General features: G+C 41.5%; 3 protein-coding genes and 2 long non-coding RNA genes across 11 annotated transcripts; 4 read left to right on the forward strand and 1 right to left on the reverse strand.

Annotated features, from left to right (window-relative positions):
- Positions 1-4650: 4650 nt before the first annotated feature.
- Positions 4651-16005, forward strand: LOC124290534 (zinc finger and BTB domain-containing protein 24-like). The gene is given in 4 exon segments (XM_046727285.1): positions 4651-4761; positions 11042-12040; positions 12042-12740; positions 14818-16005. Coding segments are annotated over 3 exon segments (2607 nt in total). The 5' UTR covers positions 4651-4761; positions 11042-11060; the 3' UTR covers positions 15746-16005.
- LOC124290535 lies at positions 4965-22048 on the reverse strand. The gene is made up of 4 exons (XR_006901964.1): positions 21879-22048; positions 21249-21255; positions 21164-21165; positions 4965-4975 (listed from the first exon to the last, which is right to left on the reverse strand). It is a non-coding gene; the product is annotated as an uncharacterized LOC124290535 (long non-coding RNA).
- A 1096-nt stretch (positions 22049-23144) lies between these two features.
- Positions 23145-24487, forward strand: LOC124290536. 2 transcript variants are annotated; one of them, XR_006901965.1, is made up of 3 exons: positions 23145-23368; positions 23980-24072; positions 24392-24487. It is a non-coding gene; the product is annotated as an uncharacterized LOC124290536 (long non-coding RNA). The 2 variants fall into 2 exon arrangements; XR_006901966.1 differs by lacking the exon at positions 23145-23368 and having other exon boundaries at positions 23927-24072.
- A 989-nt stretch (positions 24488-25476) lies between these two features.
- On the forward strand, positions 25477-31831 carry LOC124290530. 5 transcript variants are annotated; one of them, XM_046727277.1, is made up of 4 exons: positions 25981-26214; positions 26799-26803; positions 28048-28131; positions 29323-31831. In XM_046727277.1, exons 3-4 carry the CDS (start codon positions 28098-28100, stop codon positions 31149-31151), a joined length of 1863 nt encoding a protein of 620 aa, XP_046583233.1. In that variant the 5' UTR covers positions 25981-26214; positions 26799-26803; positions 28048-28097; the 3' UTR covers positions 31152-31831. The 5 variants fall into 5 exon arrangements, with proteins under 5 accessions (XP_046583234.1, XP_046583233.1, XP_046583237.1 ...); XM_046727281.1 differs by lacking the exon at positions 26799-26803 and having other exon boundaries at positions 29323-30918; positions 30958-31831; XM_046727280.1 differs by lacking the exon at positions 26799-26803 and having other exon boundaries at positions 29323-30882; positions 30922-31831.
- A 15607-nt stretch (positions 31832-47438) lies between these two features.
- On the forward strand, positions 47439-52064 carry LOC124290539. Of its 2 annotated transcripts, XM_046727286.1 has the most exons (3): positions 47439-47657; positions 50076-50187; positions 50609-52064. In XM_046727286.1, the coding sequence occupies exons 1-3, from the start codon at positions 47600-47602 to the stop codon at positions 51531-51533; spliced, it is 1095 nt and encodes a 364-aa protein (XP_046583242.1). In that variant the 5' UTR covers positions 47439-47599; the 3' UTR covers positions 51534-52064. The 2 variants fall into 2 exon arrangements, with proteins under 2 accessions (XP_046583242.1, XP_046583243.1); XM_046727287.1 differs by lacking the exon at positions 50076-50187 and having other exon boundaries at positions 47441-47657.
- The last annotated feature ends 20025 nt before the right edge of the window (positions 52065-72089 follow it).

Below are 72089 nucleotides of genomic sequence, written 5' to 3' on the forward strand. Positions count from 1 at the left end.
TTAACACCTGTTCAAAATCTCACCGCTGACATTTCGTTTGAGATTCATACTGATACGCCACGCTTCCAAAACCAAGACAGTCTCCTGATTGTGAACGATGATGGCGAAATGACAAGAGTCGCTTTCAGAAACACCAGTGTTCGAGGTACCATAAAAACAGAAGGAATCGTCGAAGGCATAACCTTTGACCCAGAGTCGCGGAAAATATTCTGGGGTTCAAACCGGCACCAGCATAATGCGGTATTCTCTGTTGGACTTGATGGATCAGATCTTACCAAACTTCAACAGGGTAAGATAGTGTTCTCCCTTGCAGTGGACGGTAAGAGACGTAAAGTGTTCATGTCCGACTGGACATCCAAAGTGGTCAGCATGATGAACACTACTGGACACCATTACAAGGTGATCAGCAAGTATAAGGATGACGGCAATCCAAGGAATATCGCCCTGGACACGAAAAGACGTCTTCTGTATGTGTCCTATTCTTTCTCAATCGTCAAAATGAAGTATGACGGATCCAGAATCAAACGACTGGCTGAAGGGATTTGGATGAAACCTCTCACTCTAGATATACGCAATAACATGTTATACTATACTGTGAGAAGAAACATATTCAGGCTTGACTTGACAGGATCCGGGAAGAAAGCGACATTTCTGAATCAACTAAATGGTGATATAGGCGAGATGCTGTTCTATATGGATAAGCTGTTTGTTGTATATCAGGACAGGACAGCTACTGTTGATGTGCTGGATCTCAGACACCACACTCTCACACAGTTTACACGTGTGGATGGGGACAGCTTCCTCAGACTCTGTTTCATACCTGCTTAAAGATATGCAGGTAGCACAAGTGGCTTTGATTTCATTAGGAAAGGCTCTTACCACAATAGTTCCTGTATGGGTACAAATATGAAGACTTTGGACAACAGAGCGATTTTGGTGCTACGACTCTGTAATCAGTGTTACAGTAAGCGAATTACGATCTTTGTAGATACGACTTGCACTTAGGCTTGGTACTTGCAAAAGAGCCTTCTTTGTAATAACTTCCATATGACTTTGAGCAACCAGTGACATGTGTGAAATGGAAACGTTTCTGTGTAACTAGCATTATCCGCGTAATCCTCAAGCACAGGGCAGCAGATGTTCGTTGTTATTCCTTGAAGCATGGAAGAGACCGAATACACCCGTGGATTCACCCAGTAGATGTACATCATGACAGGGAATGTTGAGTTATTCAAGGTCGACATTCCAGGTACATCACTGTGGTTTGTAAATAATTTCATTTGGACCAGGCAAACCAGTTGTTCAAACTAGAGCAACGGACCACGTCATCAATCAAGTATACGCGTCTGGCCACCCGATCCACTTCACCCTCCTCCACCAGTAAAAGAAGGATGGGGACCTTCTCACCAAGGTCGCTAATGGAATTTTAATGTGAATGTGTTTAACCATTGTGTGAAATTAGGGTCCGCAAAGAGTTGCGGGATGCATCGTAATAACGACTAAAATTGCAAACAGCAGACTACATATATATGGAATAAGAACATAAATTGATATCATTATACAGATCATTGTAATGACTCACAAGGAATGTATGTACACCTGGCCATTATGATTATGTATATATTCCATAGTCCATGTGTTTTTTAGGATACTTACAAGTATATTTGTATGTTTTAAACATTTCAACCTGCTTTTGATATTTTCTTACTTTGTTTTGTCGAATGTAAACATCTCTGAGTCCGAAAATAACGTTTCATAGATACTTCAAATCCTGGCAGACATAAAGGACGCAACTCCGCAAGGCAGCCTGTGTAACCTTACCTGAAAATGACAGTTTGCATAATCTGCAGTAAGTGCAGGTGAGTTGAGACGTTTCACCAGAGAAAGAAACAGTGGTATGATATAACGGCAATTACTTCTTTTGGCACATGGTATGTCCAGCGAACAATATTTGTTGTAAAATCCTCAGGCCGAATATCAAAAGGATTGAGTTTCGAAAACATCACCAAAAAGGCTAAAAATCTAGTGTACGAAACGATTTGATTAAACAGGTATCCGTCGATTTTGAGAATTCTGTGTTATATTAATTATAGTTTGGTATCATGTTTATTGGTTAACGCTGCACTCAGAAATGTTCCAGCTGAATGACAACGGTCTGTAAATAATAGTGTCTGGGCCAGACAATCCAATGACTGACACCATGAGCATCGATCTATGCCTTTGGGATACGATGACAATTGTCATGTGCCAAGCAAGTCAACGAGCCTGTTCACCCGATCCCGTTAGTCGCCTCTTACGACACACATGGGTTTGCTTAAGACCAATTCTAACCGGGATCTTGACAGGTTAGTGAGGTGAGGTGAAATTGGGTTTTACGTCGTGCTTGAGAATATTTTGCTCATATGACGACGTGCATGCGTGTGTATGTGTATGTGCGGCTGATTGTACTAGCCCAGACTTAAGCTGGTTTCATAGTGCTAGCCCACTGAGATACCATGCCGCAGTGAAGCATGAGTACCCCACTCAGACACATTATACTGTCTCCGAGCCGACCAGTCCTTGTTGTACCCATTAATGCCGAGCGTCAGGCAGGGACCAACAAGTACCATATTTTAAAGTCTTTTGATGTGACTCGGTTGGGGATCGAACCCGCGACCTTCCGCTCTCCGGGTGGACGCTCTAACCACTACACCACGGAGGCCGTCGACAGGTTAGTCGCCATGTAAGTGTTAGGATGGTTGGTTTATCGTTTAACGCCGCACTCACAATATTTCAGCTTTATGGCGGCTGTCTGTAAATAATCGAGTCTGGACCAGACAATCCAGTGATCAAAAGCATGAGCATCGATATAAGCTATTGGAATACGATGACATGTGCCAGCCAAGTCAGCGAGCCTGACCACCCAATCCCGTTAGTCGCCTCTTACGACAAGCATGGGTTGCTGAAGATCTATTCTAACCCGGTTCTTCGCGGGTACATGTAAGTGTTATAGGTAATTGAATGTGGTTATACGGACCTTTCAGCAACTGACCACAATATCGAATGAGAGAATGGCACTGGATAACAGGAACATTTATCGATAATTGAAAATTAAAGATCATGATGAGATTGGTCTTTAAAGCGGACTTTAGAGCTTTTCTCGATCAGTTTGTGGTGGCGTGTGGTCTTGTGCATAGCGCTCAGGTCACAGTCAGTTGAAGTTAAGCAACGTTGGGCTCGGAGATTTCTTGGATGGGTGACCGTGTTGGGCAGCTTAACTCCAGAGGGTTTCTTGGCCTTCAGTCGGGCCCCACAACGAAGCACATGTGATACATGTGGTCTCACCTTTGGTAATAGACTGACGTTTAGTCCCTGAATACATATAATTTTGATAGAAGCAAATAAACCCATTTAAATTGAAAAGGAGCCCCAGTGAGACCAGAGATTCAGGAACCTGAGCAAATCTAGACTTACTTCATTTAGGGCTTCAACATTGCAGGGAGGGCTAAGCATTGGGGAAGATAATATGGTTCAGGGACTGTGAAACAGACTACTTAGGCAAGTGAGTTTGTTCAAACTTGCCGCTGTTCACACAGTAGAAACTCGAGAGACTATTAACCTTCTAGTGCCTAACAGGCAGCTTGGGTTATCCGGGGTAATAATGATCAGATTGTGCGCTTTGAGCGGGATATCTAGCCTGGAAATGGCGCGTTATAGATATTCTCCTTATTGTTATTACTGGCAGCTACGCAATACACATTCTTCTGCAACGGAATGTATGTAAAGAGAAGTTAGATATCAGCGGGCACTTAACCATCTCAAACTGGGTAAAGAACGCATATCTCTGGTAAGCATATATTGGATCCTTCAGATTCATTCGGGGACCGGTGATTAATTGGTGGTACGATAAAAAACAACAACTATATTTCCATTGAAATATACTCATGCCAATAATGGTTGTCACCCCCTCCCCACCCCAACCCCACACACACCTCACACCCACACTCCCTCTCCAATTAAAAAATTGAAGGGGGACAACCATTATTGGCATGAGTATACATATTTAAAAAATAATAATAAAAGGTGCCTCCATTTTGTGTTTGGAGGGATTTTCGTGAACATTATATTTACATTGCATAGGAAGGGTCATCCTGAAATGATACGACAAGCATGAGGGAAGGGTAATTATTTCAATCCATTTGTGACCCATCCAAAGTTAGTCAGTGACAATGCGTTGTGATCTCTTTTGAAAAGAAGTTTTGATTGACGCATTAGTGTATAAACAACAACACAATACGACAAATAATTATGAACATGACAGTAAATATGTGATCTAGTGATTTTCTTACTGTGAAAAAATGTTAGTTAAATTTTTTAATTTATTTTTGTAGCGTAGACACGAGAGCGTAGAGATTATCACGTACGTGTTATATTTGGGATTACGTATATGTCATTTAAGATTACAAATAGTTATTTTTAAAAATCGGGTGTACTTTAACTTCTTTTGACCAATATCAAATGCATAATTTTATGGAAATACGTGTAAGAAACATTTCCCGTTAGTTGTGAACTGTGGCTGGTCCGGCGAAAGCTGGCTCAACAGCTGCACCAACGCCTACAGGAGTTGCTCCCCTTTAATGAACCATTTGCCAACAGATGGCAGGTCAAACATAACCAATCAAATCCAACATGCGAAAAGCCTCGTGCGATATTGATTTATAGCAGATAATGTTCATGTAGAAGATTAATACAAAGACATTTGCACCAACATCGATGAATTAGGTAAGGTTTAAACCTAAACTGCCACAAACAAGTAATCGTGTGTCTCCAAATTCACTATATTCGGCTTACACCAGCTGTTTTTCTTAGTTGTCGTGTAAAGCAAAATGGCGTCGAGGATAGATGTTCATCGTTTGCAGTTGTGGGCACGAGAGTTCAGAAGAAACACGTGCTAATGTTTACAATTTTGTTGCTGCAGTTGTTTCAATGCAAATGACTGAAATGCAACCAACAGTCGCCATTAACCTTTGTATTTGTGTAGTTTATAAAAGATATGCATCTACTTGAGTAATGTAAGAGTGTTGTGCGGAGCTGTATTTAGAAAAAAATATAATTTAATAATATTATGCATGCATCTCACGTTTTATTGAGTCGACAAAGTAAGCGGTTAAACATTTCTATGACGAAATTCGTTGAAAGTTGCTCATATAGCCTCCAATATATTTTACTAATCATTGAAATACAACCAATATTATTTCCAAGATGTTAGAACCAGATTAGTAATGTCAACAAGTGTACATTGCATGTGGAACCATCTATTATATGGTCTCTGGTGGAACTTGACAAAATAAAAAAAAATATATAACATGGCCTAAATTTAAAGGAGAAGTTTGGTAATTATATTGTCTATTCAGGGTGCCAATATAAACTGCTGCCTTTTGTTTTTGACTGGTTATCAAGATGTAGCTAGTTACTTACTTATGAGCATGTATGTGCTATAGTTGCGTGGATATGTGCGCTATATAATTATCCTATAATAATACTTGCTTACAGTAAAGGTCTTATATAGCCTGGTGGTGATTTTACAAGAACTATGTTTTGTCTCATTACACGAAATCTTCGTACTTTGTACAGGAAATTTTAAATGATTATGAAAATCATCAGGGAAAGAAATGTTGATGGCAACACTAGACAGACCTGTTGTTATGTAAAATGCTGTTTATCATATTATGTGTTAGCATTACAATAACCCCAACCATGAGAAACCATACTGCACAGATGCAGTAGTTTCTATCTCTATTCTGCAGTCCTCAAAAGCAAGTAAAAACTATGCATGGTTTAACATCAGAAAACATAACAAGAGCACTTTGATCATGTTTGATACTGAAGTTTGAAATCTCAACATCTCAAGGTATATTCTTACCCTTCATCACCCGAAGTTAAAATACACTTTGAATCCTCAAATTACAGAAGATGACATCCATACATTTCACCTTTTAAGTGTATCACTCCTAAATACCAACAAACACTTTAACTGGACTGACAATCAGACAGTGAGACGTGGTGATATAGTGTCCCATATTACATTAACTGTGAGCTCAATCCACTCCTCAGGGTGCATGTTGTAAGAGGCGACTAATTGGATCTAGGTGCATAGATTGATGCTCATGCTATTGATCACTGGATTGTCTGGTCCAGATTTGATTATTTACAGATCGCGGCCATACAGCGAGTCAGTCGGGACAGTGACTGTTGAGATTAACTGGCCCGTCTGGGTTTTTACTAGCCACGGGCTAGCAGGCCAGTGGCTATTTCACACACTGTCCCCCCACCATGATATTGGAGGAATATGTCTGAAAGCGGTGTTAAACCATACTCACTCACTCGCTTTCCCTGTGCTTTGATTTGTCAGTTGGATATGCATAAGAGGGAAAACAAGATTAAGACCAAGGTTACCATATTCATATAATGACAAAATTTATCAAAGGTCAAGGCCAGTGTGTATGAAACAAGCACAGAAGCTTTAAGGAGAGATTGCTCAATGTGAAATCTGGGGCAAGACTAATGGTTAAAGCTTCCACAATCTGTTCGCTCATTCACTCATTATAACATGTAAACATAGGATCCCTCGGTCCAGCTCAGCTGTTTGATAAACTGTGTTTGGCTCAGTGAAAGTAAAAGCTGACCGGAAAAAAAAAACCTCAGAAAATTATGCAAATGATGAGTAATTGTAAAGCCATGTTATAATGCTATAATGCAAAAATAAAACATTTCATTGCTTTCCTGCATGAATTAAATCATCATTTGTCATATCTGAAGAAAACTCAAATTATATTTTTGTAAAAAAATTGATGGTTGTAAAGAATTTTCATATATATAATCATGAAAATAATTAGCCACTGTTACCTGTGAAGATCTGTGTTAGAAGTGGTTTTCAGCAAGCCATGTTTATCGTAAGACGTGACTAATGGGATCAGTGGTCAGGCTCGCTGATTTGGTTGACACATATCATCGGATATCAGTTGTGTAAATTGATGCTCATGCTCTTGATCACTGGATTGTCTGTTCCAGACTCCATTATTTACCGACCACTGTCATATAGCTGAGTGCAGTGTTAAACAACAAAAAAACAACCATCATATCTACTGTATTAATATCTAGTCCTGAAGTGCTTTGCTTTATGTCGGTAATATCTAAAAAAAATATGGCTCCTGTATTTCCACAAATGAAAACACTGGTATATTTTCTTTATTACATGCCATGTGTCACGGGCCATTTGCTCTGAACAAATAATAGAAGCCAAACATCTAATGGAGGGCGGGTCCATTTTATGAAATTAATGATCCCTGTCAAATTATCTAATGGTATGTATTGTAATGATTACTCACCCCACTTAATAATGACTGTTTCCTGGAAATGTACCCTTTGTATGACTAGAATTTGAGATTTGGTAAGTAGCAAGTTGCCTCTGCAAGCTTGATCGTGTTAGATGGCAAGACTTCTAATAGGTGATGGGTCAACTCAAAATTAATGCATGTCCTGGCGCCTTACAGTGGTAACAATGACAGAATATTACCCTTTTTATTTCAGGACATATCATAAATAACAGTTTCAGTTGAGCACACGTTTACCAGTAATAATAACATTATTAAATATAAGCTCACTCACTCACTCTGCCACTGTACAAACAATATAGCCCTGTCTAAGCTTGATACGACGAAGACCGCCTCCGTGGTGTAGTGGTTAGAGTGTCCGCCCGGAGAGCGGAAGGTCGCGGGTTCAATCCCCGACTGCATCATACCAAAAGACGTTAAAATATGGTACTTGTTGGTCCCTGCCTGGCGCTCGGCCTTAATGGGTACAACAAGGACTGGTCGGTTGGAGTCGGTATAATGTGTCTGAGTGGGGTATTCATGCTTCACCATGTTCACTGCGGCATGGTATCTCAGTGGGCTAGCACTATAAAACCAGCTTAAGTCTGGGCTAGTACAAGCAGCCGCACATACACATACACACGCATGCACGTCGTCATATGAGCAAAATATTCTCAAGCACGACATAAAACCCAATTTCACCTCACCTCACCCTGTCTAAGCTTGATACGACCCGTGAAGATCCGGATTAGAATTGGTCTTCAGTAACCCATGTTTGTCGTTAGAGGCCACTAATGGGGTTGGGTGGTCAGTCTCGCTGACTTGGTTGACACATGTCATCTGATCCTAATTGTGTAGATTGATGTACGTGATGTTGACCACTGGATTGTCTGGTCCAAACTTGATTATTTACAGACTGCCGTCATATAGCTGTAATATTGGTCAGTGCAACATGTAACGACAATCCCAACAACCACCCAATCAATACTTGATTCAATATCAAGAATTTGTTGCTTGGTCCCTCTGCAAGCTGCTAGCATGTTAGTCTCTCTTTGAGATCTCAGAGAAAATGCAGGTATTTAATAAAACATTCACCCCAAATTCCCCTTCTTCCCCATGTAAGCTCGAGCAGCCGATATTCATGCAAGAGATTTGTCTTTGATTCCAAACGAAGAACCCTTGGAGTGAAAACCTGGATGCTTTGTTGTTATATTGTTTATACTGGATTCAGAGAACATTTAACATGGAAACATTCAATTTTATCTTACCTTCATGTAAAATACTTTAATTTCATTGGTCAATAACGCTTTAACAAGTTTCCGTGTCACCCCTCCCAGGATGACAACTGGAAAAAATATTACCCTCTGCCACTGTAACCACCAAGTGCTAACAATGGTATGACGTCAAAATATAACGCATGCCGTGCCCGGAGTTCGAAAAGCGTTCGATCAGCTGTTTTTGTGTTCACTTTGTACAGATTTATTTTACCGACTTTCACTGCTTTATTTAAGCTAGTTTATACATTGAGTGGTTTGCACACTCAACTTAAACATAATTAACTATTTTCATAGCAGTTTTAAGCTTGTCAGACTATGCTTCGCTGATTTTAAAAATCCAGTTGAGAGGCAGACGCCATTTTGTTTACATGTCATATGGTCGGTTGCAATCTTTAACATAAAATAAAATGATGTTGTGTACATTTAACATGGTGGTAAGATAAATATGTTGTATGCTTCTCCCTCGGGTAGTACAGTCTGATGAACGCTCTTTGGTAGCAGTGACACTGCTACAAAGAGTCATACATCAGACCGTATTACACTCGAGAGAAGCATACAACGTATAATGTAAACTAAGCATTAAATACGTTAAAGCCTCTTTCTTTTTACTGGCCCTTATAACAGTTAAATATAATTCAACGTCAAATATGTAACCTTATAAACTGATTAACCATAACATTTTTATTCCGGTCTCTCGGTTGGTCCTGGCATTCTCTTTTCAGCTTTGAAAGTAACGTGAGGTGAGGTGAAATTGGGTTTAACATCGTACTTGAGAATATTTCGCTCATATGACGACGTGCATGCGTGTGTATGTGTATGTGCGGCTGCTTGTACTAGCCCAGACTAAAGCTGGTTTTATAGTGCTAGCCCACTGAGATACCATGCCGCAGTGAAGCATGAATACCCCACTCAGACACATTATCATGATTATACTGACTCCGAGCCGACCAGTCCTTGTTGTACCCATTAATGCCGAGCACCAGGCAGGAACCAACAAGTACCATAATTTAAGGTCTTTTGGTATGACGCGGTCGGGGATTGAAACCGCGACCTTCCGCTCTCCAGGTGGACGCTCTAACCACTACACCACGGAGGCAGGTGAAAGTAACTTGAGACTTGAGGATCCCTTTAGTACTCATGGGTTCTCTTGCAGACTGACTTTCATTTACATAACTTTATTGTCCCCCGCCGCAATGCGGAACAGGGGACTATGTATTCAGTTGCGTCCGTACGTACGTCCCGATTCTTGTTAACGCAACATCTGATGAACTGTTGTACCCAATGTCTTCAAATTTGGTGACAGCCTACATTGGGGGATTACGCAGACACCAGTCGATTTGGGTGACCTTGACCTTATTTTCAAGGTCACCACGACACTTTGACCACTTTTCAAACTCTTGTTAGCGTGATATCTCATGAACTGTTGTACCCAATGTCTTCAAATTTGGTGACCACATACATTGGGGGATTACGCAGACACCAGTGGATTTTGGGTGACCTTGACCTTATCTTCAAGGTCACCACGACACTTTTAACTCTTGTTAACGCGATATCTCATGGACTGTTGTACCCAATGTCTTCAAATTTGGTGACAGTTTACATTGGGGTATTACACAGACACCAGTTAATTTGGGTGACCATGACCTTATCTTCAAGGTCATCACGATACTTTGACCGCTTTTTAAAGGCGATATCTCATAAAACATTGCACCCAATGTTTTCAAGTATGTTGACAGCCTACATTGGGTGATTATGCAGACACCAGTCATTTCAGGCATCTTGTATGTGACCCAAAAATGAAAAGTATTAAATATAGATATTCCATTCTTTAGTGGCGGGGGACATTGCCATATCAGTGGCAAACACTTGTTTTGCATTTGTTTCAGGGTGATATGTTTGTCTACAAGAAAATCTTTGAATATATTGCAGATCTACAACATATAACGTTGTCAAAGCAGCAAAATTCCTCTGTTAAAATAGCTTTATATCTCTTTGACTTGATCAATGATTAGTTTACTTTGGTGAAACTACATCTAAAGGCCATATACTCTGATGATTTGTGAAGAAATTCGTGTGTATCCGTCAACAGGAAGATAATATTTGCAGCAATGTACTTTGGGCAAACAACACTTTCCTTTGCTAATGGCTCACTGTCTGCTGATCAAGCTCCAGTAATGCTGCAGGAGACAGATGGGATCTTAAAACCTCACTCACTCACTCTCCTGGTCAAGGTCAGCTGTAGGATAAACTGTGATATTGTGGAGGTCAAACTGACAGAATAAAATGCAAGATATTTATGAAATACTCTCACTATGTCATTCACTCACCAAGGCCTGTTACTAATGAAATGTATGCTGTAACCTCTGAGATAGATAAATACATTGCAATGAATCTCTTCTCATTGTTTTACAGCTTGTCTTCCTTGTGAACCATGGATGAAGACACAGAAGGTGACAAGATGTCCGAGGAGGACATGAACTGGGAGGACTTCATGAACGTGGTCACCACCTACAGCTGCAAGTTCTGTACCTTTACCTGCACAGCACCATCGGACATGGGCAAACATGTCAAGAGGATTCACATGCCAAGGAAGATTACATCGTCTCCAACACAACCAGATAGCCCTCCAGGCATGTCTGTTGTCAATCCATCACTTGTGATGGACCCTGTGGCTGCTTCAGAAGTTGATGATGCCACAGTGGATGCACCAGTTTGTCCATCAGAATCTGCTAGTGCAGAATCTGAACTTGAAGGTGTTCCTGAAGTCACTGGGACTGTTGTCGGGGAGGTTTCCTCTGAAGGAGTGTTGGCACCTTTACAGGGTCCTGAGGATGAAGAAGTTGATGATGGTGGTGTTACTCCTGTAGCATTGGCTATTAGTAGTGAGGCTAATGGTCAAGGGCGACAGTTTATTATAGTGGAAGAAACACCTTCAGAAGGAGCTGTTGTTTTGCCCAATGGCTTGAATCCTGAGGCTGCTGATAGCAGTGGCACGGTTTTAACTATTTCATCCAATTCTGCCTCTCAAGCCTCAGTGAGCTTGCCTGCAAGTGCGATACAAACTCTAGACCTCAGTGGAGCAGTGTATAATCCTAACATCGGTCAGTACTCTGTGATAGCAGAATACCCTGTAGCTAACGGTAACCAAGCATCGGCTCCTGTAACTAAGGAGCTGTTTCTTTGTGGCCAGTGCAGCACAGGATTTGGCAGTATCGACGAGTGTCGAGAACATATGATCACAGCTCACAGTGCTCTTCTTGCTGGTGGAGAAAATGGTGAGCAGGATGCAACAGGTCTGGTCAGTGTTGGCACTCAGGTTGCACAGAAAAAGAAGCCGGGGAGGAAGAGGAAGTCGACCATTCCAGCTGCACCTCCTAAAGCCAAAGATCCTGATGAGGATGACGACGACTGGGAGCCAGGGTATGACATCAATGGAGGCAGAGAGAGTCGCAAGAAAAAGAAAGATCAGACCTCCAAGAGCTCTGAAGGAGGATTATTTCCTCGGGAGGAGGAAGAAGAAGAAGAGGGAGAGAAGAACATACACTGAGGCTTATACTCTGAAGTGCAAACTGTTTGGCTGTCATGCAAAGTTCAAGGCACAAAGTGCACTAGACATGCATGTGAAGTGTCACAATGATAAGGATTTTAACTTTTCTTGTATTGAATGCCAAGAACAGTTCAATCTTTGGAAGAACTTGAGAATTCATTTGTGGAAGAAACATGAGGTTGACTGTGACTTATTTGAATGTGAGCTTTGTGGATCAAAGACTGACACCTATCACAAGCTGATGATCCACAAGGAGATACACAGTGAAAACCGACCCTACACGTGTGATATATGTGGCAAAGGGTTCAAACAGTTCAGCCAGATGCGGAACCATCAGGTCATCCATACGGAACACAGGGTGAAGGAGCCAGAACGCTGGTACAGCACCAAACAGTGTGAAGTCTGTAAGAGGGTGTTTGCTAACCGGAAGTGTCTGAAGAAACACATGCAAGCAGTTCACAGTAAGGAGAAGCCATATGTATGTCCCTACTGCGGACATGCAGCTTCCAGGAAGGCCATGCTGGAGCTCCATGTCCGAACACACACAGGCGAGAAACCTTTCAAGTAAGTGGTCATAAAACCTTATAAGTAAGTAATAAGTAATGTTATTGTGAATGTGCTTGCTCATTATGATAGGAGGAGCTCCATGGGTAGGACATAATTGTTGGCTCATAAACAATGATAAATGCTTAAGTTCTAGGTTCAAGTCCTCACTGGACTATAGTCTGTCTGTCTGTCTGTCTGTACGAGGTCAACAAGAAAATGGTTGATTCTCAGTCACAAACCTATGTGAATGAAGTCCCTTAAAATCACCCCATGTTTAAATTGTAGCTGATCACTGAAAGTTACTATTCCTAATTTGTCACTACTTGCTACAGTGTGGCCAAGCTGTCTAAGCAACTACAGTGATTGGTGGGCACTGAGCTATAAAATATTTATGGTAATGATATGTGAATGTAAATCATTATATGTTATTGTATATCACATATATCATCATATATAATATATATATGTATGTAATAAGGGTGTGAAGGGTGGGTGTAGAATAGGAACCATGGTTTGACATCATGGTCAAATACGGTATTGTTTAATTACAAGAGCAATGAAAGTCCATAGCTAAACTAAAGTTTTCTGGTATTCATATTCCTTCTCATCCTTGATAATCTCCAGGGTATGCGTTACAATAAATCTCCACTATACCCTGGATGCATCTGTGGCTTGGCCCGATGATTTTATTACCTCCCTTGGTTGGCTTTTTATCCAATCAGGTGTCTACGCTGGGAAGTTGAGCGTACCAATCACAACTCATTTTCGCTTTTTAAATTATCTAACCGATTAAACTTGGCAACAAAATAAGATATTGTTGCAGGGGTACTCTGAAAGATGTAGAAGAAGTTCTTACATATATATTTTTAAGGTTTCAGACCTGTCAATTTGTCTGTATGTTTTCCCCAAAATCTGAGTCTCACTGCGAACAAACTTTCGCGGCTGCAACCACTATTTTTGTTGACACTGGCAAGCTCGGTTGTAACAGTGGCATATCTGATTGGCTACTGTGAGAATGCAGAGCCGGCAAAGGGAGGTAAGAAAATCATTGGGCCAAGCCGTAGATGCATCCAGGGTATACTATAGTGGAGATTTATCGTAATGTATACCTTGGAGATTATCGAGGATGATTCCTTCTAAATGTTACATGTTTGAGTGAAGAGAAAGCATCAGTCAACTTCAGTATGTGCATGGTCAGATTGTTTTATAAATGTATGTATGATCAGATTGGTTAATTAATGTATCCAATAGTTTTTACCAGGGTCCAGTAGAAAAATCTCCAATTTGACTCTTCCCAACTCTTGAGACCCGCAGCAGGGAACTGGGTAGGGTTGGGTAGTGGAACGGTTCAGTAGTAGAAGAGTTTGGTAGTAGAGCGAGTGAGTTTAGTTTTGCGCATCACTCAGCAATATTCCAGCTATATGGTGGCAGTCTGTAAATAATCGAGTCTGGACCAGACAATCCAGTGGTCAACAGCATGAGCATCGATCTATGCAACAAGTCAGCGAGCCTGAATGCCCGATCCCGTTAGCTGGAAGAGTTGGGTAATAGAAGGGTTATATATCCTATGAGTATATTTGTGACTTGTTCCGGTGCTGGCTTGTGTGTCTTAGTTTGTCAAAGAATGAAGACTACATGAACTATCCACTGAATATTTGGACGAAGATATCTATTAGATCCTGAAATATCTTGAGCATAAGGCACAAGGATTAAGCTGGCTAGTAACTGTTAGCTACTGCAAGCAGTGTATGAAATAAGGCCCTTCCAACCGCCTGAGACTGGTCTAGATTTCTGACGGACGGTCTAAATTTACAGCTAGCGAGCCCGATGGTCTAGTAAAACATTTTTATCTTCCATACATCAGTAAATTCACCATATTTGGTCTGGTTAAATCCATTTTGAGCTGGTAACGTAACATTTTGAAGTTAGCAGCCCTGATATATGGCTGGATTTTTGGCTTATTTCATACACTGCTGCAAGTGGACATAATGTCACCAATGTGAAAATTCAGTGTTATTTCTTTGTGGACCTTTAAAGGTGATTTATATGTCATTAAACATGAAAAATTGTGAGTTTCTGTTTGTTTCAATTTCAGATGTGATGTTTGTCCATACGCGACTGGCGATCACAACTCACTCCGTCGCCACAAGATGCGGCACACAGGACAGAAGCAGTATAAATGCCAGTATTGTCCCTACTCCTGTATACAGGCCATCTCCCTGAAGACACACATGAAAAACAAACATCCAGGTCAGGAAGGCATCTATGCTTGTGACACTTGTATCTTCCGAACAGTCAACAAGCAGAGTTACCAACAACATCTGCTTGACCACAAGAATGGCCTTGTCCCAGAAGTAAAGCCAACTGCCAAGCAGGTGCTTGTCCAGAGCACCACTGATGTGGCTGGTCAAGCCCATGCTGTTGTCATTGGGGAAAGTCCAAGTCCTGAAGCTATGGCTGTGGAGATGCAGGTCCAGACAATGGCAAGTGGGGAGGCCCAGATCAGTGCTGAGGATCTAGCCAAGCTATCAAACTGTGAAGGACTGGTGTCAGGTGATGTCTCAGCAGCTTCACTGATCTACCAGGCCCTCAGTGCTATATCCCAGAACCCACAGCACACACAAGGCAATGCCACCCAATCGGCGCACATCCTTGGTGGTGTGCAGACTCTCATCAAATCCTCCTCCACGGAGCAGGGGGTGACAACCCACACCATCACATTCCATGTTCCTGCTGGAGGAGGGGAAGGAGGAGGTCAGGCAGCAGCAGAAGAGGGCATGGAGGCAACGGAGCAGGTTTACTTCGAACAGCCGATGGAGGTGATCGAGGCACTGCAGCGTGCAAGTAGTCAGCAGGCCGAGCTCATTGATGGGGCTCAGGGCAACCTCCCGACTGTCATCACGATGGAAGCCAGTGAGGCAGAACTGGAGGGCATGAATCTCAGTCTTGTTCCAGTCACCACGTCAGAGGGGACAGAGGGGACGATCCTAGTTCAGCAACATCCGGCTTCTATAGAGAGCTGACGTTTTATGTCCAACTTCTGATTGCGTGTTAATTGCTATTTATTACTTTCAACAATGAACTTTGTTACATTGCAAACTATCAAAGGATTGTTTGATTTCTGGAGGTGAAATATGTATCGGATTGTGATACAGACTTGTGACGTGGAAGATGATAATGTGTTTACATAAAGACAGCATAGTTTTTTCAAAGGAAGTTCATGTTGATGCACTTGAAATGTGGTTCAGGCAATTTAAGATAATAAATGTGTACAGTAAGATTACTACAGCTTTTGCAGATGATTTTGTCAATGAATTCCCATAACTAGGAGAACCTTGTCTGAGGACTTGTAAAATGGTCGCAATGTGTGCTGAGTGGGATTAAGGCATCTGAGGCAAAATAGGAACTGGTACTTGTCCACTGGTGTATAACATGGTATATTTGGGGTTACACTCTCTCAGTAAAGCACAGATTCTAGTACTTTTGTTAGGTTGAGTCCCATCTGGGATTTGAACCCTCACTTTGTCAAGCACCTATTTGTGAGCACTCAAAGTCAGCAATTTAACCTACTCAGCCACTGCTACTTCCACAAAAATCGAATCTGGACAGAAAGGATTTTGAATTAGTGTAAAATATACTTCTAAAAACAAGCACAACTGACATTTTAATCATGTTATAACTGCTTGTGCTCTAAGTTCTTTTGAGTAGTATATATTTTACTTTGATGGCAAAAAGATGCTGAAGAACACATTTTACGAAGTCATTTCATGGATTGCATTTTTTGCTCAATTTTGGAGGATTTTCCATCACTGCAATGAGATCACCGACTCTACGCTTAGAAAACAAGACTTTAGGTGTCTTTCATATTTTGTGTATTCAGGCAGTACAACATCCAGAACTACTACATCCAGAACTACACAAATGGGCAGCATCCTATTTCAACCTGGATCATTTAGAAATAAAGTGCAGGGGAGACAACTCCGTCAGGCTTGTCACAAAATGAGGTAGAAAGGAATTAAAGAGTTTACGGTTAAGAAGATCCTTGAACTTCTCTAGTAACTTTTATCCACCTGTGCTTGTGTAGCAGCTTGTTATTATGGTCGAATGTGTAAGGTACAGTGAGCTTTCTAGTGAAACCCACTTCTAAACATGCTAAATGTCCTGCTAAAGTACTGTCAGAAATAGACAGAAACCCTGTTTTTTTCACATTTATATCTACAATTTAGGTAGTTAATATGTGAAAGTGTGAACTGTTGAACTAAGTTCGGCCTAACTACAGTCTCAGTGGTAGGGAGATAGGAAACGTTAAAAAGGATTTTACTGAGGAGATATTAGTGCAGAAATGAGCAATGCGGTTTTTTTTTCAGTCAGAAGAGATTTATTTGGAGCAGACCATGGCTTTATGCAAAATAGTGTGCGATGATACTGTATAACAAATGACACTTTTTGAATGTCCATTTTGACATTAGACTTAGCTTCATAATGAACGATTGCAGACGTCAAAAATAACAACTTTAATACTGAAACTATTAAGGATATAGCTACCATTGAGTCTCACTATCACTATAAAAAGAAACAGGTTGGAGGTATCGTCTCAAAAGCAAACCCGGTGTCCTCCCATTACGCAGACAGGCAGTTCGCAGACGCCTTAAAACAACATTTACGGTTCAATGCACAGGTTAGCTACTTCCTGTTACCTACTCATGGAATAGTCCAAATAAAAACACAAAAAATAACTGGAGCTATACAATTTACTTTGAAAGATGACCGAAAAGACTTTAATTTTAGTTTTGATTGCTGCATTATAAAAACGGTTGCTTTTTATAAACTGTGGGTTTAACCTTCTCGTCTAACGAGAGTCAGCGGCATCATATTGAAAACATCTAAAATGATTGGAGCATTTCAGAAATTAAAGTTCCTACTAAATAGAACACCAGTTTTTCTTCAGGATTTGCTCCTACCTGTAGTAGGCAGCCGGACAAGTTATGAGTTAAAAAACTGGAATAATTTTAGCCAACCATGTACAAGACTGAGGTACTCAACATCATCTTTTATTCCATCAGCAGTTAAAATGTGGAATAATATTCCCTTAGCTATTAGAAATTGCGACTCTGTTGCATCATATAAATCTTATATCCATGTGAAAGAAAAATGTGCACCTAAATTCTATTCATATGATATAAGATATATGGTGAGTACACTTAATTATGTAGAATAAATATAAATAAAATGACGTATCATGTCAATGTGGCCATGGATGTGAGAATGGCTTCATGACTTCCTTGAATGTCCATTGTATACTATTCAAAAACACAAACTGTTACAATCTTTAGAAAGTATTGTTAAAAATTAGATCACTGATTGATATTAATCTTATCTTACATGGCAATGCAGGTCTCACAATTACTGAAAATCGGAATGTTTTCAAATATGTACATATCTATTTCTCTCAAACAAAACGATTTCTCACTTAAATTCTGTTGTACATATCCTATTATTGGGAGAGGGCTTTTCAAAGTTGGATAACTTAACCCTTTTCTTGAATCTATATAATATGTTTCAATCATTTCAGTTCTATTTACACACAATCAAACTTCTCAGTAACGAACCTGTTTCAGGCTCACCCTACTCTTCTCACTAGACAGTGGACTGTTCCATTATACCCATAGGTGTTACCCTAATTAACCTTCTGGTTCAGTGTCTGTCAAACGGGTGTTTGTCAATTGGGAGATAACCAATGCACGTGCTGCCCACAGACACAAGGGGTCATCTCAAATACCTTAGATACTTTTTCATGTGTATTGATAATGTCTCTACTGATTATCTTATCTCAGCTAATATCCTTATCCCCAAGCCCGACTCCAACTACCGTCAGCAACACCCGTCTTGATGGTTATCTCCGAATTGACAGACACCCAGTTGACAGACAGTCAGTTGACAGACACTGAACCAGAAGGTTAATTAGGGTAACACCTATGGGTATTATGGAACAGTCCACTGTCCCCAGAGTAGAGTAGGGTGAGCCTGAAACAGGTTCGTTACTGAGAAGTTTACTCATGCCAAGTCCGTCGTCATACCTGGCTGAGCGACCTAATTGCCATCTATAGTCTGCTCTATTGTTTTCAGCAGCTATTCGTATTTTTTCTAAGTTTTGACCGATTTTACGAGTAAAATGCTTTTCTGGATATCCTATTACGCATCCCACTGAACGCCCAGTTTGGCCGATGTGGGTTATTTCAACATATGCTATTTGTAATTGTGTAAATTTTAGGGATACAGAGTAACAGCCTAAAAACGTTTTTTTCTATTTCCGACAGAACTTTAGTCTGGTTGGGAATTAGCTCAGCAAAGAGTCCGAAGTCACAAGAAGCTAATTAAAATTTTATTGAGAATGATGATAATTTCATGGATATACAACTTCTTTATTCTGTGAAAGGCGATGGCGTTGTCAAGCAAGTCAAGCAAGTGATTGTTGTCAAGCAAGTGATTATTGTCAAGCAAGTGATTATTATCAAGAACAGAATAACATGGGGTGGCCACAAAGAGTTGGTACAACCCTCTGGGCTATCCTGTGTTGGAAAGTCTAAACCCTACTGACAAACATTTTGATTTCCTAACTATTTATTTAGAATTTAAACAACAAAATTACTATGGTTGGTTGATAGTACAACATGGGGTGTGCTCTAGAATACCCAACAATAATTGAAATGAAAAGACAGGGGAGTACTTAATCCTGCTAATCCTAATTGAACTGCTGGGACTCATTTTGTTGACACTTAATCCTGCTAATCATAATTAAACTGGTTCTTATCTTGTTGCTCGGGTGATTATGGTATTACAATAGGCACGCTTACACTGGCAAAATCTTAATGAGCCTAAATTGAAGTGTATGTACAATGTTATTCGAATATTGGCGATGACATGTACACTTTATAAAACATATTAAGGCAATTTATTAGACAGTGTAGACATAGCTTTTATCTTACTGAAAAGTGAGTCTAAGAGACAAGTCCTTATTACCTTAGGCTAGGATTTATCTAGAAACATCTTTTAGACTGTAGTCGTAACTTGTACCTTTTATAATAATGACAATGTGTCTGTGAAATGAGTTTTTATTAAAAACTTTAGACTGTTGTCTTTTTCTAAGCTATTTCTGATAGTGTTGATACTGATATTCTGTATCTATATTTTCCTAATATCTGAATGCTTATATATCACTTGTAGAGGTAATAATTAATAATGAAGTTTTGTATAAATTATTACTCCATGATATTGTTCTAGGCTTGTGCTTCTGTCTATTTTATTATGCTAGCGTTGTTTTGGGTCGTATTTGCATTTAAAATTTGTAGATATAGTATGACCAGAAATTATTGAGAATTTTAGGAATATGTTTAATTGGATTTCTAGTATAAACAACCTTGACCAGCTATCAAGTGCTTGGTTTCATTCAACAGAGACAAGTCCGTTAATCCTTTTCCATTATTTTGTGAAGAGTTATCCCCCTTTGTTTACTTGCTAGCAGACGACATTTTCAGTGATCCTCAGTATGGATAAGTTAGAGAAGAGGAAGTTGATTTTAGAGTATTATAACAAGGACATCAGATCAGCTAAAGTGATTTCAAGTAGAACAGGCATCCCTACACTGTTTATCGTGTTTTGAAGAATATTGCAAATGGATATGGCATTGAATACCAGGGAGGCGCAGGTAGGCCCAGACAATTGACTGTCGGTGACAGGAGGCGGCTTGGTATTCTTGTTTCTAAAAACAAACGAAGGTGTTTAGAAAACCTACGGCTGGATATGATTGATAGAGGAACTGTGGCTGTCTGTAAGGAGACAATTAGAACTGAGTTGCATGCAATGGGTTGGCAGAAAAGTCGAGGAATTCCATCACCGATCATGAAACCTGAACAAAAGGAGCGAAGGTTGAACTGGTGCTTACAGCATAGAAATTTTAACTGGTACAATGTGATTTTCTCAGATGAAAGTTCTGTGTGGCTATTTCCTAATACACTGAAATTCTGGACCAAACAAACTGAAAAACCTTTGTATCAGCGCCCAAAGTACAGTCCGAAATTTAACGTGTGGGGTGGCATATCTGTGTTAGGGGCAACGCCCCTCTGTGTATTTGAAGGGAATATGAACAGTGAGCGGTACACAGATATTCTCGAGGGACATTTACTTCCATCTGCTCACGTGTTCTATGGAAATTTTTGGATTTTCCAGCCGGACAACGACCCAAAACATCGTTCAAAGCATTCACAGGCCTGGTTTCGGACCCAAAATATGACATTATTACAGATTGGCCAAGCTATAGCCCTGACCTAAATCCAATAGAAAATGTTTGGGGACTTATGAAGGAAAGTGTCAATAAATAAAATGTGACAAATATTGCTGAAATGAAAGAAGAGGTGGTCCGATATTGGGACAGCATGGAACACGACTTTCTAACTTCTTTGACGTGTAGTATGCCCCGCCGCATTGAAGCCTGCATTGTTGCCCATGGTGACTTGACAAAATACTAACTGTTCACCTGTCTTTGAATCTGGAGTTATGTTCTGCTAATATTCACATTTAATACGTGAGTAATGAGTGAAAAAAATTAAAACATTTACAACCTTTAAATTCTCAATAATTTCTGGTTGTACTGTATGTACGTACTGAAAGAAGGTAACTATTTCTGTGACCGAATGTCTGTCTGGAGTGTTGAGTGGAACGAATGACCGACTCGTGTCATTCCGTGAACATATCTGTTTTGAAATGTTTTCAAAATGTTGTTCAAAAACGTCATGCTATAACGTGTTTGAAACTAATTCACAACATATTAGTGAGATGTTTTTAAAACGCTGCAGGAATGTTATGCACGAACATGTTTAATGAAATATTGTCATCACGTTTTAAAAACATTTTGCACACATATATGCCATATCATACAAATAATGTCTAAATCTCTCAAAAATACTGAAAATGTTTTTGAAATGTTTTCAAAATGTTGTCGAAAAACGTCATGCTATAACGTGTTTGAAACCATTTCACAACATATTGGTGAGATGTTTTTAAAACGCTGCAGGAATGTTATGCAAGAACATGTTTAATGAAATATTGTCATTACGTTTTAAAAACATTGTGCCCACATTTATGCCATATCATACAAACAGTGTGCGAAATAGCCACTGGCCCGGTAGCCCATGGCTAGTTAAAATCCAGTAGGGCCAGTACATCTCCACAGTCCCTGGCCCGACTGGCAAGTGAATTTTGGGATCATTTTGTAAATATATCACTCTCTCCGACTTGTTAATTTATAATACACTTTTAAATCATGCAAGATTATGGCCTGATGAAAATGTTCATCATATTAGCAGCTTAATGATGAAAGTCGTGCCATATCATACAAATAATTTGTAAATCTCTCAAGAATACTGAAAATGTTTTTGAAATGTTTTCAAAATGTTATTCATAAACGTTATTCATAAACGTCATGCTATAACATGGGTGAATCTATTTCACAACATATTAGTGAAATTTTTTAAAACGCTGCAGAGATTATGCAAGAACATAATCATACAAATAATGTGCGAATATATCAAAAATACTGAAAATGTTTTTGAAATGTTTTCAAAATGTTGTTCAGAAACGTCATGCTGTAACATGGGTGAAACTATTTCATAACATATGATTGAAATGTTTTTAAAACATTGCAGAAATGTTGTGCAAGAACATGTTTAAAGAAATATTGTCATCACGTTTTAGAACACTATTTCTGTTGTAACGTTGGTGTGACATAAACAGTACATAAACTGCAATCACAAACAATTATCTCACTCAGCCACGTTCTAATGTATGACTTGTCATTAAAGTGCCTTAAAACGTTCCTGAAATGTTTTAGCCGGATCTGTCATCACCTTTAAAATGTGTTTTTTTATTATGACTTGTTCTTAAAAGGTTTTTGAAATGATATCACACCTACACGTTTTGATAACATTTTTAAAATGTTGCGACACAATGCCTTATTGTTACCGCGGGAAATGACGTCGGAATGACGTCACCCTTCACGTCATAATTTTGCACCCGCCATCTTAGTTGAAGTTTATTCAGGACCCTACCACCTTGTCATTCGACTCATGGTGCAACAACTGGAACTGGATCATCGATGTGACCTGGGTTGCGGTGAGTTAATTTTACAGTCACTATTTTCATGTTTATGTACATTTTGATATTCACTCTATTAAAATACTGTGTTACTCAAAAGTAGCGGGGTTTTGAGAAACATGATTCAGTGTTATTAGGCTTCCAACAGAGAATCCTGGTGACAAGGTTTTTTCGACGATGTAAGACAAAAACGTAATTATATTTTACTAACCTTGAGTGAAAAGGGATATATTTATCTATTTCACACAAAAAATATCAAGTGTTTCCTACAAAAATAGCGTTGATGATATCATATCGGCGAAACTGTTGCTGATCTCCACATCTGGGATTTGTATACTTTTCGCTCCGCCATGCGAGTGAGTGTTGTGATCACGTGGCTTCCTGTTTATATCTGGTATATTGCTTGTCACCAGCAGACGACAGATCTTACAGATTTTTTGCTATATTTGGTTATATAGGCAATTGATTTGCATCTGAAGTGGTATTAACGATCTCGGGTGATGATTTACATAAAAATATTGATCTAATTGCTTTTGCAGGAAGGAGATATAAACAAAGTCGAGGTTTGACACCAATATATAAGTGACATCGTTTGAAACCGTATTGATTAGGGTTTTTCATGATTTTTCATGGTACAGTATTCCATAGTGAAAATGGCGTGGTCTCAGTTTAGTAAATGTTGGACCAAATAAAGTTGTTACAATTCTTGGTGAAATGATGTTTCGGTAAAACCGAAAACATCGTGATCGAAAACTGAAGAATCTGGTTACAATGCTCGCAACGAAATCGTACTGCAGCTGCAACTGTTCCGCGAGTAAGGCTTGAATCATGTAGGTAGTTACAATAGATGTGTAATAAATCAATTCCAGTTTGGATTCTGGGCTAGAAACGCTCGCCAGTAATCCATGTTTGTTGTAAATGGGCAGAGGTATTTCCAATCCGACGTCATACATGATGGTGTTAAATATACACACATTGACCCACCAAAAACTTGGTATGTCATAGTATGTTTCAGCTTTAGACTAACTAGATCTAGTTTATATGCTTTCTGGAAAACGGTTCAATTTATAACTTGTGATAATGCGGAACATTGTTATTTTCATTGCAGCAAGGGCGAATATGAGACAAGCATTCCAGGATATACAAACACATGATGGATTTATGGAGGAATACATCAAATAATCCAGGAGCTGTGAATTATGTAAGTGCAGCTGTTAAATACCATTGTCTATAAACAGTTGATATATTTTGGGCTTTTTATTGCAAGATTTGATTTGTACTTGTACCCAGCCTCTGACCAGTAAGTGATATTCTGTGCTTTGCTACATCTTTGGTATTCAGCATGATTCTGGATATTACCATATCAATCATTACATGCCAATTGTGTGTTCATGTCCACCAAACACATGTCTGTACAAACGTGGTAGAAGAGTTAGTCTCCTGGTTAGTGTCACTTGGTTTGAGTAAATATCACATTTCAAGTACCTGCTTAAGATTATTGAAAGTTTTCTATATTTCAGAAATATGGATGACTGCAAAAGCAAAGAAGAAGATAATGAAACAAACTGAAAATGTGTACACGTTTCCAGAATTATTAATAAAATTGTTGATTACAAGTCTGCCATTCTTTTATCTGTTTTGGTGTCCTTGTAAAGATTAACTATATATGTCCATAGGGAGCGTTAGAAAGACATATAGGTGTATAGACCCAACCCTATTATATAGTAAAAGGGTTGAGTCTACTCAGTCTAGACATCTATATGCCTTTCTAACGCTGTTTCTAAGTGAGACACGCCCCTATGTATATGTCTAACTATTTGCCACACACATATTCTGTACATTGTTAACTGTTAGTGTTCTACGTTTTGTGTCAGTGGTTTACGTTTTAAACAAAACACCACCTAATTGTTATCAGGCCTATTCTATATGTTTGAAAAGTTAAAACTATATGTTCAAAGGAAATGTTATTAAAACGTTTCCAGAACCATACAAAATCACATCTATAAAATGTTTTCAGAAAACCTTTATGGAATATATTCACTAAATGTTGTAGAAAACATTGCTGAAACGTTTCTGGAACCATACAAAATCACGTGAATAAAACATTTTTTAAAACATTTCCAAAACATCTCGAAAAAACATTTCAGGAAAACATTTTAAAAACCTTATAGTTAAACGTTTTTGAAAATGTTTCTAAAACATTTCTGGAACCATACAAAATCACGTGAATATAACATTTTAAAAAATGTTTCTGGAACATTTCACGAAATGTTTTGGGGATATTTTTAGAACATTTTCGTGTTAGCTGGGTCCATTCCCATTGTGTCGTATTCTTGATCGGAACTGTCATGCTGTTGTATTAGATACATTTGATTGCGTTATGTAAGTAATGAGAATACACAGTAACGGATATTTCGCGATGCACATGAATACCACCGCAATCAGTTGAACGGGAACAACTACATGCGGTTTCGGTTTCGGATTGCGGAATATGGACTCGTCCGCCTTTTAGGGTACGGGTACGTTTCTGTATTTTGACTTTGTTTAGGGTACATATCTGTATACAGAAGCGTACCTGGGGTACATATCTGTAGTACCTGTGCCGACAACGACCCCTTCAGCGTGAGTCAGGCTGCGTGAGTCAGAGTCCGCGCATTTAAATCCCAGTGGGCGGCTTGTCTGATACCTTGAGATGGTAATTACTTAAGTTACTCAGTGTTGTGTTTGAATTGCCTTTGTGGAGTAGGCGTAACGCAGTGTCAGTCGTAGCCCTCGCTCCACTTGGACCGTCCCTCACCCGCCATATTAAACCGCTCTCTTTACAACCTCTCTCTCGCTCTCCCCTATACAACATTTCTCTCCTATGCAACATCTCCCCTTCTCCCCCCTATATACAACCTCATATCTTTGTCAATGTATATATTGGACAATGTTTTCAACATCGAGGTCAGCCATATTAACCACTCCCACATTCAAAGTCTTTTATTCCCATTCATAATACATTCATCATGTGACATATGGTATTTCCTGCCGTAACACATGCGGCCACATGCTTCATATAAACAAAGTTTGTCATCAGCTGATATCATGATCTATATTTAGAATTCTGAGAAAGTCGGACTTCCCGATAGTCCCCGCATCAACACAGAGCTAGTCTGACACATCCAGGATAAGGAAACCCATGAGCCGTTATGTATGTACATAGCCAATAAGCCGTTCTGTGTGTAGTTTAATCCGCACAGTCAGATGCGAATACTTCAACATTTCATCGGAAAGCTACACATATTTCTTTAGGTATTATTTCGTTGGACACAGAGTGTGATTTCAAGAAGCAACAGAACAGGTCAGTATCGCCGTATAATCGACACAAGATTGCTATCCTTCCTTAGGTCAACATAAGTCAGTGGCTGGTGACATGTTGGGGTTGTGTGCGTGGGGATTTCATAGCTTGTGGTTGACTGTTCAGGTTGAAAACTCAATGCACTGCTTTTCCCGGAGGCTCAGGGTTCTGTCAAATGGGCCTATAACAGTTATGTTACAATGTCCGGCCCTTCCGACAAAACCAAGTACTGACTCACAATCAGTACATTGTGTCTCAGTAGTGTGTACATGTTAAACATGAGAGATTTCCTGATCCGCACGACAGCTGAAATTTCATCTGGCACTGAATTTGGCTCTTGTAGAGTTTGTGGATTGTTGAGGGACATTTCAGCGAAATTCATGCATATGTGCATGCATATTCATGCAGTCCTGCGTATTTGTCTTATGTTAACGTGCATGTTGACTGTTGAGATGTGCCTGACCTTTGTTTGATACTGTGTGATGTAACCCGAGTATCGCCGCGTGCAGTACAGGAGTGGGCAAGGGCGCCAGGGCGCTGTGACCTATATACACAAGTGACACATATCACGTGGGTGGTATATTTAGAACATGTATTGTTGTCGAAGAATCTGGAAGCCTGGAAAATGCGTTTCTTATTCATCGTTAAATCTTTATAAATTGGGTTTATTTACACCGTTTGGGATGATATAAGACAATTTATGTATATGGATGGCAACTTCTCATTTATTGAATAACGTTTCTGGGTCACTTCAGAAATTGAGTTTGCCCCTCTTCAGATGATTAAAGACGGGTGTAGAAAACATGGTATATATACCAGAAGCCAGAGATGTACATGTATAAACAATCAATACATAATGAAAACAGCTAAAATAGCAGTTATAAAAATAATAATTGGGATAAGGTAAAACCAGTTGATGCAAACAATGAGGATAAGGAGATGTGAACACAGCAGAGTGAGTATATCTCTGGCATCCTGCAAATCTGGTATATATAGCATGTTTTCTACACCTGTCTTCAATCACCTGAAGAAAGGGCAAGAAGGGACCCAGAAACGTTGTGTTATTCAATAGATAAGACGTTGCCGTCCATATACTTGTCTTATATATTCATCAACTTCTAAATGCCTCTCAAGAACCTCTTTTGCCAATTTCGAATAAGTGTTTTACTTTTCTACATAGACAAAACTCGATGCTAACGAAAATCATTTTTGTGAGACCCGCGAGCACGGGTATGGTGCCGGGAAACTTGGAAGGGAAACTGGGATTCGAACCACAGGCCCTCGTGTCTTTGCGAGAATTAAAGATTAAAAGAAATATTGGTTTTGAGATGACCCCCGACTCGAAAGGCTTCACAGTATAATACATTATGACATATTATACAGTGAAGCATTTCGAGTCGGGGTTCATCTCAAAAGCAATATTGTTTTAATCTTTAATCCTCGCAAAGACACGAGGGCCTGGGATTCGAACCCACAGCCTGTAACAGTCATCGGGGCATCAGTATTTTATTACTGGTATACATGTTATAAATAGCAACTATTGATAGGAGTAAAATCAATTTAAGTTACATGGACCAAACACAAATATGTATTATTAGAAAGAGCTGTATTAAACAAGACATAGTTGTATGTCACTTTTTCAAGACTGAGGGTCATGTAATATCATTGATTGCAGTTCAACCGGTGTTAATTAGATTATACTTGGTGAATAAAACCTATATAGGGCATGTATGGTTTAAATATTCCGAACAGCTATATGTACTGCAGATGTATTTTGTAATTGTTCTCACATGACATTTGTTGGTTGATATGAATTAACTACTTCCTGTGTTTCAGATTGAACCAGTTGACCTTGACCTCGATACACGGTCACACAAGCTCTCATAATGGGTTCAAGTGATCATCGCCACATCCCTTTAGGTGAGTAGCTGGCTGTATCAAAGTCTCGCAGCACCCTCCAACCTTTGTACTTGAATGAACACAAAGTCATAAAAATAGCAATCAAGATGACTGAATAATTAAGCATGGCATATGTTTCCTGCCTTTGGTACTGTTTAAAGATAACTCTCCGCTAATTTCAAGCAAATTGAACACGATTTACGAATATCAACTTGAAATATACTATTCTAGCACAATTTTGAGAATTATGTATTTAAAATTGAAAATTGTCTTAATCAAAGTACACTATGTGTACTTTGTCATCCGTTAACTTGTAAAACATTATCTGTCATGCATTGTATCTATTTGAGAAGAGTTCATATCTAGACAGATGTTTGCACCTCAATCAACCTTGAAAATATCAAGCATGGATGAGACAAACCGGTGATCGATATCATGAGTGATTTTACACGACATTGGGTTACGATAACAAGTCGCCAAATCTGACCAAGTTCATACATTAACACAACGTCAAGCCTAACACATAATGATGCTATTTACATCTTTGAGCCATCATTTGTCACTTAGGAGCTTTTCTGATTTTGAACTGCCAAAGAGATAGTTAAGTGATGCCCCTCAGATGGTGCCCCATGCATGTTTCTTGTGGGGCGACTGTATGGGGATCGGGGGGTCAGGATGGTGAGAGTAGTGTTTGGGGTCGTATGTCATTACCTTTGTAATAGATCAGTTTGAATCGGGAACAAAGAGAACAATGGTACGTCGGTATTTATTTTGTATTGTTTCATCGCAACTAGAAAAGCTCCACTGACTGACTGACTGAATTTGGTTTTACGCCGCTTTTAGCAATATTCCCGCAACATCACGTCGGGGGGACACCAGAAATGGGCTTCACACATAGAAAAGCTCCACAGACCCCAAAGCGTTAAAAAACGACGCTAGTTTAACATCGTCTAAGCATTACATGGATAAATACAGGTCGGCTCGGAGTCAGTGCAGTGTGTCTGAGGTATCCATGTTATACTGCGGCATGACGTCATACAGGGCAATCATAATAAAACCGGCATATGTCCAGTACCAGCAGCCAGACAAGCAAGCAAGCAGGCAAGCACGCACGCACGCACGCACGCACGCACGCACGCACGCACGCACGCACGCACACACATGCTTGCACTAACCCCAACGTTAAACCCAGTTTCACCTCGCATCTTTCAGACCCACAGGAAGAGGTGGTTGATCTTGACGCTGATACGAAGGAGGCGACAGACGAAGTGTTTTGCAACGACGAGACGGAGGAGACCCCTCACAAGATATACCTACTGTATGATCCCAAAACACCTCAGCCTGTTGTCAAACGCCTCCCAGTAGGGACCATTGCAAAACACGTGGGATGTGACGTCACTCTTGGTAGGCACGAATCCTCTGATGTGTTGCTGTACGATAAATACATGGCTCGGTTTTTCGCTAGCGTCACATGCCGGACCAGTACTGGCAACCAGACAAGCTTTGTGTTGAGGAATACGTGTCAGGGAACGAAACAGAAGAGAATCGCCTACAAGGACGCCAGAGGGAGAGTCAGTGATGTTCTACCCACCCAGGAAGTCGAGTTGGTGGACCAGGGGAGGTTCACCCTGGAACATGTCGAGTTCACTGTTGGGATCGATCTTGGGGACATGAACTCGAAAACATTTTTGCTTGAAGTGAAGCCATTAAATGGCGGACTATCCGAGGCTGTGGACATGGGTGGACATGTGAACGGTAATGGGAGTGTATCAGGTGCTTTCGGTGAAGTTGCAAATCTCGAGACGCCTCACTTTGGCTTGTCTGTGACGGGGCAGAGAAGTGTTCAGTTTCCTCCAGATCAGGTCACACCCAAGATGGTGTATTCCCAACAATTAGGGTCATGGCAAGGCCATGTGATTGGTGCTGGTGACGGAAAAGGAGTGGTTCAAGCTGTTGGTGCTGGAGTGGGCCATGCTGGTGGTGCTGGTGTAGGCCATGCTGGTGGTGGTGGTGTAGGCTATGCTGTTGGTGCTGGAGTAGGCCATGCTGGTGGTGGTGGTGTAGGCTATGCTGTTGGTGCTGGTGTAGGGCATGCTGTTGGTGCTGGTGTAGGTCATGGTGTTGTTCCTGGTGCAGGTCATGCTGCTGTTGGTGCTGGTGTAGGCCATGTTGTTGGTGCTGGCATGGGTTATGTAAATGGTGCAGGCGTCGTTAACCGAACACTTGCTAGTGTAACATCCGCTATGTACCCCACTGTTCCCAAATACTATAATGCACAGACAGTGCATGATCAGTGCATGAACTGTTCCGGTCATTCTGCCATTCCTCAGACAGGACATGTATATTCACCATCTGTTACGACACAACCCATGATGAACTATTACACGAATACACTACATCATGACCAGCTATTGGAACGAGGGGGTGGAGGTCAGCTATCTCCATCCCTTGCATCACACCCTTGTCCACATCATGGACAAACAGACCAGCGAATTTCGGGGATGTCAATAAATGACTTGGCCAAAGGTCTAGCCAATACACACGTTGCCAATCCTGCTGTCCAGTCTCCCATCACTACAATAGTGACCACGCCCTCTACCAATGATCAAAGTCCTGTTTTGTACCCAAGTCCAGCATACGGTGGATTCCGATTTCCACAAGCACAAACCATGCACATGAACCAAATGGACCATATGAACCCAAACGGAGATCTGCGGAATTTACCACGTGGACCACCTCTAGGGCTCCTTCACCATACAGGATCATCAAGTGGTCAGTCAGTCAACCTCCACAGTACTTCGCCAGCAAGTGGCCAGTCAGTCAACCTCCACAGTACTTCGCCAGCAAGTGGCCAGTCAGTCAACCTCCACAGCACTTCGCCAGCGAGTGGTCACTCAGTCAACCTCCACCCAGTACGTATTCCGGCAAATGTAGTAACCACCCACGCCGTAGCAGAGGTAGGGGGATCTCAAGCGGGATGTAACGGCATGAACAACACGTCGAAGAGACAACCAAAAGAACACGAAGATAAGTCAAAGTAGAAAGGCCAACTGAAAAACTCTGTTGTCACACAAAAGGACTGATCCAACCTCCTATATTATTTCTCATATTCAGATAATTAGCGTTATTATTCTCTCACCGTCGCATGCTATCGTCCTGGGTGCGTTGTACAACGCAACCTTAACGTAAGTCTATGTTAAAACATGGGAGTTACGATCACCTTATCGCTAAGATCGCTTCGTACTATATCTTGCTTTATATTATCACATGAATCTACATGGTTGTTTTCGTGAAAGCTGCAATTTGATATTGGGCATTCGCTCATCGTGATGAATACTCATACGGAGTCTGAGATTGAGGAGTCTATTTATTGCCAGGATGGACAGTTCTAAGAAATACTTGTATTGGATTAGGAGATCTATATTGTTTAGACATTGTTGTCATTTGTATTGGTTACGAACCAACGACAGGGTCTCGGCAGAAATCGTATGTACAAACTGAGGCAAAGCAAGTATACCCCCATGTTTGATGGTGGCTAAGATGAAAGAAACAAGAAATTGTCATTGGTGGTGATGTATTTGAAAGCTAACCTATTTATATTTTGGATTTCCACATTACAGTGTTTCGGTGACAGTGTTTAGCCCGTTTTGATCACGTTTGTAATGTTTTGGTCAAATCAACTAATCAAGTTGGTACTTTCTTTTGCCTTGGGTTGTATTGCCAGCTTCATGCCCATCGATGTATAATTAACACTTTCAGTATGCTCCATTTGTGTTGAAGAGTGTTCGGTTTGACACACATTTGAAGTAGTATCTGTTCAGTGTAACACAGTAATTTCCATTATATCGCTGTAATTGTATGGCTTTTGTATCCTCCCTATTTGCACCGTTGTGTGATACGTTCACTCAGCTTGTACTTAATTAATACTCGTTCTTTGGGACCCGGTTTGAGAAGGTCCCAAGGTCTCCTTTGCTGTCACTCCGGGATTCCGGGTGGAGTAGGTTAATGGAGTAGGTGTTCGCTCGTCACGTCGAAACCCCGGGTTCGATTTCCCACATGGGTACCGTGTGTGAAGTCCTTTTCTGGTGTCCCCTGCCGTGATATTGCTGGAATAGTAAGACTTAAGACCGATGTACAATTAAGTTTGATTTGTTAAACCGGGCCCGGGTGTTTTACAGTTTTGCTACAATATCTTGTGGGGTGTAATATCTCACAACAAACGCCATTTCCTTCTTGCCATGTCGCTCTATCATCTGGATGAAGTTGTTTGAAAAATCTTATAAAAAATACCGTTGAGCATTCAACATATGTGGTTATTGTAGAATAACACCTCAAAATGAAAATATTTCAATGCTTTTCGTTGTTCGTTTTCTAATACGGAATCTCTCGACTGAGTCTGGACTTGCTATTTGCATATTGTCATTGTCTTGCGTGGAACGGAAAGGTGTTTGTGTCCCAGTTTTGGGAGACGGGGTGTATTGGATCATTTCATTGACAACTTTATTGGTTGGTCGTACTATATATTTCTTCTATGAAACGTGGCAATATTCATCATTGGTATGTAGTTATTTTTATCTGTATAATTATATATCGATATTACTCTGTGACATGTATCGATATTTATCCTTGACATGTATCGATATTTATCTTTGAGATGAATCAGTATTTATCTGTGACATGTATCGATGTTTATCTTTTGACATGTATCGATATTTATCTTTGACATGTATCATTATTTATCTTTGAGATGAATCAATAGTTATCTTTGATATGTATCGATGTTTATCTTTGACATGTATCGATATTTATCTTTGACATGTATCGATATTTATCTTTGACATGTCAGCGTGTATGAAATGATAGACTCAAACATCACCATACTTTGGAACACACTTTGTTATCATATATATATTATGATTACAAAACCATTTTGTTATTGTACTGTGTTATGATGTTATGTTTGATGAAATCATTATTGTGTTTTTCTTGCTTGTAATTCCTTAAACAGCATTTTAGGGCAAGGGGGTTGTGTTAGCGGTGCTTTTGGGATATGTCTTGGAGACAGGACACACTGAGTCGGATGTCACTCAATTACTTATGCGATCAAAGAATTATTCATTAAAATTCTTACTCTTTCCTCACCACTCACCACTCTACATGAACGAATGTATCAATATGTATTATTGGTTTGTTGTTTAACGGCGCACTCAGCAATATTCCAGCTGTATGGCGGCAATATGTATTCAACATGTAAATATATTAATAAATATTGGTCCTGTATTATGCGCATTTACACGCATATATACGGTATTTATTGTTTGGATGGATACCTTTAATTGAGCCAGCAATGTCACTTGGGTGATGCACTAATATTTAAATTGTGAAACACTTACAGCTGGAAAGGATGTATATATTGTGTGTGTTCCTTTGTTGCAGTACTTGCTGATCTTCATGACGTGTATCCCATAGTTCCGTCTTTCTGATTCCGCATGGAATCTTTGCTTATATGTCTAGTTTAAATTATTTCAGGATACGTATATATTTGAATTACGCTAACCGCATTGCCGTTTTTGAGCTGTACTCTAGAAGAACAAATTCGTACCATTTATTTGTTTATGTTTAACATGTTTGCCATGTCTTAGGCAGACATGGATTATCTTTGTCAGACATGGGCAATCATAGGCTGATGCGGGTTATCTTTGGTAGACATTGGTTATCTTATGCAGACATTATTTACCTTTGTCAGGCATGGGTTACCTTAGGCACAAATGAATGGGTTATCTTGGACTGATATTGAATACCTTAGGTAGACATGGGTAATCTTAGGCAGACATTGGTTACCTGGCATTGGTTACCTTAGGCAGTCATGAATTACCTCAGGTAGACATGGGTAATCTTAGGCAGACATTGGTTACCTGGCATTGGTTACCTTAGGCAGTCATGAATTACCTTAGGTAGACATGGGTAATCTTAGGCAGACATTGGTTACCTGGCATTGGTTACCTTAGGCAGTCATGAATTACCTTAGGTAGACATGGGTAATCTTAGGCAGACATTGGTTACCTGGCATTGGTTACCTTAGGCAGTCATGAATTACCTTAGGTAGACATGGGTAATCTTAGGCAGACATTGGTTACCTGGCATTGGTTACCTTAGGCAGTCATGAATTACCTTAGGTAGACATGGGTAATCTTAGGCAGACATTGGTTACCTGGCATTGGTTAGCCTTAGACCTTTACCGGCAGATATGAACTCTTGTGTATATTTATATATTGGTGCTCGGTATTGACTATGACGGTATTATGTACAGTTGTTTATTTTAACATTTTACTTCCTGGTGTGAATCGTATTTATTAACTTAGCTGACAATCGCCAAAAAGTCATGTTTCCATCAAATCAAACGTGCTTTAAGCATTTCAGTGGACCCGTGTATAACTGAGGATGTATGGCGAAATGTAAAAGTGAAATAAATTCTGAACAATTTCCTGCTGTTTTGTTCTGGTCCTGTCTTTCCACTCGAGTTGAACGCCAGAGACGACGTGTCGAGTGTTCTGTCGACCTTTGCTCTGCCTCGTATGGAGCGTGATGTAGTTCACAATGATGCAGGAAACTCTAAGCGAACATGATATTGCGGCGCAACCGCAAGATAGTGGAGGATTTTAGCGCATTCGGAAATATTTCAGTTATTCACTGTCGTAAAACCAACGGTTGATATAATGAACACGTGTTCACGTCAGCGTGCGATGGTACATTGTGTTAATAGTTTCCATAACATCAATTTCCTGCTCCAATGGTGTTTTGTTTCTTCCATACACAATTCCATTTTAAAAAACACAAGAACCCCAAAACTGTTGTAGGAATCGCATAGATAGATCTTCAGATAACACATTGGGGATTCAAGGTTAATTGGTCTTGGCCTTCTTTATTGGAGGGGTTACGCCCATAGAATTTCGTTGCACGGTGGATATATATTGAAAACACACGCACGCACGCACGCACGCACGCACGCACGCACACACACACACACCATTCTAACCCAGCATTCTTAAAGCTCAAAAGCTGACAACGTCCTTATTGGTAAACTTCGTGGGTTAAATTTATGACAAGTCGTATTTGTGTAAAGCCGTAGAGTGAATGATTTGTTCTTGTTGGAGTGAGTGAGTTGGGTTTTATGCCGCTTTTTTAGCAATATTCCAGCAAAATCACGACCCCAGGAATGGGCTCCGCAAATTGTACCATTGTGGGGAGTCGACCCCGGGCCTTCGGCGATACGAGTGAACACTTTAACCACTCGGCTACCCTACTACCCTGTTCTTGTTGGAGTCAATGCAGATTGACACGATGATTTGAATAGTTAGGCTGGATTTACACTACGTCCGATTTTCTCTGCGTTGCGTCATGCGTTGCGTCGGAAAAAACGCAAGCAGTACTTTTTTCATTTACACAATACACTAGGTGCGAATATTGCATGCGTTGCGATCCGATGCGATTTAGATAGGTAGGCCTCCTATTTTTGACGCAACGCAAATGAACTGGCTTGATGACGTCATTCCAATAAGGTATTTCCCCAACACGTGGGCAATCAGGTAAGGTTATTTCCTCATCTTTCGATAAAAATACGCGATTCCAACGGCAGAGAAGCTGTGTTTCTGATGAGATATTATGTACAATGTGTTTCTGCGCCTGTCTGTATATAACATACAATAATATGACAAATATTTGATAATTATTTCATTCTCAGAACAAGCAGAATGACAGGAAAAAGAGGTCAACGCACTTCCGTCGATACGGAACAATTTATATCCCTTGTTGAACAAAACAGCATGCTGTACGATAAGAGATCCAGAAACTACAGAGATGCTAGGATTTCTTCCTCCATCTCTTCATCTTCCTCCTCCTCATCTATTAGTAGCTTAAAAGCAATCTTTGACGCCATCACAGAGTCAAAACGCATTGGCTTATATCTCAGATGATCGTACCTAGTGTATTGGAAAAAACGCACTCGGTAACGCATGCGTCACAAAATGCGGACGTAGTGTAAATCCAGCCTTACCAGGAATGTATACAGCAGATGAGAAAGGCACACGGATATCTTGCAAGTGAGGAAGACAGTTACACCATTGGTAAGATGATATAGGGATGCAAACACACGTACCATTGACTGTGCTTTTAGTGGAGATTTCTGCGGATATTGAAACATAAGGGTTTTGTAGCTTTCATGTATCACAACTGCTACAGATATGGTATTGAGATCACAACATTCATGAAGTGGAACAAATAGGATGAGTATGTCGGATCTAATGTCAATGATGAAATGAGATTCACAAATTGACAATTTTCATAGTTCATAGGTAAAGGAGATACAATCAAAACCCGCGCGCTCTCTCTTTCTCTGTCAAACACACATACACACTCGCTCTCTCACGGACAGACTCTGTCCCTCTCTCTAACACGCATTCTCACTGACAAACCCTCTCTCTCTTTTACACGCACTTTCACAGACAGACTCTCCCTCTCTCTAAAATGCCCTCTCACAGACAGACTCTCCCCCTCTCTCTCTAACACGCATTCTCACAGACTCTCTCTCTCTCTCTAACACGCACTCTCAATGACAAACTCTCCCCCTCTCTAACACGCACTCTCACAGAAACTCTCCCCCTCTCTCTAACACGCACTCTCACAGGAACTCTCCAGCTCTCTCTCTCTTACGTGCACTCTCACAGACTCTCTCCCTCCCTCTAGCACGCACTCTCATAGACAGACTCCCCCCCCTCTAACACGCACTCTCACAGACTCTCTCTCTCTAACACGCGCTTTCAGACTCTCTCCCTTTCTCTAACACGCACTCTAACAGACAAACTCTCCCCTCTCTTCCTAACACGCACTCTCACAGACAAACACTGCCTCTCTCTCTAACACGCACTCTCACTGACAAACTCTCCCCCTCTCTCTAACACGCACTCTCACAGACAGACTCTCTCCCTCTCTCTAACACTCACTCTCACGCACTGACAAACTCTCTCTCTCTCACTAACACGCACTCTCACTGACAAACTCTCTCTCTCTCTCTCTCTCTCTCTAACACGCACGGTGTCTCACTGACAAACTCTCTCTCTCTCTCTAACACTCACTCTCACTGACAAACTCTCTCCTCTCTCTCTCTAACACGCACTCTCACTCTCCCCTTCTCTCTCTAACAGACTCTCACAGACAGACCTTCTCTCTCTAACATGCACTCTCACAGACAGACTCTCCTCCCTCCTCTCTAGCACGCACTCCCTCACAGACAAACTCCCCCCCCCTCTCTCTCACAGACAAACTCTCCCCCTCTCACTCACTAACACACACTCACTGACAAACTCTCCCCTCTCTCTAACACGCGCTCTCAAAGACAGACTCTCCCCTCTCTCTCTAACACGCACTCTCACAGACAGACTTTCTCCCCCACCCTCTCTCTCTAACGCTCACTCTCACTGACAAACTCTCCCCCTCTCTCTCTCTCTCTCTCTAACACGCACTCTCACAGACCTCTCCCCTCCTCCCTCTAACACTCACTCTCACAGACAGAGTCTCCCCCCTCTCTCTCTCTAACACGCACTCTCACAGACAGACTCTCCCCCACCCTCTCTAACACTCACTCTCACCGACAAACTCTCCCTCTCTAACACTCACTCCTCACTGACAAACTCCCTCTCTCTAACACGCACTCTCACAGACAGACTCTCCCCTTCTCTCTCTAACATGCATTCTCACAGACAGACTCTCTCCCTCTCTCTGCCTCACTCACGACAAACCCCCCACCCCTCTCTCTCTCTCTTTCTGCACTCTCACTGACAAACTCTCTCCCTCTCTCTAACACTCACTCTCACTGACAAACTCTCTCCCTCTCTAACATGCACTCTCACTGACAAACTCTCCTCCCTCTTTCTCTCTCTCACTGACAAACTCTCCCCCCTCTCTCTCTCTAACACGCCTCTCACTGACAAACTCTTTCCCCTCTCTCTAACACTCACTCTCACTGACAAACTCTCCCCCTCTCTCTAACACGCACTCTCACTGACAAACTCTCCCCTCTCTCTAACACGCACTCTCAGAGACAGACTCTCCCCTTCTCTCTCTAACATGCACTCTCACAGACAGACTCTCCCCTCTCTCTGCATGCTCACTCTCCTCACAGACAAACTCTCTAACACGCACTCTCACTGACACTCTCCCCCTCTCCTCTCCTAACACTCCACTCACAGACAGAGTCTCCCCCCCCTCTCTAACACTGCACTCTCACAGACAGACTCTCCCCACCCTCTCTCTAACACTCACTCTCACTGACAAACTCTCTCCTCTCTCTAACACTCACTCACCGACAAACTCTCCCCCTCTCTCTAACACGCACTCTCACAGACAGACTCTCCCCTTCTCTCTAACATGCATTCTCACAGACAGACTCTCTCCCTCTCTCTAGCACGCACTCTCACAGACAAACTCCCCCACCCCTCTCTCTCTCTTTCTAAAACGCACTCTCACTGACAAACTCTCTCCCTCTCTCTAACACTCACTCTCACTGACAAACTCTCCCCCTCTCTCTAACACGCACTCTCACTGACAAACTCTCCCCTCCCTCTTTCTCTAACACGCACTCTCACTGACAAACTCTCCCTCCCCCTCTCTCTCTCTAACACGCACTCTCACTGACAAACTCTTTCCCTCTCTCTAACACTCACTCTCACTGACAAACTCTCCCCCTCTCTCTAACACGCACTCTCACTGACAAACTCTCCCCCTCTCTCTAACACGCACTCTCAGAGACAGACTCTCCCCTTCTCTCTCTAACATGCACTCTCACAGACAGACTCTCTCCCTCTCTCTAGCATGCACTCTCACAGACAAACTCCCCCCCTCTCTAACACGCACTCTCACTGACAGACTCTCCCCTTCTCTCTCTCTAACACGCACTCTCACAGACAAACTCTCCCTCTCTAACACGCACTCTCACTGACAAACTCTCCTCTCTAACACGCACTCTCACACAAACTCTCTCCCCTCTCTCTAACACGCACTCTCACAGAAACTCTCCACCTCTCTCTCTCTAACGCGCACTCTCACTGACAAACTCTCTCTCTCACTAACACGCACTCTCACAGACAAACTCTCTCTCTCTCTCTCTCTCTCTAACACGCACTCTCACTGACAAACTCTCTCCCTCTCTCTAACACGCTCTCTCACAGACAGACTCTGTCCCTCTCTCTAACACGCACTCTCACAGACAAACTCTCTCCCTCTCTCTAACACGCACTCTCACAGAGAAACTCCCCCCCTCTCTCTCTAACACGCACTCTCACTGATAAACTCTCTCCCTCTCTCTAACACGCACTCTCACTGACAAACTCTCCCCCTCTCTCTAACACGCACTCTCACTGACAAGCTCTCCCCCTCTCTCTAACACGCACTCTCACAGACAGACTCTCCCCAACATGCACTCTCACAGACAGACTCTCTCCCTCTCTCCAACATGCACTCTCACAGACAGACTCTCCCCTTCTCTCTCCAACATGCACTCTCACAGACAGACTCTCTCCATCTCTCTAGCACGCACTCTCACAGACAGACTCTCCCCTTCTCTCTCCAACATGCACTCTCACAGACAGACCCTCTCCCTCTCTCTAGCACGCACTCTCACAGACAGACTCCCCCCTCTCTCTCTAACACGCACTCTCACAGACAATCTCTCCCCCCCTCTCTCTCTCTAACACGCACTCTGACAAACTCTCTCTCTTACATGCACTCTCACAGACAGACTCTCTCCCTCCCTCTAGCACGCACTCTCACAGACAGACTCTCCCCTTCTCTCTCCAACATGCACTCTCACAGACAGACTCTCCCCTCTCTCTAGCACGCACTCTCACAGACAGACGCACTCTCCTCTCTCCCTCTCTCTAACACGCACTCTCTCTCTTTCTCTCTAACACGCACTCTCACAGACAAACACTGCCTCTTTCCCTAACACGCACTCTAAATGCAAGTACTTCAATGATACAACAACCGATACAACAACCAATGTACTGTCGGAAATAGAAAAAAAACTGTTTTAGGCTGTTACTCTGTATCCCTAAAATTTACACAACTGCAAATAGCATATTATGTCGAAATAACCCACTTCTGCCTAACTTGGCATTCAGTGGGATGCGTAATAGGATATCCAGAAAAGCATGTTTACTCGTAAAATCGGGCAAAACCTAGAAAAAATACGAATAGCTGCTGTAAGCAATAGAACAGACTATAGATGGCAATTAGGTAGCTCAGCCAGGTATGACGACGGACGGTCGACTCACCTGGCATGAAATGCATGTGCTGCACAAGGCACAAGGGGTCATCTCAAAGAGTTTTTGTGCTTTTTCATGTGTGTTGACAATGCCTCATCTGTTGATTAACATCTTACGTGTCTTTCTTTCATGAAGTTCATGTTGAGATATGTAAAATAGTAAGATACCTGATAACCATAGAAACGCATCGTATTAAATGTCTCAAAATGTATAGGTGGCATGACCACCATGCGAAGATCGACAGGACTGGATATTATTTGTAAATTGTCATGACATGCCGTGTACTTCCCAAGTATAATTACCCTAAAGGATTATCTTATCTTTGCTGATATCTCTATCCCCAAGTCCGACCCCAACGATCGTCTGCGACACCCGTCCAGGTTTTGCTTTTGAGACGAACCCTCCTATCTGTTTCTTTTTATAGTGACAGTGAGACTCCATGGTAGCTACATCCTTAATAGTTTCAGCATGAAAGTTATTATTTTTACGCCAGCTATCGTTTATAATGAAGCTACGTCTAATTTCAAATTGGGCATTTAAAAAGTGTCCTTTGTAATACAATATCGTCGCACACTAATTTGCATGAAGCCATTGTCTGTTCCAAATAAATCGTTTTGGACTTAGAAAAAAACGCATTGCTCATTTCTGCACTAATCTCTCCTCAGTAAAGTCCTTTTTCTACGTTTCCTATTTCCCTACCACTGAGACTGTAGCTAGGCCGAACTTAGTTTAACAGATATTTCACATCTGCACATATCAACTACATAAATTGTAGACCGCCTCCGTGGTGTAGTGGTTAGAGCGTCCGCCCGGAGAGCGGAAGGTCGCGGTTCGATCCCCGACCGCGTCATACCAAAAGACGTTAAAATATGGTACTTGTTGGTCCCTGCCTGGCGCTCGGCCTTAATGGGTACAACAAGGACTGGTCGGCTCGGATTCAGTATAATGTGTCTGAGTAGGGTATTCATGCTTCACTGCGGCATGGTATCTCAGTGGGCTAGCACTATAAAACCAGCTTCAGTCTGGGCTAGTACAAGCAGCCGCACATACCCATACACACGCATGCACGTCGTCATATGAGCGAAATATTCTCAAGCACGACGTAAAAACCCAATTTCACCTCACCTCACCTCACATAAATTGTAGAGATAAATGAGAAAATACACTTATTTTCTAATTTCCGACAGTACTTTAATACTGCTCACCAACGAAGCCTAAAAGTAAACGTAAAATTTTCTTTAGTCATATATTTTTTAGTTTTTTTTTTGATTGCTTGTAATTATATTTAACAGTTCATGTTTTAATAGCGAACAATCAAATAAATCACGACCAGACGACTCAGCCTGCAGATCATATAACCCGAGAAGCTGCTGAGACAACAGCAGGGCCGGGCGAGTTTCCTTGTTCATAGTTTCACAGTTCCATCACTTCCGGTAATGATAATCACGTGGGACAAACACATACTCCGTCGCAGTGATGATGACTCAGCATTACACCACAGCCACGTACCCATTTGCATATCTCGTGACCAGACGTTTGTAAACATAATAGAATACTAATTAATGTCAGTAACTAAACCTGACGATATTATGTGAGGATGATGGTTGGTATACCAAGTGGTCTGACGTTGATTAAGGACTCAGGCATGGTTCTCTTTTGTCGTCCTTGCTCTTTGATATTTTCATGAATGATCTTATTCAAAATAGAAACGAACTTGCCATTGAAATCAGAGACCATATAATACATGTGTACCGGTAGAGGGAAGTTAGCAGCAGGGTGTCGATGTGTATCAGTAACATGCCAGGCCGTAGCGCTGATGGTTAGTGATAAACTGTTGGGGAGGGCCGTCCCTCTATTATATGGTCTCTGTTGAAATAGAAATGAACTGTGGCGGTGTGTGATCCTGTGCGTAGAGCTCAGGGGTCGGATTCACTAAATTTCTTAGAATATTCTTAAGCCTTAAGAATTCTTAAGTCTGGTAAGAATTCTTAGTTTCCATAGCAACCTAGGTCACGAATCAGTTGAAGTTAAGCTACGTCGAGCTCGGACAGTCCTTGGAAGGCTGACCATGTTTGGCAGCTTGACTCCTGAGGGTATCCTGGACGTCAGTCCTGCCCCACAATGAAGCACATGTGATACATGTGGTCTCACCTTAGGCAAGTGAGTGTGTTCAAAATTGCTTCTGTTCACCCAGCACAAAATGGGTACCCGGTTGGATAAAGTCATGTGACTATGGGGGCAGTAAATCGGACAATGTCAGTTTACAAAGTATGTTTTAAAGCAGGACCGTTACGTGTACCTCGGGAGATATGGTACTACATGTAATGGACTTGTGGCTATGACATTAAGAATATAGTTGGCGCTAGTCATATGAAAATAAACCAAGTGTTCAAAATCAGGTTAAAAGTAGCATAAGGTTCCATTTCTAACAGACTCGTGGCGGTAAAACGTTTGATGTGAGTGCATGTTGTGCAAGATCTACAACAGTTTATTGACCGTCACGTACGCTGGTAAACGTTGAAACAGCTTAGCTCGATAGCGCCATGTCCGGGATCACAGTGCCATGTTTGTTGTTGGATGACGTCATTCAGTGCTCGTGTAATGATAAAGGTGAGTTACTGTCAGCTGTAAAACTATATACCTTGAATGGTTGTAAATAGTTATACCGCTACAACATGAGTGGGTTAACGCCAGGGCTATATCGGTTGCGGCTTTGTAACAGGAAGCGTTAGTAGTCAAGTCTACGCAAGTCTGTAGCTGATAACAACTATGCCTTGGTTCTGGGTGGGGTTATCTAGAGCATACTGACTTATGTCATGTGATTCCAACATAGCTATTGCTTACAGGTTTGACCAAGATTGTATGTGTTTTGTCCTTTAACGCCATAATGTTCCAGTTATATGACGACGGTTTGTACATAACTGAATTTGGACCAGTCAAGTCCATGATATGAAAACATTAAAATTGGGTATTTCCTAACTTAGATGGACAGCTCAGCCTCTGTTGTTCCTCTAGGACAACTTACTTTTGCACGAGTCTGTTGTCCACTGTATCCATGTCACGCAATAGTTACATATTTAACAATGGCAACAATATATTGAAATGTAATTAAAGTAGTATATTATTCACAATAACAATAGCAAAAATGCGTTGTCTAACACACCCTCAGCCTTAGACATATTCAGAGACGTAACTATGGTATGTTTTAATGAACATGGTCTCCATTGAAAAAAGATAAAACTTGAAAAAAATATTTTTGAAAATTATAAAGCCTGTGTCCGTACAAATAACAATGTTCTTACATATGTATTTGATTCTTATGTTAGTGTTAGGCAAGGTTATGTCCTAAGCCCTTTTATATGTTCACTTTTTATCGACGAACTAGTGTCTGAGATGAACCGTTCCAATTATATCTAGATCTTATTGAAATATTCATTTTGGTGTTTGCTGATGTAGTGTTCTTCTCAGAGTCAGTGATTGGTCTACAAAGGCAAAGTAATGACTTGTACAGCAATACATTGGTCTTAAATGTAGACCTTGATCAAACTAAAATTATGATTTTTAAAAAAAGGATCAAAACTGTCAAAATAAGAAAGTGGACATATAAATCAACTATGCTTGACGTAGAACTTTATACATACATACATTCATACATATATAATAGAGGTTTCAAGAAAGCACTGATGTCCTTATATCCGTCCGCTTAGATTCGTCTAAAATTGCTTGATTTCAATGTAGTTACTATACATCGATAAACCTATCATTCAGTAGAGCCTTTGAACTAGACTAATCTTGCACTTAAACGCAGAATGACAAAAAACAACATGTATTTGTTTTACTTGCCTATTTTGTACTGTATACTACACAAACATATCTGTAATCGGTCGTTGAGTCGACACCGTTGAGTCGAACCCCGATATTTCGAACTGTTATCTCGAACTAACAGCTTTGCCAATGCTTATTCCTTATTTAGTTTCTTTTAATAACATAACTCGAGTCTTTACGTAGGTTCCTTCAACTTCGACACAAATGGTGTTTGTATGTGTATCAATAGCTATAGGTGTATTGACAACTCCTATATGACGTACATGCGATACCCTTATACTGTTATTGACGCACACAAGGGTGAACAGTTCAAATATTTCCGTCACGTCATTAACGTTACCTGATAACTTCACCGCGGTCAACTACGACTCTGGACTAACCTCTGACCTCTTGTTGGGTAACTGCTCTAATTCCTGTACTTCTATTGTACTTCAGTGGTGGCGAACGACTTCTTCGTCCTCCTGGTAGTCAACGATGATATTTTCAGTTCTATCCCTGGCTCTCATGGTAGCATGTGTGCGAAACGAGACTCGACCACCAATCATAGGTTTCCGGTGAGCCCAAGGGACGCAACTGTGCGCATCGAATTGTGTTGCCGTAGACGAGGGAAAAATCTGAGAGCGATAGAAACCCAGTCGCGGATGATGTTTTATTCAAAGTGATGAAATAGCTAATATCTTAAGTTTCCACATGATATTTGTTTGCCAAACATAATTCTACGCATGTACTGGACCATAACTGCTCCCTGTATTTACGAGTCTATTAGAATATGATGTCTTAGTGTAACACGGCACTCGCCAACATTCCAACTATATATCGGTGGCTTTTAAATAGTCGAATCTTGACCAGACAATTAGGTTATGGACATGAGGGGCGAGAGACGCATGTTGGATACTTTGACATGAACCAACAGCAAGCCTGCAAACCTGACCAGCCGATCCCGTTAGTCGGGAATTGGTTCCAGAGACCAGTTTTAAGTTCGTTTTTCAGAAGGTTTTATAAGCATATTAAGTGTACAGGGAACGCCTTGAAGTCCTGCTCGTGCACGCTCTTCAGTCTGTACTTATGGACTAAGCAATATGTATCTGCCAGTGCACATTCATCCATGTTGTATAACACAATCTTTATAGTCACAGATAAACAAACTGTATTGTTACAAATCATTTTTTTTTAACTTGTTTCTGACATGGATAGTGTGACGCTGGATATTCACGTGATCAGATTTATTGGAAAGGCAGTCGCCACTCCTTGATCCCATTATCAGCTGCTCAGTCAGGGTTTACAACCAACCAGACGTCGTTCAACTGGCTATTCAGGTTCCCTTCGGTCAGGACACTTCCTGGATTCCTTTGGCATGAAGCCCCTGACCATGCTAACAAAGGGAAAAAAACAAAACAAAACAACAATAAAAAAAACAAAAAAAACACCCCACGAAACAAAACAAAGCTAACACCCACCCCCCAAAAAAACAAAACAAAACAAAACAAAAACAAAACAAAACAGAACAAAACAAAAATACAGTTCAAAGCAAAAAAGTGACCAAAAAACCCCTCCAACAACGACAAAACGACAACAGCAGAAAGCAAGCTATCCCCCAAAACAAAACAACACCCCATGAATACAAGCAATCTGAAACATATAACATAAAACAGCTTCTAGGGCGGCCGGGGCGGTGGGGTAGCCTAGTGGTTAAAGCGAACATTCGCTCGTCACGCCGAAGACCCGGGTTCGATTCCCCACATGGGCACAATGTGTGAAGCCCATTTCTGGTGTCCCCCGCCGATATATTTCTGGAAGACATGTGATAACCAGTCTGGAGGACAAGTAATACCGAGTTTGGAGGACATGTGAAACCGGATCTGGAGGACATGTGAAACCCAGACTGAAGACATTTGAAACCGGGTCTGGAGGACATGTGAAACCGAGTCTGGAGGACAGGTGATATCCAGACTGGAGGACATGTGAAACCCAGACTTGAGGACATGTGAAACCCAGACTGGAGGACATTTAAAACCGGATCTGGAGGACATGTGAAACCGAGTTTGGAGGACAGGTGATATCCAGACTAGAGGACATGTGATACCCAGACTGGAGGACATTTGAAACCGGGTCTGGAGGACATTTGAAACCGAGTCTGGAGGACATGTGAAACCGAGTCTGAAGGACATGTGAAACTGAGTCTGGAGGACATGTGATACCCAGACTGGAGGACATGTGAAACCGAGTCTGGAGGACATGTGAAACTGAGTCTGGAGGACATGTGATACCCAGACTGGAGGACATGTGAAGCCGAGTCTGGAGGACATGTGATATCCAGACTGGAGGACATGTGATATCCAGACTGGAGGACAAGTGATACCCAGACTGGAGGACATTTGAAACCGGATCTGGGGGACATGTGATACCCAGACTGGAGGACATTTGAAACCGGGTCTGGAGGACATATGAAACCGAGTCTGGAGGACAGGTGATACCCAGACTGGAGGATATTTAAAACCGGGTCTGGAGGACATCTGAAACCGAGTCTGGAGGACATGTGATACCCAGTCTGGAGGACATTTTATACCGGGTCTGGAGGACATGTGATACCCAGCTGGGAGGACATGTGATGAGGAGCTTTGAAAATTTGTGATCGAACAGGAAATGATTTTGTTATTTGCACCCTCCAGACACCGCCGGTATAATATATATATAATATGTACACTGACATCGTTCGTTTCAAATGTCTTCGTGTACTTGACTCTGTCGGATGCAGGGTACGGAATTATAGAGGAGAAGAAAAAGAAACAACACGTTATTTCTCAGGAGATGTGTCGAGTCGAAGGGAGTGCATTGCCTCTACTGGGCGTCATGCTCTGTTTCATTTCGGTTGTCAGTTAGGTCATTGCTCGCTTAACAGGCGGGATACGGCTAGCTGTAACCAGTACACCCTTGAAAGAAATAGGTTTGTAAAATAGCTTTGCGAACATGTTTTGTCTTGTATTGGGAAAAATAGCGTTGTTCGCTGGCTCTTAGTCGTGACCCTGAACCATACAGAAAGCCCACGCAAGTCTAGAAAATGTGCAAGTCTAGATTTCCTCAGCTTCTGAAAATGAAAGTCTCAGGGCTCCTTTTCATTATATATATATTTTTGTACTATTTTTCAGTAAAATATGTTCATTTCAGAGACTAGTTGTTAGTCTAGCTCTTGACCAACGTGTCATGAGTTTGATATTGTATTGTAGCGTCCTAGAATGTAGTAATAAATACATGCTGGAATATCACAGTATTGATTAACAGAACATGTGCTGCATCAGTTGCTATTAATAGACCGATTGGGGAAAACCCCAAGTTTCAGTTCTCCACCGATGTTGAAGGCGCCATATTTGCTTATAATTGCGTTTGAGGAACTATCTGCATACCAAGGTGAGTAAGGTTTATAATTTTGCATCGAAATACTCTTCGTGATGTAAAACACCAGGCTGGGGATATTAAACCCGCTATATTTATAGAGGGCCGTAAGGTTTTCGATTCTGACGCAATACCTATTGACTCTGAGTTTGAACCGATGCAAATCACTCATACCCTACACGAATTTTCCATAGGCGCCCGACTCTGATATATTTATAAGCATGACCTGTATATATAAGATATAACTTATATATCTATATAGGTCATGCTTATAAATATATCAGAGTCGGACGCCTATGGAATTTTCATAGAAACAGGTGATTTCTTTTAAGTTGAAAATGAGCCCCGGTGAGGTTGGAGACTCAGAACCTGAGAAAATCTAGACTTGCTTCATAGAGGTCTCCAGCTTTGAAATATAATGCGGTTCAGGAACTGTGAGACACACAACCCATAACCTTGTTGTTTACAAACAGGACATGGGGCGGAGGGGGGATCCTAGTGGTTAAAGCTTTCGCTCGTCACGCGAAAGACCCGGGTTCGATTCCCCACATGGGTACAATTTCTGGTGTCCTCCGCCGTGGTATTGCTTGAATATTGTTAACAGCGGCGTAAAAACCTACTCACTCACCCAAACAGGACATCGGTTTGAAGATTCCCGATTCCGGTTTCCTAAACTAGATTATGACAACCTTACGACATTAAACATGACCTAGTGTGTGTTGTGTGTGAAGCTCATTCTTGATGCTCCTAGCCATGGAGATGGATTGTATAACGGGGATAGAACCTCACTCACACAAACTGATATGGGGCATATCCGCGTGGTTTGAAATTCATACACAGATTCATAGTTTGTACATCGGGTTTCGAATCAGTCCTCCATGAACCCAACTCATACACTGTTGGCTCAACTAAAAAAACTAAACTAGCCTCTGATTATGTATAGTTTTGATAGAAACAAACAATTCCTTTTAAATCGAAAAGGAGCCGCAGTGAGAAGGGGAAACCTGAGGAAAAATAGACTTGCTTCATTTAGTACTTTAGCATAGCAGAAGGTGATAGGCAGAAGGGTGAATGAGTGAGTGAGTGAGTATGGTTTTACACCGCTTTTAGCAATATTCCAGCAATATGACGGCGGGGGACACCAGTAATGGCCTTTACAAATTGTACCCATGTGGGGAATCGAACCCGGGTCTTGAACAGCGTGACGAGCGAACGCTTTAACCATTAGGCTACCCCACCGCCCTGATAAACAGAAGGGAAACTACCATAGTTCAGGGACTGTGAGATGCACTACTGAAACACTCACGCTCACGGAATTAATAGCCTTGCTCCAAGTCTCATTAAATGATACAACCAGTGATGAACTGTATTTCAATCCAAGACTGTATAAACGAACAATGTAAACACCAGGCGTTTATAAGCGCACCTTTGCTTTATGTTATCGACAAAACTTCTGAATTTTAGAATAATAATAATAATTGCCTAAGAAACATATAAAAGTCAAGGGGACGACAAACGCTGAAGGTTACGTCCTGTTGTGCAAGTCTCTCATTGAAATACGTGTAGTCCAGGGGAAGAAGTGATTCATTATTCAATAGTCACATTCAGAATTAAAAAAACGCCGTTTCAGTAACACGTATGACACATGCTTGGAGAAACCGAACCAACGGATGAAACCAGACACTGATTCTCAACAATGTTGGACTCACGCCTCTGATTGTTGATGTTTGATAAAATGCACTGACGTCACAGGCGGGTGTATCGTCCAGCAGACCGCTTATGTAATAAATAGCTGCACAGTGACATAACGTAGAGGTTATCGCCACAGAATTCCCAGTATCTGCACAGCGTGGACATATCGCGTTACAGTTATTCGAAGCATTTCATTGGCTCGTTATGAACCCGGATCTTTACAGATTAACGTTTGTTTTTGTTTGGGCTGGAAATGCAACCAAACGAAGGTTAAAAACCTAAAGTAATTTTTATAAGTTCTGGCCAGCAAGCAGATTTTCTTGTATCTTATTCGAATATGGACATGTTGCTGATACGAGCGCCAGAATTTGGGCCAGGCTACAAAATAGGATATCCCCACTCTGAGTTTCCCACTTCAATCGACTTGGGATGATTATTTTTTATACCAAAAGATTCACACGATAAATCATTCCTGGACTCCACAGCATCTACAATAAGACTGCAGCAAAATACTTGACCATTGTGACGTCATCCGTTACAGTACTTTCACAATCAAATGACATATGTCTTTTATCTAATGCTGGTTAACTGTGCCTTTTACACTAGTTGTTACTCGTCATACAATGAGCCTGTTGACAGAAAGGCGTAAATGTAATATATATATATTTTTATAATATATCAGCAGTCGTTAATAAATGTTTAATCTTTTATTTACTCGAAATTATATTTCTTGTTTGGAAGAGTCACGCGGGTGGCCCAGTCGTCAATGCCCATGCAGAGTTTGTGTCCCTTTGTGCCTGAAACCTACGATTGCGAGTTCCAATCTCGGCTCGCCCTGTTTAACCAAAGTGATGTACGTCTTAGACTTGTCTTCGGCCTTTCTTCCAACACATACATTCCGTATTGTTAAAAGCAGTGCGCTTGTCGTAAGAAGCAACTAACGAGATAGGGTGGTCAGGCTCGCTAAATTCGTTGACATATGTCACCGTATCCCAACTGCGAAGCTCGATGCTCGTGATCACTGGATTGTCTGGATCAGACTCGATTATTTACAGACCGCCGCCATATAGCTGGAATATTGCTGAGTGCGGCGTAAAAGTCACGCTGTCACTACAGATCGGTTCTCAATTGCGAAGATCGATGCTCATGCTGTTGATCACTGGATTGTCTGGTCCAGACTCGATTGTTTACAGACCGCCGCCATTTAGCTGGCGGCGTTAAACAACAAACAAACAAAACAGCATTAAACCAAACTCATTCATTCCCTTTTCCAGAAGCAGGTACGCAGTGATGGCAGCCCTTGTGGACCAAGACGCATCCACAGCGGGAACAGAAGGAACACACGAGTCGTTCTACAACAAAACCACTGAAGAGGCAGCACACAAAATCATCCTCGAGTACAAGCAAGACCTCCGTTCACAGATCAGCTCCCATTTGCCGTCACGAACAATAGAGAAGTCCGTCGGCGAGGACTACATCTTTGGTCGAGGGAAGGGATCGGACGTACTTCTAAACGACGAACGTATGTCTAGAACATACGCAGCCATTACAACTAAACCTGGAGGCGACGAAGGCGTGAGATTCATCTTGAAGAACTGTACAAAGAATAAGTCTGTCATCCTGGAGCTCTACCAGAAGAAACCGATGACCCTGAAGCCTGGGATGGAGGCAGAACTGAGAGACAGAAGCAGCATCAAACTGATGGATGTGGAGTTTAGAGTAATGGTTAATTACGGTTGTGTTGATACAACAAATGTGGAACTGGAGGTGAAGTGTTGTGAGGGATCGAGTGACCCATCTCGTGTCCAGCCTAGATCAATGGCGTGGCCCTGCGAACAATGTCCACAGAACATGTGTCAGAGAGGTGTGGATTGTTCTGACGACCGGAGACCGCAGTTATACCCCAACCCAACGACGGCTGTGCGTCTTGATGCTCCTACCTCACCAGTGACGACAGATGACGACGCTGGCGGACTCCATGAACGTCACGGACATGGAATCAGCAACGACCCTTTACTGAACGCTTTGTCATGGGAACAGTTTCCGAGGGGACCAGCTTTAGGATCTCTAAATGGATGCCAATCTCTCTACAATTCCGGTTTTCCTGCCATGCGACTTCAGAGCCCTGGAACCCGTGACCCAGCTGTTTCAACGTCCACAGACAGAACCCCGACAGAACACGAAGAGGGAGACAACTGAGTGTGACTGACTTTACCCAACCTGTAAAAAAATCATGTCCGTTCATATCCGGTGTGCCAGTTTAATGTTGGGGAAGTGGTATGGGCCGTGGATATCTACCTCTGCAAAACCCATAAGCACAGAACGTTCTCACAGACCAATGATCTGGAACTAAGATAAGCAGAAAAGAGATAGGGATCCCAGAACGAAAAGTTGTGTACAAAATGGCATTGTAGCATCATGCTACAGTCACACACCACTGTGTCGAAGTTGAATTGACCTACCAGAATACTCCGAGTTATCCGCGGTTAGCAACAACCGCAAAGAATAACTGAATAACTTTTACTTCTAGACAACAGTACTTTCGACACCTCGAAGTTCCATGGTGTTTGAATGACATTGTATAATACCTATACACACTATGGAATAAGGCAAGGTAAAGAAAATTTCCTATTCGACCATTAGTGAGTTATTTGGTGAAGGCGCCATTTCATAACTGGTAAACAGTTTATTTGAAAACAGAATTCAACAACTAAAATTTTTAATAGGAAGGAAAATGACCCCGCAGTGCTAGAAGCCATTACCTGTAACCTGTCTTTGGCGTCTTTGTTGGTGATTGTAAACCAAAGTCACTGCGTTCTTTAATCTGATTGGTTGAAAAACGTGATCAAATGGTATTTGATTGCTGGAAATTCTCTGCGTATTAATACATACAAACATCGCTCATACCATTGTATTGTCACGTCGTCAGCTGTGATGACGTCATTAAAATCATATTGTGACGTAAAGTCCGAATGACGTCACAAATGAGAAGTTCCAGATGCTACCACGGGAGACAGCCGAAACGGCCGGCTGATGACATTTCACTGCTGTACCCGTACTCGATGTCAATGAGAGCAGACACAAAAAACGTGTGTGGACCTTTCGGTTTACTTTTGTGTTTACAATGTCGATAAACATCGTGTCGTCGGTTCCAAATGAATTCCCGTGCTTCAAATACTCAATAACACCCGGAAATTCGCCAACACATGATGTTTATCTCCTAAAGGAATGTCGAAAGTGACAAAGCGTTATCTGTTTCTTTATTTATGCGACGTAGTACTCTGTTCAGAAGACATTTCCATGGAATACTGGCAGAAAAATTCTCGTGTCGTATGAGGTACTTCAAAATATATATACATGATGTGATCTGGTCTTATATTTATATGATGCAACACGTTCTTCAAAGAACATATATATGGAATACCGTAAGAGTAACCTCGATAATGTCCTTTACATTATTGCATACATTTCTAGAGGTGTATCTGTTCGCGCGGCTGTCGGCGGGCACACATGCCCCGGGACCAGTCCAAGGGAGACTACTCTACTTGACCCACAGCTTGATCACAAATCACAAAATTGTTTTCTTCCCTGTTGCTACCGGCTCACTGAATTTAGATGTGTGATCAAATATTCCAACTGTGTGACTTGTTCATGTTATAATAATGTTAACATTCCTTTCTGACTTCAAAATATGCAGTTATTCAAAAGAACAAAAATATAACATGCTTTTATTAAACTGTTTTCCATTCAACAGTCAAGGGCTTTATACAAAGGGCTACATACCAAAGAATGAAGAAAGAAAGGCCTAGCATGTAGATATATATCACGTGTGTGCATCTATTTATAATTTACTCACTATAGAGTAATGTGAAATCGCTCATTTATTGGCGTTCATCTTGCCCTTGAAAATATACAAATAGCTTCCATGTTTGTCAGTATTATGTTTAAGTTCACTTTCTGTCATGATGTATGTTGGCGAATGCATATGAAGCTAATGAACGAAATGTGGATTCCTTGGCCAAAACATGCTGAATATTAAGATTGAGATTGCTCTGACCATACATAAGAGCATCTGAGATAGAGAACCCGAGCTGGTACATATGCGAGTGATGTAATGTCTGTAAGAATTTTTGTATTTATATATTCAACCATAATATTTATAGCATATCGATGCTTCCACCCATTACCATGGTTACGAAGATGTCAGCCATATCATACTCGAATACAAGGATAGAGTGGTGCGAAGTGGAGTGTTGGGGAGCGGAACGGTTTTTGAGGGTGCAAAAGAGTGTTAATAAATCATAAGTTGATTTTTGTATTTCACGAAATATTCGTGTTCATCTTGCTCGTTGGTATATTAGCTTCCACTCCACCTAATCAACCGAAGCCCTCCCTTCCTATGTCCACATTGGTGAATCAACTCTTGCCGGTTTATATCATCTACTGTTTATTGAGCAGCCATCATTTTCCTGTCCTAGTCTCCAATGTTTTACTGTAAAAGGGAGTACATTTAAAAGTAAAATGATGTATATATTATTGCGTGTTTCTTTGATCAATATCACCGATACCGGGATGACGCCAATAGACGGAAGGACACCAATAGACAGGATGGCATCAATAGACGGGTTGACACCAATAGACGGGATGACACCAATGGACGGGATGACACCAATGGACGGGATGACACCAATTGACGGGATGACATCAATAAACGGGATGACACCAACAGACGGGATGACACCAATAGACAGGATGACAGCAATAGACGGGTTGACATCAATAGACGGGTTGACACCAAAAGACGGGATGACACCAATCGACAGGATGACACCAATAGACGGGTTGACACCAATAGACGGGATGACATCAATAGACGGGTTGACATCAATAGACGGGTTGACACCAATAGACAGGATGACAGCAATAGACGGGTTGACATCAATAGACGGGTTGACACCAAAAGACGGGATAACACCAATCGACAGGATGACACCAATAGACGGGTTGACATCAATAGACGGGTTGACACCAATAGACGGGATGACATCAATAGACGTGTTGACACCAATAGACGGGATGACATCAATGGACGGGATAACATCAATAGACGGGATGACACCAATAGACGGGATGACACTAATAGACGGGATGACATCAATGGACGGGATGACACCAATTGACGGGATGACACCAATAGACGGGATGACATCAATAGACGGGATGACATCAATGGACGGGATGACACCAATAGGCGGGATGACATCAATAGACGGGATGACACCAATAGACGGGATGACCTCAAGTATGTTTATATATACTTGACATTCGAGAATCAGTGCTTTGTATCACAGAAACACAAAACTCCATCCAAAAATATCTCCTACATAGACGACATCAAGATATGCAGGAATTTGTCGTTGTAAACGTGGAGGTTTTCATACCAATGTTCGCTCAAATTAACCACAACAGTTAGAAATCCACTTTCAATAGTCTCACCCCGACAGAGGTAGGTCCAGAGGGTATTGAAACAACGGTCAGCTGATCCATCAGGACGTCGTTGTCCACCACAGAACGCGGGACGTTTGACGGCGCTGGCCACCACTGTGCACCACCTCGCCATCACCGTTAGGACAATTGATAGAAAAGATATACAATGGTCAACATTTTGTTTGTTTGTTCGTTGTTTAATGCCGCACTCACCATATTCCAGCTATATGGCGGCTGTCTGTAAATAATCGAGTCTGGACCAGACAATTCGGTGATCAACAGCGTGAGTATCATCTTCACAATTGGGAACCGATGACATGTGTCAAACAAGTCAGCGAGCCTGACCACCCGATCCCGTTAGTCGCTTCTTACGACAAGCCTGGGTTGCTGAAGACCCGTTCTAACCCTGATCTTCACGGCTACACTGCACAACAAACACACAACAAACACACAATATGCTGTATATCACAAGCACTACCATCAGCTGACTGTGTTACTCAAACAAACAGGAAGTGGACTCAAACTATCGCGACTTTCCTCAAAGTACTACATCCTGTTCACGATCGTCCGAACACAATCCTATACACGTGTCAACCAAGCCAGATGTTACATTGTTCCACAAACTGAACAGGTAGACACACGCTACAATTGCCCTGATGCAGAATGATACGATGCAGCATGGAGATTAAGCACACACAGGGACGTATTGACATTGTATTGTACTGACTGACGAAAATGTATGTAACAACACATTAGGTTAATGTTCATAAGTAGCATTCAGACGTGATGCACTATGTATAAAACCTCTCTGTGCACACAGGTCCAAGATTTTAGCTGAATCACCATACCATCTGTATAGGTGATAAGGCGGTAAGTACTGCCATGCCATAGTTCTGGCCATGGCATGGGAAGCATACATCAAAATACCCAACACTCTTATTTGAACCGTGTGAGAAATACGCGTCAAGTTGGAAAGCGCACGTAAAATCTCCAAATCAGCATCACCATCTTCATCTTCTTCTATAATTTCTTCTATCTACGATGGAGGCAGAAATAATTGTGCCAAGCCACAAAGGACGCATAGCACACCCTCAGCAACTCGCTCGAATGTTTATAACATTCGCTGGGTATACCAGAATACATACAATATCTGTAAAGACATAATGGTGACGAGTGTATATAGGGCATGTCGATATTGCTCAGCGAGTAAGCCATTAAGGGGAGATAACTCCTGGACGCTAGGCACATTTCGAAGTTGGTTGGTGCTTAATCCTGAATATTATTTGTGTTTGTTTGTTTGTTTGGTGTTTAACGCCGCACTTGGCAATATTCCAGCTATATGGAAGCAGTCTGTGAATAATCGACTCTGGACCAGACATTCCAATGATTAACAGCATGAGCATCGATCAACGCAGTTCGGGTATGATGACATGTGTCAACCAAGTCAGCGAGCCTGACCACCCGATCCCGATAGTCGCCTCTTACGACAAGCATGGGTTGCAGAAGAACTTCACGAATCAGGTGATAAGTATATACATCACCAACTGAGTTTGTCATGGTGTTCGATACCCACTACCAAGCCCATCATACGTCGTAAAAATTCAGTGGATTAATGCTCAGCGTCATCAAAAATGTTGTGTAATTGGAAATGGGGTTTACATATTTTGTTTCGATAGCCCAAAGGCTAAAATAGCTTTGTAGAACGGACCACGTCTTCCTGTTGTATAGAAATGTATATTTATGCAAAATATCAATACAGGTTATCCGAAAGTGTAAATGTTTTGTTTGTTTTTAATACCGCATTCAGCAATATTCGAACTATATGACAACAGTCAATAAATAATGGAATCTGGACCAGATAGTCCAGTGATTGACTTCATAAGCATCACACACTTTGGATACCATAACATGCATTAACCAACAGGCAAACTGTAGCGCAAACAGGGTTGCGCAACAAAGAGAAAATGACCAGTCTTCGTATATGCGAGCGAAGCGAGCAACGGTTGGCAACGTACTTCCCTCGCTTCGGTACGAAAAATATTTTTCATGTCAAAATAAAATATCGGCACCACCAAAGGTAGACACCCATTTCCTCACAGGGTTGTGCTCTCGGATTTCCAACCTCATACTTAATAATTACTCACGTGAAATATATCTTAATCAACGTTTTAAGCGCCGCTGGTGGTGTGTCAGATATACGAAGACTGGTCATTTTCTCTTTGTTGCACAACCCTGTTTGCGCTACAGTTTGCCTGTGATTAACCATGTCATCGAGTCTGACCACTCGATGGGTAGTTAAAGATTAGTTCTAACCCGGGTCCACACTCAGCAATATTCCAGCTCAATGACGGTGGTCTTTAATAATCTACACAGTTCAGATATAATGACATGTGTGAACCAAATCAGCGAGCCTGACCTCCCGATCCCGTCAGCCGCCTCTTACGGCAAACATCTTCACCGGTATTGTCATAGGCACCTAAAGTTCTACCTTTTTCACCAGGATCTCAGGAATGTTCGAGTGCATCAGTTCTGAATAAGGAAACACAGTTACGTTAAAATTCAGATCGTTAAACCGCAGTAGCTGTCGAAACTCTTCCGTTTGCCAAGATCCATAAACAGATACGAGTATGCTACATTGTAAGATATTCAATATCATCACCGCGCCTCGTTTGATGTCGACTGGCCATTTAATGACGCCTTGTCAAAATGGCTGCGGGAATGTCATATTAGCCTTTTGAAGCTCCCTTAATTTGGAGCACGCCGCAGGCAGAAACACCCACATGAGACTAATCTTTGTATTTACCCACGCACGCACAAGTTTTTAGAAAATAATACTGAAGGAAGTATTTTTTATTCTTTGCTTACAGGATATTGACAGGTGGTAATACGAGGTGGACTTATCTACGGATTTGAAAAAAGAGCTGTCAAACCAGATACTGTATTTTGCTGGTTTTAGGAATAAAATCATTTGACTGTGGTTTAATGTCGGCTATCAAGTTATTGAAGACTTTCTGAATGTATATGTACTCTAGTTTGTAGTCATGATAAGTATTAGTGCTGGAGGATGGACGTTATCTCCTGTTTAGAATCATTTCACTGTGCGTGTCAGATTATTGAATCAGTGATTAAAGACTTTTAGACCGTATAAACTTTGTATGGGTATTTGCAAGACGTGATGGGCAACTGTCAGAACCGTTGCTTTGAATGTGAAGCTTGACGAAAGTAATGACGTGACTGGTTCATCAGTATGACATTTGTGTTCTGATATATGACGCTAATTGTTAAATGTATTTTCATTTGAAGCTCAGATCGGACGTAGATTATGGTGTCGTGTGTTCTTATGTCATCTGAGAACTAGGGGCGATATGAAGGTGTTTGTGATTGATTGCGCCATGGATGGTTTTGCGTGAGCATGTCTGTACTTTAACTTATAGTACTTAGAAGATATAATACCATGCGTCACATCTGACATTTCCTAAAAGGTAATGTGTTTTCATAGTTTCGGCTATGGGAGTCGTGCCAATTTCCACTTGTCAGAGGGATACACATAGTATGTGATCGAGACTACCAGTTTTCAGACTTCCATTATTGTTGAAGCCACAAAGTGAATTTGTGTGCTGGCGATTAGGCCTTACTCAGGGAGTGTGGGTTCGGATCCAGAATGGGACTCAACCCCCAAAAGTACTAAAATCTGAACTGGGAAAGTGCAATCCCAAACAGAACATAGGTCACGTCTAGGGTGCCGTTGTACAAAGCGATCTTAGCGCTAAGGTGACCATATCTCCCATACTTTAACACAGGCTTAATGTAGTCTTAGCGCTAAGGTGACCATATCTCCCATACTTTAACATAGACTTAATGTAGTCTTAGCGCTAAGGTGACCATATCCCCCATACTTTAACATAGACTTAATGTAGTCTTAGTGCTAAGGTGGCCATATCCCCCATACTTTAACATAGACTTAATGTAGTCTTAGCGCTAAGGTGACCATATCCCCCATACTTTAACATAGACTTAAGGTAGTCTTAGTGCTAAGGTGACCATATCCCCCATACTTTAACATAGACTTAATGTAGTCTTAGTGCTAAGGTGACCATATCCCCCATACTTTAACATAGACTTAATGTAGTCTTAGCGCTAAGGTGACCATATCTCCCATACTTTAACATAGACTTAATGTAGTCTTAGCGCTAAGGTGACCATATCCCCCATACTTTAACATAGACTTAATGTAGTCTTAGTGCTAAGGTGGCCATATCCCCCATACTTTAACATAGACTTAATGTAGTCTTAGCGCTAAGGTGACCATATCCCCCATACTTTAACATAGACTTAAGGTAGTCTTAGTGCTAAGGTGACCATATCCCCCATACTTTAACATAGACTTAATGTAGTCTTAGTGCTAAGGTGACCATATCCCCCATACTTTAACATAGACTTAATGTAGTCTTAGTGCTAAGGTGACCGTATCTCCCATACTTTAACATAGACTTAATGTAGTCTTAGTGCTAAGGTGACCATATCCCCCATACTTTAACATAGACTTAAGGTAGTCTTAGTGCTAAGATGACCATATCCCCCATACTTTAACATAGACTTAATGTAGTCTTAGTGCTAAGGTGGCCATATCCCCCATACTTTAACATAGACTTAAGGTAGTCTTAGTGCTAAGGTGACCATATCCCCCATACTTTAACATAGACTTAAGGTAGTCTTAGCGCTAAGGTGACCATATCTCCCATACTTTAACATAGACTTAAGGTAGTCTTAGTGCTAAGGTGACCATATCCCCCATACTTTAACATAGACTTAAGGTAGTCTTAGCGCTAAGGTGACCATATCTCCCATACTTTAACATAGACTTAAGGTAGTCTTAGTGCTAAGGAGACCATATCCCCATGCTTTAACATAGACTTAATGTAGTCTTAGTGCTAAGGTGACCATATCTCCCATACTTTAACATAGACTTAAGGTAGTCTTAGTGCTAAGGTGACCATATCTCCCATACTTTAACATAGACTTAAGGTAGTCTTAGTGCTAAGGTGACCATATCCCCCATACTTTAACATAGACTTAATGTAGTCTTAGTGCTAAGGTGACCATATCTCCCATACTTTAACATAGACTTAAGGTAGTCTTAGCACTAAGGTGACCATATCCCCCATACTTTAACATAGACTTAATGTAGTCTTAGTGCTAAGGTTGTTTTGTATAACAGCACCCAGTACTGTTGTATTGATTCCAGACAAAATCCGAAATTCAGCGCAATGGCTCTCACTGACTCGCCATCATCCCGCCACCTTTACTTTACTGTAAGAATCATTCAGAAACGGGAATAATGAATGGCGCATTCTGATCATGCGTCACTCTGCTGTGTCACTCCTTCCGATTACCTCACTTACTCTGTTGTGTCACACCTTTCCTTAACCCATTCTGTCACGTCAGCTCTTCCCTTGACTCACTCACCCTGTTGTATCACACCTTTCCTTAACTCATTCTGTCACGTCAGCTCTTCCCTTGACTCACTCACTCTGTTGTGTCACTCCTTCCCTTAACCCATTCTGTCACGTCAGCTCTTCCCTTGACTCACTCACTCTGTTGTGTCACTCCTTCCCTTAACCCATTCTGTCTCGTCAGCGCCTCCCTTGACACACTCACTCTGTTGTGTCACTCCTTCCCTTAACCCATTCTGTCGCATCAGCTCTTCCCTTGACACACTCACTCTGTTGTGTCACTCCTTCCCTTAACTCATTCTGTCACGTCAGCTCTTCCCTTGACTCACTCACTCTGTTGTGTCACTCCTTCCCTTAACTCATTCTGTCACGTCAGCTCTTCCCTTGACTCACTCACTCTGTTGTGTCACACCTTCCCTTAACCCATTCTCTCATGTCAGCTCTTCCCTTGACTCACTCACTCTGTTGTGTCACTCCTTCCCTTAACCCATTCTGTCACATCAGCTCTTCCCTTGACACACTCACTCTGTTGTGTCACTCCTTCCCTTAACTCATTCTGTCACGTCAGCTCTTCCCTTGACTCACTCACTCTGTTGCGTCACACATTCCCTTAACCCATTCTGTCACGTCAGCTCTTCCCTTGACTCACTCACTCTGTTGTGTCACTCCTTCCGCTTACCTCACTCACTCTGTTGTCACTCCTTCCGCTTACCTCACTCACTCTGTTGTGTCACTCCTTCCGCTTACCTCACTCACTCTGTTGTGTCACTCCTTCCGCTTACCTCACTTACTCTGTTGTGTCACACCTTCCTTTACCTCACTTACTCTGTTGCGTCACACCTTCCCTTAACCCATTACGTCACGCCAGTTCTTCCCATGACTCACTCACTCTGTTGTGTCACTCCTTCCCTTAACCCATTCTGTCACGTCAGCGCCTCCCTTGACTCACTCACTCTGTTGTGTCACTCCTTCCGCTTACCTCACTCACTCTGTTGTGTCACTCCTTCCCTTAACTCATTCTGTCACGTCAGCTCCTCCCTTGACTCACTCACTTTGTTGTGTCACTACTTTCGATAGCCTCTGTCACTCTGTTGTGTCACACCTTCCCTTACCTGACTCATTCTGTTGTGTTACACCTTCCCTTACCTGACTCACTTTGTTGTGTCACACCTTCCCTTACCTGACTCAATCTGTTGTGTCACTCCTTACCTCACTCACTCTGTTGTGTCACTCCTTCCCTTAACTCATTCTGTCACGTCAGCTCCTCCCTTGACTCACTCACTTTGTTGTGTCACTACTTCCGATAGCCTCTGTCACTCTTTTGTGTCACACCTTCCCTTACCTCACTCACTCTGTTGTGTCACACCTTCCCCTGACTCACTCACCCTGTTGTGTCACACCTTTCCAAAACCCATTCTGTCCCGTCAGCTCTTCCCTCAACTCATTCTGTCACGTCAGCTCTTCCCTTGACTCACTCACTCTGTTGCGTCACACCTTCCCTTAACCCATTCTCTCACGTCAGCTCTTCCCTTGACTCACTCACTCTGTTGTGTCACTCCTTCCCTTAACTCATTCTGTCACATCAGCTCTTCCCTTGACACACTCACTCTGTTGTGTCACACCTTCCCTTACCTCACTCACTCTGTTGTGTCACTCCTTACCTCACTCACTCTGTTTTGTCACACCTTCCCTTAACCCATTCTGTCACGTCAGCTCTTCCCTTGACTCACTCACTCTGTTGTGTCACTCCTTCCGCTTACCTCACTTATTCTGTTGCGTCACACCTTCCCTTAACCCATTCTGTCACGCCAGTTCTTCCCATGACTCACTCACTCTGTTGTGTCACTCCTTCCCTTAACCCATTCTGTCACGTCACCGCTCCCTTGACTCACTCACTCTGTTGTGTCACTCCTTCCGCTTACCTCACTCACTCTGTTGTGTCACACCTTCCCTTACCTGACTCACTCTGTTGTGTCACACCTTCCCTTACCTGACTCAATCTGTTGTGTCACTCCTTACATCACTCACTCTGTTGTGTCACTCCTTCCCTTAACTCATTCTGTCACGTCAGCTCCTCCCTTGACTCACTCACTCTGTTGTGTCACTACTTCCGATAGCCTCTGTCACTCTGTTGTGTCACACCTTCCCTTACCTCACTCACTCTGTTGTGTCACACCTTCCCCTGACTCACTCACTCTGTTGTGTCACACCTTTCCAAAACCCATTCTGTCACGTCAGCTCTTCCCTCAACTCATTCTGTCACATCAGCTCTTCCCTTGACTCAGTCACTCTGTTGTGTCACACCTTCCCTTACCTGACTCACTCTGTTGTGTCACACCTTCCCTTACCTGACTCACTCTGTTGTATCACACCTTCCCTTACCTGACTCAGTCTGTTGTGTCACTCCTTACCTCACTCACTGTGTGTCACACCTTCCCTTAACTCATTCTGTCAAATCAGCCCTTCCCTTGACTCACTCACTCTGTCATGTCACTCTTTCCTTTGACTCTCTCATTCTGTCTTGACAAACCTTCCCTTAACTCACTCTGTCACGTCACCTATTCCTTTGAAGCACCCACACAATGTCACGTCACCTCTTCCCAGAACTAAGTCATGTCACTCCTTCCGGTGAAACAGTCGCTGTCACGTCACTCGCCATATTGTCTCACCCTTTCGTTTCACTACTTTCCAGGCTTCTATCCCTTAAAAACAACTGTTTTACCCATACAATAATTCGGACTATAGCCTCCTCGTCAGTGTTGAATGTCAAGTGCATCTACCGAGATGAGTCGATCCAATTTCGTTGGACGTATCCTGCCTCTTGAGACAATCAAATTACTGGCCCTCTTAAGTTCATGTTCATGTGTCGGGGAAGTTAACCTTCTAACTACACAAGGTGACAGAATGTAGTATTGCCATGGACTGCCTGTTCAACGGAGACGTCACATGTAGTTAGAAAAGGTTCCACACACCGTGATATACAAAGAAACCATTCGCGGTGCTTTTGGTCTCCATCTGAGTTTAAGAGTGAGTGTGAGTGAGTATGGTTTTACGCCGTTTTTAGCAATATTCCAGCAATATCACGGCGGGGGACACCAGAAATGGGCTTCACACTTTGTGCCCATGTGGGGAATCGAACCCGGGTCTTCGGCGTGACGAGCAAACGGTTTAGCCACTAGGCCACCCCACCGCCCCTCTGAGTTTAATATGTGGTTTTAATTAGACTAGTTTGGAAACTAGCTTGTCATAGACAGAGCAATCTGGAATGCAGAAATAGATTTGTCGGTTTCAGTAAAATATCACTCAGAAGCGTTTAACATGCTAAATGAGTTTACACACTGTGGTAGCCGACTGCGCAATTGGAATTGGAGGGAATATAGTTATACGCTTCTGTTAGCAATAACCTTTTAGCAATATCACGGCGGCGGACACCAGAAATGGGCTTCACACATTTTACCAATGTGGGGAATCGAACCTGGGTCTTCGGTATTACGACCGAACGCGATAACCACTAGGCTAGAGGAGGATGATCATGAATGAATATGGTTGGAATGTCCTTTTAGCAGCATTCCTGCAATAACACGGTCAGGACACTACAGATGTGAGTAATCCCCTCGGTCTTCGAATTCGGCGTGACGAGCTAATGCTTTAACCACCAACCTACCCGACCGCCCCGCTGATTAGAAGAAGCAGAATCCGTAAATCTCTCCTGCGGCCGAGACCGATATTGGTCACCTCAGTCATCAAACCAGCCTCACTCACTCACGTAACGAATAAGGTACCCCAGAGTCAATATGAGGTCCCTCATGTCACTCTTCGAGAAAAGTATTAAAAATATGTTTTTAAACATTATATACTTTACTGCATTTGAAGAGTGAGTGAGTGAGTGAGTGAGTTGAGTCTCACGCAGCACTCAGCAATATTCCAGCTATATTAATCGAGTCTGGACCAGACAATCCAGTGATCAACAGCATGAGCATCGATCTGCGCAACTGGGAACCGATGACATGTGTCAACGAAGTCAGCGAGCCTGACCACCCGATCCCGTTAGTCGCCTCTTACGACAAGCATAGTCGCCTTTTGTGGCAAACATGGGTTGCTGAAGACCTATTCTACCCCGGATCTTCACGGGTCTGCATTTGAAGAGGACCGAATTCTCGGTCTAGTCTATACAGTGTCTGCTTGGAGAGGTGGTTCGCGTCACAGCAACAAGCGTTAATAGATGGTACTTGTTGGTGCCCTGCCTGGCGTTGTGTATTAAGGGGTTGGTTGGTTGGTTGATTACCGTCGTACGCAGCAATATTACAGCTATATGGCGACGAACTGTAAATAATTGAGTCTGGACCAGACAATGGAGTGATCAACATCACGAGCATCGTTCTACACAATTGGGATACAATGACATGTGTCGACCAAGTCAGCGAGCCTGACCACCCGATCCCGTTAGTCGCCTCTTACGACAAACATGGGTTACTGAAGACCAATTCTAACCCGCATCTTCACGCATTAAGGGGTCGACGCGGAATCATTATATTATGTCTGCGATGGGTGTCCATATTTAGCTGCGGTCAGATATCTCAGTGTGCGGGCACTATTAAGTTAGCATGAGTCTGGACTGGCAGCTGAAGCACCAAACATATGCATTCATGTTGCTATGGGTGATCCTGTTAAAGATGTTAGTTACCCGTCAGTATCCAGGTTCTGAATTGAACTTTAGCAACCCATGTTTGTTGTAAAAGGGGACTAACGGTGGTCAGGCTCTCTGACTTGGATGAAAGGCCATCTAATCACAACTGCGGATATCTATACTCATAACGTCAATCACTTGATTGTCTTGTCCAGACTCGGTTATTTACAGATCGTCGTCGTTGACTGCAGCGTTAAACAAACGCACAGCAAAACAAACATGTTGCATTCCATTTTACTCCCCATCACATATTTGTCAATACTTTTCAACAGTGTATTTGCAAGTCTCCTCGGTATAATTATTTGGGCCCAGTATCCTACCCTGATATTCTCTTCTTGAGGTTTGATATACGTGTGTTACTTTTTGAGTTTTGAACCCATTCATCATATTCATATATGTGATGAAAACTGTACCAAATTACACACATCCCCTTAATCTATCTTATCTTTACTTAAATATTCAAGCCATAAAATAGTTTCCGCACGTTTTATTCACTTAGGGAATCGAATCTGGCCCGTTGGTGGGAGCTGTGTACGCTTTCCCACATAGCTACCTCTCCTCCCGAATGTGTGATTACATTTGCATCTTTCCAGATCGATGCGACAAAACAGCTTCAGTCACAAACGCCCATTATCATTAATCGGTAAAAACACAAGTGATACCTTTATATATATATATATAATTTACGAAATTACAGCATTTTTATCGCTGTATTTATCGATGTATATTTAAAGCTTCAAGCGTGCATATTTGTGGCCACGAAAGAAACACACGCAATAACTAATACACCATTAAACACATAAGATATATCAAAGGATACGGAAAAGCAATTAATTATCTTAAGCATAGCCAAGAGACAAAAAAGGTGATCATTTCAATAAGAATCCCCAACTCAGTGATTTAATAGATATTCGATGTGTCCAAATGCGTCATACCTCATAAAACATATTTTTGTCGAAAACACAGCTATACTCCATTGGTGTTTGAAAAGAAGCAGAACAGACCTTCTCACGAACCACTTCTATAGCCAGTATGAAGCGTTTTATTCACAGGAATCAACAAATTGATGAAATCGCGGCAGTAATTCATAGGTGATTAAATTTGCCTCTTTGTTGCAACTAACGGGTCTGTAAATATCCCAAACAATTCGATTTATGTGATAAGTTAAAAGCAATTCGCTCCCACTCCCGGACATTCTCTGTTGTAGATGACTACACAAACGCAATGATCAATATCTACAACCAGCACTAGCACCGTATTTGCTCGAGGCTTTCTTATGCCTTTTCAAATCTCCTTGCAGAAGTAACAATATCAATGCTAAAGTAACAACGTCTATTCATTTATCCATCCTCCCTCGGCGCTAACAGAATGGAAACCGGGATTATTGGTCAAGAAAGGGTATCTATCATATATTCACCAGTTGAGTATGATGAAATTACAATAAATAGCGCAGTTCATTTTCTATTCAAATGGAAGGAGACGGAGATTTTGGCTCGCTGGCTGATTTGCTTTATTATATGCAAATTGTCTTGGAATTGCATTCCTGAAATTGTTCTATAGAATATATTGGCAAAGCATCAAATCTTGAATTAGGATGCATTATTTTCCAAACTCAACGAGACTTCATCACTTTATCACTACCAAAGGTGATGCTGGACGATAAACATCTAATCATAGGTAAAGTGAGCGTTGGTGAAACTGAACATTAAAAAATATATCATTTGTTGAAGAATCCTCTGATAATGCATCATCAACTTGCTTTCTGGTGTCAACTTCAACTGACAAAATATACAAAACAAGTCGACGAAACCTAATTCTTTTTGTACAATACAGTTTCCGAAACTCTCAAAAGACGTTTTCATATTTTTATAAAGACTTCTACTGTGTAAGAAGACCGTTTTATGGTCGCGAATGTACCTCTCTATTACTGGCAATGAAAACGCTGACATCTATTAAGCGTTGTTCTTATGCGTACGACGTCTAACTGCTATTTAAGATGTTATGCAAGTTCGTTAGAAAACATCAACTTTTGTAGCTAAAAAAACCCCCATAAGAATCGTGTTTTAACTGTCAACTGCTTCATTACAAATTGAGACGTTGATGTTGTAGTAAATCTATAAAACGTGCAATATATATGTATATAATCTTGCCATATCCTGATGAAAGAAAACGATATACTATACACGAACGTGTATATATTGATAAATTCATATAACTCTTTGGTACTCGTTTTCTGTACCACATATGCAAAATGCTACAAGCTATTTCGAAATGAGAATTCTACCCGAAAACCATGACAGCTTGTGCAACTATTGAGGTGAGGTCAAATGGGGATTCACATCGAGTTACTAATGTGTGTATGTTCGTTGTTTAAGGCCGCACTAGTCCAGCTGTATGACGGCGGCCTTGACATATTAGAGTCTGGACCAGACAATCAAATGGTTAACATCATGAGCATAGAACCCTGAAATTGGGAAACGAAGAAGCGTGTCAAGCAAGTCAGCGTGCCTGACCACCAGATCCCGTTAGGTGACCCTTACGACAAGCATGGGTTAATAAAGACCAATTCTAACCCGGATCTTTACGGCTGAGCTAATAATAATGAAAGTGAATATGTTGCAGTTGGAAAAATGATCAATGTTCACTGAATGTATCGAGTGATTCATCTTTTGAGATCATTACTGATCGTGTTTGAATGTAAATCTGTATGCTAAATGTAGTTCCAGGTCAAACTGTTTTCCATTCTGAAGAAGCACAGTTTGATGTCACACATCCTAGCAAGGTCGTTCAACACTTAGTTTCCAATGGAGGGCACAAAAGCATAACCTATTCCATTTTTATCTGTAGTTTCAATTTATAAATAGAATAATAACCCACCTGTCGAGCAACAAGAACGCCACGTTATCATGACTGAATTGCTTCTGTCCATCTTGCTGTTGCTCTTCTGGATGACAAGGTCGTGGAAACCCTAACGACTGATAATTATGGTTTGTATCCGTTTTAAGGCACCAGTGTCCGCATCATGCATAGCAATTAGATGCGTCCAGCGTATAAAAACATAGATGTTAAAAGATTAAATGAATTGGAGCAATATGAATGACTGCAAATGATATCTGTCCGCAGTTGTCAGCATAATGACTCCACATTTTAAATAGACAAGCTATTCGGCGGAGATGATGAGAAGGTTTTCGTGATATGCGTTCTGTTGGAAGTTCAAGGATCCAGGCATATCTTCAAAGCTTGCTTCTCTACTGAATAGGACGTCTCATATGTATGCAAATTTTATCCGAAAATCAAATGAAAGGTAAAGCCAAGGACATTGACTCCTTCTATGATCTGGCATTTGGAACAAACGCCGATGTTTACATTTTAACGTTAATAGACGTAACCGTTTAAGTGTAAATGCAGAGTTGGGTAATGGTCTTGATAACAGTGACATGACAGACCAATTTAATGCCTTTCTAAGAAGATGCTCTGCTGTATAAAGCTTCTTTGGTTAACTTCCTTGGGGATGGAACAGAAGAATCATTGAGAAATGTCAGCTGTTGGGTTTATTCTCATTTACCCAATTAATGTCACTGAAATGAACCTCCAATGTTTAGACATTTTTCATTGAACCCTTTATTGAAAAGGTGATTTTATCAGAGTTGCGAAAAAGAATGGTCATTCGTCGTTCAACAGAAGGGTCCTCAGAAATCCAGTTTTGCATATTTGCAACATCAAAGGCCTTTTGCACTGCATGCTGTCTGTGAATATTTTAATTCAGCAAGATGGGTTTTAATGAAACAGAACTTTTGGAAAGACCGTCATCATTTAAAAACGTACACCAGAATTAAATGTTATTTAGGAATCTTTTACCATATACGTCAAGCTCACGTCCAAGTAATTAGAAATCATGTTTATGTATATGGGTAGTGTTGGTGATGCTGACATGACAAAGGTGTATTTAAAACGTTTTAAGAGCAGGGGCTACGTGCAGCGTGCCGTCAGTTAGACAGCTTCGACGGATCTACCTGATGGTAAACGTTGCTCTCAAACTCGAATGACATTGGATATCGATTTATCTCAACATGGTTTTGGACGATCCTTGTGAATACAACGTGCCAAGATGTCACTGCATTGATGTACCGATGTGGGAAATTATGATGTACCTATGTGGGAAAGTATGATGTACCTATGTGGGAAAGTATGATGTACCTATGTGGGAAAGTATGATGTACCGATGTGGGAAAGTATGATGTACCTATGTGGGGAAAGTATGATGTCCTTGTTCCAACTTTTAACATGCTAATTGCATGTAGCCGTTCCTGGCGTAGGCGTTAGTGGCAACGTATTTTAATTTTTTTTAAACAAGTCAGAACAACTTTTAGTTTTTATCACAGCAAAAACAACGCACCGACATGTTGTAGTGTCAATTTCAAATTTTACATTCAGTTTAGTTTTATTGCTGAAATGTACAGCAACACACTGACACGTTCCACTGTCAATTTCGAATTCTACACCGACATGGTTAAAGTGAAAAACGCTTGCGCGAAATTGTTGTGTTTGGTTTGAATTTCACAACACGTTGTCAATAAATGGCTATTTCCCAAATCCAAATCCACATACAATCACACAACTTGGTTCCCAAATAATATCACCTAGCGTGGAAATATCCCCTACCTTTATTGAATAGTACAGGACGATCACATCCCTTTGTGTACAGTGAAACATCTCTACTCGGGCATCCGTTAATCATTTATATGAACAAGGTTGTGCTTCCTGCATGACCACGTATTACTATCAATCCTACTCCAAATATACACACCATCTCTAATCAATGATCACGCTCAGATGCTGTAAATCTCCCTGCAGACTATACCCAAGTCAAAAAGCAGGTGAACTCTGGACCAATTTCCCTCTGTCTGGCACCACCTGGTAAAATGACCCTGCACTGTTTCATCCTCTAGCAGTAAGGAAATTAGTTGGCATGGCCAGGACAATAGAATCTATTTCTTTACAAACTAGCTTACTTAGCATATATATTTATACAGCTTCCCGAAGAAGACGTTTAATGGAGAAGCCAAATTATCGGAAGACAAACAAATCAGCGAGATGATTTCGTGTTTGGACACTGTCTTTAGTAGTCGATTTTAGTCTCTGAACATTACGGTACTTTGGGACTTGCATAACAGAACGGTCTTTGGTTTTGATTTATCTTTACAAACAGACGGTTAACATTGCGTTATCCAAGATTAAAGGCCAGCTATAGAACATGATGATAGGAACATGGGTTAGTTACAGACAGTGTTTGACATACAAGACAGTGTATGTCAGGATGGGAATGACATAGTATATTGACGATACTGTTCCTTATTTGCATTATAAAATGTGTTCCGAGTGAGTGAATGTGTGTGTGAGATTTGGTGCTTTACGCGAGAATGGTAAATCAACGGTTATTTCTTATGAGCATGGAAAGGATGTTGTTGCTTACATTTATCTGAATGGAACATGGACAAGTGTCTAAGTCTAATCATGTGGTGTCAACATATTGCGGCAGGAGTTTTACGCCGCTTTTAGCAATATTCCAGCAATATCTCGGCGGGGGATACCAGAAATGGGCTTCACGCATTGTACCCATGTGGGGAATCCAACCCCGGGCTTCGGTGTGACGAGAGGACGCTTTTACCACTAGGCTACCCCACCGCCCGCCCCCAGTTTGAACAGCGCAAAAAAGATTACCGGTTTATACGTTAGCTGCTTCACTGTAAGGTGATAGTTGTGATTTAATACCTATGACTGAGGGAAAATAATCACATACTTTCCGAAATTATGACAGAATGCAGCATATTATTATAAGAGTTCATATATAAGAAAAATGACAATGCCTAATAGTTTTAGACTCTGCTAAATGTGGTCAGAATATTCATCCAATATGTGTACCAAGCGCTTAGGGTAGATTTTGTTTGAAACGAAAGAACATCTGTGAAGTGTGATAATCTCTATATTTGTATATTACCTACGGTTGGAACAACTTCATGTTTTCTCCCCACAGTGAGACAAAGACCACAATGCTAAGGAATATCTTCACCAGATGAAATATAGAACATCAGCATCACCAGTCTCCATTATTTGCCGAAACAAATTCTAAGGGGCGTATATGGCAAAAGAGTAATGGGAGTTATACGACAAATCAATGACGACACAGTATTTCGCACAAAGAACATTAAGCTCTACCGGAACCACCCTACACACAAATATGCAGCATGTAAAACAGTTTGTTGCTTAACGCTGTCACCGATACTCCTGGCATACGACGAAGTCCTGCAAAGAAACTCAAGTGACATAAACATCAATATACACAAAACATGTACCGTGTACCGTTAAAACTCTATTTTAGATGTTAAAGTAATTTCAACAGGTTCGCTTGTTGGTGACAAAAATGTTTAATCATTCCTTTATTTTAAATGATAGAATCACTCTACTTTGTTTGAATTCCAAACAGCATACTGTATTGATCAGGAGAAAGAATTGTATTTGGACATTGATTTGATGAGTTAAGGCTACAGAATGGCATTGACATGCGTTACACGACTAAGTAACTTCGGCTTTAAAGAATAAAAAGACACGAAGCAGGGATTTGAGTGGTATTATAATTAACCCCCAAAACATCCAATTTAAATCTAATGTTGTTTTCAGTTTTCCTGTAATCTGAACGATGTTGGTTGAAAGCGGTTTAGCTCGACTGATGAGGCACCACACGGAAGCCCTCGAGATGCATTATCCTTTTAGAAATTATTGTCTGCTTCTCCTCGACGGAAGTCTACTTTTTCGCCTCAACGAAAGTCTCTATTTTTCACTAAGACGGAAGTCAGATCTGTTTAATTAGACCTGCATATCAATTATCCACTTGGCTATGCTGACATCTAAAGGGATGTAAAGATTTACAACTTGAGATATTTGTTTCTCTTATTTGATAGTTGAAAAGTCAACATTACAGTTTGGCGTAGGAACCATATTTCGATATAGGATAATTCTTATTTATGTTACTCGTGAAGATCATCCAGGTTAGAATTGGACGCTTGGACCTATATTCATGTTTAAGTATTTGTTCAGATGTATATCAAATGCTTGTTATAAGAACAAATG

Source organism: Haliotis rubra, unplaced genomic scaffold, assembly GCF_003918875.1.
Source record: "Haliotis rubra isolate DU_JTF1 unplaced genomic scaffold, ASM391887v1 Scf469, whole genome shotgun sequence".
Taxonomy (NCBI): domain Eukaryota; kingdom Metazoa; phylum Mollusca; class Gastropoda; order Lepetellida; family Haliotidae; genus Haliotis; species Haliotis rubra.

Bases quoted from the DNA above. Each gene is read 5' to 3' on its own strand.
- LOC124290539 (XM_046727286.1), top strand. From the start codon at position 47,600: ATGTTGAAGGCGCCATATTTGCTTATAATTGCGTTTGAGGAACTATCT. The intron at 47,658-50,075 runs GTGAGTAAGGTT...CTTGTTTGGAAG, and splicing joins GGAACTATCTGCATACCAAG to AGTCACGCGGGTGGCCCAGT. The intron at 50,188-50,608 runs GTACGTCTTAGA...TCCCTTTTCCAG, and splicing joins CCCTGTTTAACCAAAGTGAT to AAGCAGGTACGCAGTGATGG.
- LOC124290530 (XM_046727278.1), top strand. From the start codon at position 28,098: ATGGGTTCAAGTGATCATCGCCACATCCCTTTAG. The intron at 28,132-29,322 runs GTGAGTAGCTGG...CGCATCTTTCAG, and splicing joins TCATCGCCACATCCCTTTAG to ACCCACAGGAAGAGGTGGTT.